The following is a 72089-nucleotide window of genomic DNA, read 5'->3' on the forward strand; positions in this document are numbered from 1 at the left end:
AAATAATTTAAAATATTAAATTATTATTTGAGAAATAATTTAAATATTTCAAATATATTGTTTTGGCTGACGAAAAATGGCATAACTTTAAAATGGTAAGGAGTTAGGTCCTAAAATTTGAAACACATATCAATGAAAGGGAAAAAGGTCAACATGATTATTTACACCTCATGACGAAGCCTAGGATGAGATATTTAATCATTTTGGGGGCAACAAACACCAAAAATGGAAAGTTTAAAATATGACAAAGTATGAACTGGGTTCAGGTGAAAGCTGGCCACACGACATAAAATGACGTTTAGATCCTGACTGTCAAGCGATTTCCCTCAAATTGTGATAATTCTCAAGATTTTTCCATTTTTTGGATTTTGACTAGTAATGACCTTGGGCAACGCACTCATTACCTACGCGTAAACACTCATTAGTCCTCTTTCTGACCCTTGGAACAATTTGAAATTCAAACAATAGGTATGCCAAATATGAGGGCAACACTTATCATGCACCTTTTTAATGCCTTCTGCAAAGTTCTCCCCTTGTGCACTCTTGGGTGCCATTTAACTGAGATCTCTGAGCTCTAATATGCCCCTAGGATGGAATCCATACACTATCTCAAAAGGACTTTTACCAGTGCTACGCTTCATTGAGTCATTATATGCATATTCTGCCCGTTCAAGTACTAGATCCCAAGTTTGCCCATGTTGTTTGGTAAGACATCTTAACAAGTTACCCAATGACCGATTAACTACCTCTGTTTGACCATCTGATTGAGGATGATAAGCGGATGATAAAGATAACTTGGTGCCCAACCTACTCCAAAGTGTCCTCCAAAAGTGGCTCAAAAACTTCACATCTCTATCACTAACAATGTTGACTGGGAGACCATGAATTCTGACTATCTCCTTGAAGAAGAGACTTGCAATATAAGTGGCATCATTGGTGCTCTTGCAAGGTATGAAATGTGCCATTTTGCTGAACCTATCTACCACCACATACACACTATCAAATCCTCTTGGTGTCCTAGGCAAACCTAACACAAACTCCATGCTCAAACATTCCCAAGGCCTTTGAGGTATGACCAAGGGTTGATATAGACATGCATTACTTGAGGTTCCTTTTGCGCTTTGGCAGATGGTGCATTGCTCTACAAACCTTCTCACTTCTGATTTCAACTTGGGCCAATAATAAAACATACCAACCTGCTCCAAAGTCTTATCAATGCCAAAATGACCTCCAAGACCTCCTTGATGCTTCTCTTGAATAATATTTTGCCTCATAGAATATTGAGGTATGCAAAGAAGATGACCTTTGAACAAAAAACCCTCTTGTATCATGTATTCTGAATAAGAGATATCTGAGGTGTTAGAAAAATCAGTATAAACATTATATATCTCTGCAAAATCCTTATCTTCCTCATAGAGGTCTTTTAACTCACTCAAACCCACACTTTGCAATTTTATCTCCTGCATAGTCATGATTCTCCTACTTAGTGCATCGACTACTTTGTTGGCTATCCCTTTCTTGTGTTTGATAGTGAATGTATAGGATTGTAGGTACTCAACCCACTTTAGGTGTCTTTGGTTCAACTTCTCTTGCCCATTGAGGAAACTAAGGGCATGGTTGTTAGTGAAGACTACAAATACTTTGGGCAGCAAGTAATGATGCCACGTTTTCAGTGCTTGAACCATTGCATACAACTCTAAGTCATATGTGGAGTACCTTTTCTTAGCTTCATTTAACTTTTTTGAGAAGAAAGCTATAGGATGTCCCTCTTGGCTTAAAACTGCCCCTATTGCAGCTTTGCCATCTTGAAGTCAAGCAATCTAAGGGTTGGAAGCTTTGCCATCTTGGTTTTCAACATTTCAAACCCCTTATTGGCTTCCTCTGTTCACTTAAAGTGACATTTAATCCCTCCTTTAATGGTATTGATAATAGGAGCACAAACATGGCTAAAGTTTCTCACAAATTTCCTATAAAAGGATTCCATTCCATGAAAGCTTCTAACTTCACTTATGACACTAGGGATAGGCCAATTAAGTATTACTTCTACCTTACTTGGATCTATTTTTAAACATCCATGAGAAATAACAAAACCAAGGTATACAAACTCTGTTTTCAAAAACTCACATTTTTAAAGGTTAATCTTGAGTTGAGCCTCCTTCAACTTCTTCAAAACCATCTCCAAATGCTTGAGGTGTTCCTCCTTGAACATGTTGTAGATCAAAATTTTATCAAGATACACAATTACAAATCTACCAATAAACTCAACTAAGACTTCATTCATGAGCATTTGTAAGGTACTAGGTGCATTGGTGAGGCCAAATGGCATCACTAACCACTCATATAGGCCTGCATTGGTTCTAAAGGATGTCTTCCATTCATCTCCAGGTTTGATTCTGATATGATGATAACCAAACTTCAAGTCTACCTTTGTGAAGTAGCTTGCACCTCCTAGATTGTCTAATAGGTCCTTAATCCTTGGCATGGGAAACCGGTACCTGATAGTAATCTTGTTGATTTCTCTAGAGTCCATACACATTCTTCATTTGCCTCCCTTTTTAGACACTAAAATAGTAGGAACAACACATGGACTCAAACTCTTCTTGATAAATCCTTTGTCTAATAGTTCTTGCATTTGTTTGGCGATCTCTTTATTTTGACTAGGTGTCATTTTGTAGGTAGTTTTGTTTGGCAGATTGGCCCCTGGTATTAAGTCTATTTGATGATTTACATCTCTCATTGGAGGCAAAGAATCAGGTATGTCATCCCCTATCACTCCTGCATATTGTTTGAGTAGACCTTGCACCTCTTGAGGGACTTCACTCACTGGATCTGCCTTAGCTTCATCTCAAGGTTTCAACACTATAGCATGGCCTTGATGTCCTTCTTGTTTTAGCACTTCGAGAAACTCTTTTCCTCTCATCAGCATCACACTTGAGCCTATTTTCTTTTCTTCCCTTGGTTAAGGTAGTGGATCCATTTGATACGTATTCCCATTCTTGGTGATTAGATAACTGTTCTTCTCCCCATCATGAGTAGCTTTCACATCATATTGCCATGAACGACCCAATAACAAATGACAAGCATCCATAGACAATATGTAACATAGTAATATGTCCTTATACTCACCAATTTCAAAATCCACCCATGCTTGTTCATCAACCAATACATGTTGACCCCAGTTGAGCCATGATACCTTGTAGGGAGTGAGGTGAGGTAATCTTTTCAGTTTGAGTTTGTCCACCATTTCAACTGAGACAATATTCTCAGTGGAACCTGAATCTACAATCACTTTAAAAATCTTCCCATGTGACCTACAAGTGGTCCTAAACAAGCTTTTCCTTTGTGGTGGCTCTTGAGCTTGGGGTATCTTGAGCATTGTTCTCATCATCATCAAGTTTTCTCCATCGGTCATTGGCCCTGCCTTGCTAATTGAATAAGTTACACTCCGAGTGTCCTCCTCTTGCAACAATTGAGTTCTTCTTTCCCCCATGTATGAGCTTGTGGAGCTTGATGCTTTTCTCGGGCACTTACTCATGGTATGCCTAGCTTGATTGCAATGGTAACACCTATCGGTGAAGGCTATATTTCCTATTCCTGAGTTTCCAAACCTGCCCCTAAAATTGCTCCTTCCTCTATAGGATCCTCTAAATGCTCCTCTCTGAGAGTCTCCATTGCCTTCTTGGCCTTGCTGCTCTTCATTTCTTGGTGATTTCTGCCCTCTACCAAAATTTCCTTTACTTTTGAAGTTCTTACCTCCCTTATGTTTCTGATTTTGTTCACTCCTCCTTTAAATCTTCTCTTCTGCCCTTAGGGCCAATTGAAAACACTTATGGACAATGTCTGGTGTGAGGATACTTATCTCATCTTGTATATTCTGTCTAAGGCCATTCACCTGGCCAACTTCTCCACCTCATTCTCATGCTTCCTAGCCTTCAAACTGAGTTTGTGGAGCTCCTCAGTATATGCATTGACATCTAACTCCCTTTGTTTCAGATTTTGTAGTCTCTTATGGATTTGAACTTCATAATCTCCTGGAAGGAATTGTGCCTTAAGTCTGATCTTCATATGCTCCCATGAAGTTATCTTCTTTTTGCCTTGTATCCTTTCTTCTTGCATCATATTCCACCAAACCAATGCTGATCCTCTCATTCTTGATTTGACCACATTGACTCTTTTATCTTCTTCTACCTCTTTGTAATCAAAGTGATTACTGAGAGCTTCTATCCAATCTAGCAACTCTTCTCCATTGAGGTTTCATCCATATGTGGGTAATCCATCCAAGTTGTCTTTAGAAATGGATTTGACTGCATCCAAGAACAACTTTTAGTCTTGAGGCATGGCTACCGCTATTGGTTCATCTCCATCTTCCACTTCCTCATCAGTCTCATCACCCCATTCTGTCTTAACCTTCCCCTTCTCCTTCTTAACCTCTCTGGTTCCTTCTGCATCCTTCAATCCTTCTATCATCTCTGCCACCAATTGCCAGATGGCTTCTTGAGTCATTTCCTTTGGAGGCATTTGAACTTGCTTCTTATTCTTCACAATCTGACATACACCAAATATTTCAAAGCATGGCTCTGATACCACTCTGATGCATAGTGTCTTGGAGCCTATTTGTTACACCTTCTTGAGTGACTTGTCCTACTCAACCCTTCAACTACTCAAGTCCTTCCTATGGAACTTGGTAGGGGTTATGATAATGAGACCTCCAAGGTCTGAACCTTATTGACTTGCCTCCTAGGTATATCCAATAGTTTTTGGACAATCAACTCCACCACTTGAGGTTGCCACCTCAGCTTCCCACACACTCCTCTCCTGGGCTCCAACCACTCCTGCAAGGATCTTAACACACAAACACTTCCTATGGTTTCCCAATGCATCTACAAGGTGTCTTCAATTTTTTTTTGAGGTTTAAGGCTCACCAAAGCCATCGCCTTGGCTTCCTAACCCTTCTAGGTCTCTACCAACACCTAAATAGGCCTAATTGCATTAGCCCTCCCTAGGCAATTTTAGGGTCTTAATTTGCAAAAGTCCCAAACAAGCCTAGAAATAAATCATCGATTTGAGTACCCTTTTGGAAGTTGCAGACAATATTGGAAAAGTGCATCTGGGTTATCCATACAAGTGGGGTTTCCAATGTTGCACTATTTTGAAGGGTTTTAGGCCTAACCAGTGACTTGGCAAGATAGGTCTAAAACTCTTCACCAGTCAAATTTTCTTGCTCCAAAAGATTTGGGAACCTTCAAGGGAACTCATAGGGATTTCCATTCATGTTCCACTTGGTCCTGCACCAATCCCCATGTGCTCACAAATCACACCTTTCTTGCTGTCCTAACTCACCTACTCCCAATGATGAGCCTAGGGCTTCATTGTTTTTCCTCCTTCTGGACCTAAAACACCACACAACCTATTATAAAGCTATGTAAAGATCCTAACCTAGCATTCTTAGTGGTTTGAACAGGTGCCATCAAAGAATGCCTAGGTTAGAGCCATTTTCTTGCTCTTAAACCCTACTTGCAAGGGTTTTGCTCCTAGTTGCAAAGAATGGAAGAAGTCTCTACAACTTAGGACAATCAAACCTACAAATAAAACTTAAAGAAGATAAATACAATGAATACTCATAATTACAATGGATTCACACCATCTAGTCTGTACTGGACCGTACAAACAATGAAAACAAGACAAAAACTGTCCAAAATCGGTGGAAACAAGGTTGCTTCACAAACTAAAAACTCGCTCTTGCATTTCCAATCCTATAACTCGTACAATGAAGTGAAATTTGGATTATATCCACTTTTTTTAGTCGGTTCAACCAACTTCCTAATGCCTATAACAAAAAATGCAACTTTTTTAAGAAATTGTAAAATGTTGCTCAACAACTTTTGACAACTTTTTGCTCCAAGATGCAATTTTGGCATTCTAATGCATTTTAAGACTCTTGAAGGTCCTGAAACTACCTAGAAGACCTAAACACAACTGAATTGACCCCTAATACATGAATTCATTCATCTAGAGTATTTTACCTGTGAACTACCTAAGCATCTCACTTCTCAGGCTGTTAGCATCCTGAGCACAATTGACTCAAACCAAAAATTGGACAACTCAACCATGGCTCTACTGAGTCCTCAATGGTTGGTCCATTATTACATCACAAATATAAAACACAAACTTAAAAGAAAACAAATATTTCATTCTTGGAGTGGTAGGTGCCCTGCACCACATAGCTTTAAAGATTTTAATTTCTCAAAAGCTTTAGATTTCTCTTTCAAAAATGCCACCCACACCATTCTAGAATAGTCATAAATAAGTAACATAAAATATCTATCACCTTGAAAACTTTTAGTCCTTTCCAGTCCACACAAATCAATATGAATAAGATCAAGAATTTTATTAGATTTATCATGTACACTTCTGAAAGAAGTTCTAACATGCTTACCCATTTGACATTCTCTACATACCGGATTATGAGGTTTAACAATCTTGGGCAAATCTCTGACAACCGGTATTGAATTGATCTTTACTATGCAATCAAAATTTACATGACACATCCTCTTATTCCATAACCAACTTTCATCAATTTGAGCAATCAAGCAAGCCTTCTCATCAGAGTTCAAATGAAAGATATTTCCATTGGTCTAAGTTCCGGAAGTAATCTCCAATCCATATTTATTAATGATCTTACATTTTCCATCCTTGAATTGCAAATGAAATCCTCTATCCACCATCTAACCTACACTTAAAAGATTATGCTTTAAGTCTTCAACATAATAAACATAATCAATATTAGTCTTACTATTGGTGTAAATAAATATTCATTATGGATATTATTACACTTTACTTAAGTTAACTTAGGATAATGCATTTCTTCGTAGTTTGGATTTGAGACACTTAGGGAAGTGTGCACATAGGGATAAAGCTTGTAGGAGAAATTCCACCTTTTGTGGTCTTGTTTTGTTGTTACACTCCACATTCAGTGGGTCATCCACCTCTTGTGGAATATTATATTATTTCTCCTACCTACCCTTGTTTCTCATTGAGCCACATGTCATGATTGTGTGCTCGTACATCTATATGGCCTTGCCTATATAAGAAGGCCTATATTCATTGTATTAGTGAATCCAGTTGATCATTTTCATATTGATGAGAATACAATTTGTTCTTGTCATTCTTTTGTCTCTATTTTTATACTTTTCATTGTGCCCTTGATCTTGGCAAAATCTCACATGGTATCAGAGCCATTGGGGCTTCATTGATTGGTTTTTGGAGACATCGTGGAAGGCTTCTATTTTCGGATCTGAGGAACTACACTTTTTGGAGGCATCTTGGAGCGTTTTCGACCTCACCATTGTGTCCGGGAGGCCATTTCCATAAAAATCGAGTATAAATTTGACCTATTTTGGCAAAAATCAATTTTTGGGTGTGGAGGAAATTTTCTGCCCAATTAGGATGGTACGATACAAAATTTTCGGATTTTTTTCAAAAAAAATAATTTTTTTTTTTTTTTTTTTTTTTTTTTTTTTCTGAAAATTATTTTCAAGTTTGAAAATTATTTTTGGGATCCATACCTTCTGCCCAGTCAGCAGCGCACAGTCAGCACCCAGTCAGCGCCCAGTCAACATTTTCTTTGGAAATTTTAGACCCCTCTCTGTTGAGCAGTTTGGATTTTTGGGTCAACTTTGGAGGCCCATAACTTGCTCAATTTTGCTCCTTTGTGGGTGCAATTTTTTTTGATTTGGGTTAATTTTTTCAGGCTCTTCGCAATGGTTTAGTTATTTTCTGGTTTTGGTGCACAAGGTTTTTGGAATTTTTAGATTCTCTCAGCTGTACCTATCCAATCCTCAATTCTGCAACTTCAAAGGCCTCGTTTGAGCTCATACGACCTCCTTTTCAGGTGCCATTTTTTTTGAAAGTGCATGTTTTTTCATCTACTTTCATAATCTATGATCAGATTTCAGAGATTTTAAGTAAAAATTGTACTTTCAGATATTGGTCTTATTTGGCCTATTTGGTCCTTGTAAATTGCTTTGATCTTAGTTTAGATCTCTTGCATTATTAGTTTGAGTCTCTTTTGGCCTTATTGAGGTAGTTGTAAAATTGAAATCAGAAGTCCACTTTGCCATTTTTTGCAAGTGGCCCATTGTACATGCACTAAGTATAAAGTGCCAAATTATCACTTTTGGGGGGGTTCTTTGATTGAGTGAATTTGGGGAGGTGTCTTGTGTGATTGTGCCTCTCTTTCCTTATGCTCTTTCATTTTTGTTGCAATGAGTCCTCATAAATTTCCACCTTTAACTCCACGTAATTATGCATCATGGAAAATTAAAGTATGGAGCATATTAATGGAGAAAGGTCTCACGCATTACATAGATGGAACAATAGCAACACCACCTGATCCTAAGGCTGATCCTAAGGCTGATCCTAATGCTCAGTTAGAATGGCTCACTAAGAATTGCATGGCTCTTGGAACTTTGCACAAGTATGTATCAGATGACCTCATCTTTCATATTGAGAAGTGTACTACAATCAAAGATGCTTGGGATATGTTTCAGAAATTGTATGGTCAAGTTGATGAAATCAGAGGTTATAAGATTGACAATGAGCTCACCAACTTGGATCCCAAGAGTTTTGATACAATCCAAGATCATGTCAACAAAGCAAATGAGCTAAGAGCAAAGCTTAAGGATTGTGAAATTGACAAAAAGGATGCTCAATTGATATTCAACTTGTTGGACAAGCTTGCACCATAATATGCAACATTTGTGTCTAGCTTCCAAACTCATCGTTTAACAGTGGGGGGTTCCTATGTTATGCCTTCATTTGATGCTTTCACATAAATGTTGATATTGGAACAATCTAAGTTGTTGAACATGGGGCTTCTCAAGTCTTCAAAGTCCCAAGCTTTGGTGGCTAATCAAGGGAATCAAGGAAGTCAAGGCAAAGATTCCAAAAAGAAGAAGCAATCTAAGTCAAAGCCACAACAAGAAAAAGGACAATCATCCTCTCCATCACAAGGTGATTTTTCATCCTCTTCCAAGAAGGGGACACCACCTAAGAAGGATAAACCAACTTGTGCATATTGCAAGAAGTATGGTCATGATGAGCATCGATGCCACACAAAGCAAGTTGATGAGTTAACTAATCTTCTTAAGAAAAACAACATCAACTTGCCATCCGCCTACACAAAGAATGATTCATCTCCTTCCTCTTCCTCATAGTCTAAGGGAAAAGGGCAAGCATTTGTGGCTACAACAAGTTCTTCACAGCAGTTGATACTTGACTCAGGTGCCTCATATCACATGGGTTCTACAAAGGAGCAGTTTTCTTCATTGGAGCCATCTAAGGTACCTCACATTTACATAGATGATGATACACAAGTAGAGGTTGAAGGAAAAGGTTCAGTTGACATAGATGATGGAACATTTGAGAATGTTCTCTATGTTCCTAACTTGTCTACCAACCTTCTCTCTATCTACCAAATCACTCACTATGGGAATGGGAAAAAGGTTGAGTTTACACCAGATTCAGTTGTGGTAAAGGAACTTGATGATGATGCCTTGGTAGCAGTGGGACAAATCAATGACAACTCAAGGCTTTATTGATTCTTCCACTTTGTGCCAAGTTCACCTTCTAGGGCCTTGCTTACTCATTCAAATTCAGAAAGTAAGCTATGGCATGAGCGGTTTGGTCACCTCAACTACCGTTATCTTCAACAGCTCAGCACTAAAGACATGGTCACAGGTCTACCTCGAATCAGCTTTTCAGAGGGTGTATGTTCAAGTTGTTCCATGGGCAAGCATCCCGAGGAAAAGTTTGATAAAGGGAAAGCTTGGAGAGCTTTGGAAGTTCTTCAACTTGTTCACAATGATGTAGCAGGTCCATTTCCAGCACCTTCATTTAGTAAGGCCCGCTATGTCCTCACCTTCATTGATGACTACCCCCGCTTCACTTGGGTCTACTTTCTTATTCATAAGAGTGAAGTATTTGACAAATTTCAGGACTTCAAGACTCGTGTGGAGAAGCAATCCGGGAAAGTGGTGAAGATTCTTCACACAGATAATGGAAGGGAATATATGAACAAAAGACTTGAGGATTTTTGTACATTTGAGGGGATTGATCTTCAACATTTAGTCGCATACACTCCACAGAATAACGGAGCTGCAGAATGCAAGAATAGAACTCTCAAAGAAATGGCTAACTATATGATTCATGCACGTTCTCTTGATCCCACTTTTTGGGCCGAGGCTATCAGTTGTGCCACACACATCCATAATCGGGTTCCTCACAAAGCTTTGCAAGGTATTACTCCTTTCGAGGCTTGGGCTAGAAGGAAACTGATTGTGAGACATTTCAGAGTCTTTGGGTGTCCAGCATGGGCTCGCATACCTCCGCAGAAACACAAGGCATTGGAACCACAGAGTCGACCTTGCATATTTGTTGGATATCTTGAGGGTGTGAAGGCATATAGATTGATGGATCCTGAGACACATGAGATGTTCATTGAGAGGAGTGTTCACTTTGAGGAAAGCTCTCCTAGCTTAGCCTCTCTACCTCCTCCACCTTCCTCCATTGTGGATAGTGATGCTAGTGATTCAGATGATAAGACTCCTTCAACTCTGACTCGTAGGGTTACACCTCCATAGGGTCCACTTGCAGTTGAGGAGCCTCATTCTCCACCTCCACCTAGACCTCGTTGGGCTCGACAAACACTTGAGTCCATCAGTTCTCTTGTTGGGGATCCTTCAGATACACGGAGAACTCGATCACAACATCAGGATCTTCCACATGCATTCATTGCTACCGCTTCCGATCCACAGACATTTTGGGAAGCATAAGGGGTTCCTGAGTGGGACCAAGCTATGGAGGAAGAGTATAGTTCCTTGATGAGGAATAACACATGGGATTTAGTCCATCTCCCTAAGGGGAGAAAGATGGTTCGATGTAAGTGGATCTATCGGACCAAGTATGCAGCGGATGGTAGTGTGGATAAGTACAAGGCTTGACTTGTTGCGAAAGGTTTCTCTCAGGTAGTAGGTGTTGACTATACTAAGACCTTTGCACCTGTAGCCAAGATGAACTCCATTCGCTTGACACTTGCTATTGCTGCAGCTCATGGTTGGGTTGTACATCAGATGGATGTGAAGAGTGCTTTTCTTCATGGTGACCTTGATGAGGAGATTTATATGGAGTAGTCACAGGGTTTCATCTAGGATACTTCTTTGGTTTGCAGACTAAGGAAATCTCTCTATGGCCTAAGCAGGCCCCCAGGGCTTGGTATGCCAAGATGGATTCCTTTCTTCTCTCCGCAGGGTTCACCAGGTGTCATTCTGATCCGAATGTCTACATTTTGCGACATGATGACTCTCACTTGATACTTGTGCTCTATGTTGATGACTTAATCATTATAGGGAGTACTGCATCCATCATTAGCAGGGTCAAATCTGCTTTGCATGATAGATTTGCTATGACTGACTTGGGTCTTTTGGACTACTTTCTTGGGATAGAGATTTCATAGTCACCTTCTGGGATTACACTATCACAGCCCAAGTATGCTCTTGATCTACTTGCACACTTTCATATGGCTGATTGTAAGCCTGCACCGACTCCCTTTCTTTCCAGAATCAAGCTTGAGACTCAGTGTTCTTCTCCACCAGTTGATGCCACTTTGTATCGTCAACTTGTGGGTAGTCTCATCTACTTGACCCATACACACCCTGATATTTCATTTGCAGTTGGCATGGTTTCCCACTTCATGCAGGAACCACATGAGCTTCATTGGAAAGCCGCCAAACGTATCCTTCATTACATCCAGGGTACACATCACTATGGGATTCACTATGCAACAGACACAGGACTTCGCTTGGTTGGTTACACAGACTTTGATTGGGCTGGCGATCTTGATGATAGTAAGTCTACTTCCGGTTACAGTTTTCACCTTGGTTCAGGCCCCATTTGTTGGCAGAGCAAGAAGCAACATGCTATTGCTCTTTCTTTGATTGAGGCTGAGTATCGAGGTGCTGTTAACGCAGCGACTGAGACCATTTGGCTCCAGCAGATTCTCACAGAGTTTGGGTTCACCACTCCACGACCGATAGTTCTACATTGCGACAATCAAAGTGTTATTGCAATCTCGAAGAACCTGGTCCAGCACCAGTGGACCAAACACATCGAGATTCATATGCACTATATCCGAGAGTTGATTCAGGAGCAGGTCATTGATTTGCAGTATTGTCCTACAATGGAGCAGGTTGCAGACATATTCACCAAACCTTTCACCGAGAGTAAGTTCCAATAGTTGCGAGCTCTCTTGGGGGTGCAGGATGTGTCATTAGGGGGTGGTCAGCTGACTTCTCCTTCCTCTCTTATTGGGGGGACTTTTTCCTCTTTGAGGTTTTGTCCATCTTCTTTGAGAGTCTTTTGTACTTTCATCTCTCTTTTGGGGGGGAGTTTTTTCCCACTGGGTTTTCTCCTTTTCTCCATTTGTGAGAGATTGCATTGCATGGTTTTGCTTGCATTTGCATATTGTACATGGGTAGCTATCATGGCCTAGTAGCCGAGACTCATCTTACATTGTCGACTTGAGTCTTCATTCCCCTAAGTTGCACTTAAGGGGGGGTGTTGGTGTAAATAAATATTCATTATGGATATTATTACACTTTACTTAAGTTAACTTAGGATAATGTATTTCTTCGTAGTTTGGATTTGAGACACTTAGGGAAGTGTGCACATAGGGATAGAGCTTGTAGGAGAAATTCAACCTTTTGTGGTCTTGTTTTGTTCTTACACTCCACATTCAGTGGGTCATCCACCTCTTGTGGAATATTATATTATTTCTCCTACCTACCCCTAGTATTTCTTACCTACCCTTGTTTCTGATTGAGCCGCATGTCATGATTGTGTGCTCGTACACCCATAGGGCCTTGCCTGTATAAGAAGGCCTATATTCATTGTATTGGTGAATCCAATTGATCATTTTCATATTGATGAGAATACAGTTTGTTCTTGTCATTCTTTTGTCTCTTTTTTTATACTTTTCATTGTGCCCTTGATCTTGGCAAAATCTCACACTTACCATCCAATGATATTGTTCCTTTGCCTTTGATCCTACATGCCTTGTGTCTCCAAATCTGACCAATCCACCATCAAATTCTTGCAATGATAAGAACTTTCTTTTGTTACCAGCCATGTGATGTGAGCATCCACTGTCTATAACCCATTCATCATATTCTTCAATTTTAGCAACCGAAGCCTTTTCCTCAGTATGTGTTGCTTCAATGACAGATATTAGAGAATCATCCTTGATAGAAATAAAGACCCAATCTTTGCCGGATGAGGCACCATTACCGGATCCACTCACAGGTTCATCATCATCATCATCAAAAATACAATCATCATCACCAACATAATAACATGATTTATCCTTATTTCTTTTGAATCTAAGTCTGCTATGATATTTAGGATTAGGCTTATAATTCCTCACAAATCTTTCATGATTTCTAGCAGCTCTTTCGGGACATCTAGATGCAAAATGACCAATATTATTGCATGAAGAACATTTAAAAAGGGACTTTTCCTTCATACTTACTTCCAGCTGGTCCTTTAGGGATTCTTCTAGCAATCGGGGCTTCCAGCTCTTCAAGCTCTCTTTCTTTTTTCTCAATTTCCTCCACATCCTTAGCATACATCTCTTTTTAATCTATCTTCTGTTTACTAGAGGTAAATGCTCTAAATGCAGTCTTAGTTTTAGCAACACTCTGATCTCCAAGTTCTTCAAATTCAAAAGTAGTAAATTTCCCAAGCAGTGTATCTGTGGTCACAAGGGTACTTGACATTGTTCGGAGTTCATTGATAGCAGTAGCCATGATAATATCTTTCATTTGAGCTCTGATGAGAAGGCTTGCTTGATTGCTCAGATTGATGAAAGTTGGCTATGGCATAAGAGGACGTGTCAGGTAAATTTTGATTGCAAAGTAAAGATCAATTCAATACCGACTGCCAGAGATTTGCCCAAGATTGTTAAATCTCATAATCCGATATGTAGAGAATGTCAAATGGGTAAGCATGTTAGAACATCTTTCAGAAGTGTACATGGTAAATCTAATGAAATTCTTAATCTTATTCATATTGATTTGTGTGGACCGACAGAGATTAAAAGTTTTCAAGGTGATAGATATTTTATGCTACTTATTGATGACGATTGTAGAATGATGTGGGTAACATTTTTGAAAGAGAAATCTGAAGCTTTTGAGAAATTTAAAATCTTTAAAGCTATGGTTAGATTGAGACAAGACTAAAGATAAAGTGCTTAAGATCAAATGATGGCGGTGAGTTCAACAAGTTTTGTGAAAGGAATGGTTTTAGGAGACAACTTTCTGCACCTAGGACCCCACAACTGAACGGATTAATGGAAAGAAAGAACAAAACAATTTTGGATGCAACAAGGACAATGACGACTGAAGCTAAATTACTTGATATCTATTGGAGAGAGGTTGTTAATACCAATGTATACACTTTCAACAGAGTACACATAAAAGGTGATACCAGTAAGACTCCTTATGAACTATGGTTTGGTAATACTCCTATTGTCCGATATTTCAAAATTTTTGGAAGCAAATGTTACATTAGAAGATATGAAACATTAGGAAAGTTTGATACTAGAAGTGATGAAATATATATCATGAAAGCACAACACACATAACACCAATATTTGATGTGGAAAACCCAGAAAGGGAAAAACCACGGTGGGAAACCCTACCCACAATTAGATAAATACTTTGCAGTAGTATTATGAATAATTACAATGGGGTCTGCACATGCAGAAAGGCCAACAACCTAGAGCTCATTGCTCATCACAAAGGGAAGTCTCACTGACTTACATAAACATCGGACTTCAATCCAAAAAGCAATGAACTATGAAAGTAGCATCTACTAATGCCTGATACTATTCCAGATAAGCACTGATGTCTGCTCTGCAATACAAAACCTTTCCAGCCTTCACTGGAATGATACGACTCTATTCACACATAATCCTTTCTCTGATAATGCAAACTTAACCAACCATAACCATCGATATCCAATTACATGAATAAGTCACTTATAAATACAGATCATCAACCTTATTGACAAGGTCGGCTAAACCCTAAACCCATAAACCCATAATTACAAAAATTACATCACATGATACCACCAGACCAATATTATGATTTACATTACATAGCATGGACCTAAATCAAGTAACCAAACAATTATATCCGTACGGGATTCCGCTAAGACCAAAATCCAACAAGCTTCAATTGCTGGTAGAAACCCTCAGTGAAAGTTCAACCGGATCCAAATAGGACCACCATAATAGCACACCATCCAATGCAAAGTCACAAAATGCTTGGGATATGATCAAGAAGCACCAACAACATGATAGAAACCAATTTCATAAGTCGGACCCAAAATCCACTGACCAAGTCACCAAATAATGTATATCGGTAAAGCTAATCGGGAACACCAGAAGCCGATAAAGCTAAAAGATAGCTGAGAAAACCAAGAACAAGTTGGTAAAGGCAAATACCAAAAGTGATAACCAAATCAAGAAACCACCAAAATATAGAAAGCATACAATCATCAGAATAAGCATCCAAAACCGATTCCAGAGATCTGATCATACCGGATCAGAAACACAGCGAAAACCAAAATGATCACCAAGACTATCTGGGATAGATCCAACCAGGATAGTCTCCAATCAAGATACGGTGTTGACATCAATGACAACACTTAACCAAATCTAGCATATTGCCAACAACTTGTAGGATATGAATTATTGAGTTGATAGAAACTTGATAATTCTTTATGATTAGATTTACGTATATGTATGTAATAGCTAAATTAGAGTTGTACAATGGTGTTTATCTTTAGTATGTAGGAATGTTTGATTTGGTTAAACCTGGGGTTAGGTCAATCCATGGATGAGAATAACCTAGTTAGAAATCTTATTATTAACTATATAGGAATGCTAATGGAATATAGTAAATGGTCAATATACCAAATAGAGCAATGAAGTGGGTGGACATAAGACCCACACTTAAAGTACCAGGTGATGAATTATTTGGCCAAAGTAGTGTAGGTTGCTACTGTCTACAAAATCGGTTAATTGTGATCTAGGTTTACATACTAAACAGGGAACATCATACATGAAGGTTGTAGCCAATGTATGGTACCTCTAGTTATGTAGGACATAACACTATGCTCATAAGACTATTATTATGAGGTCACAAAACCAATATCTTCGTTGAAGGGTTGGGTCACTTCTATTAGAAGAGGAGTGAGGAAGTGGAAAAGCGCTTAAGTGATGCCCTTCCTCATGCAATTGGCGGCCGAAATTTGAGGATGTATGCCAGCAAGGAAATCTGGACCATTTGTTTCTCTTATGTTTTATCAAGCTCGTAGAAGCTTGTATGTATTCAAATATTCATAAAGTAAATAAAAATTTGAAAAGGAAAAATATAAATACTTTCATATGTTTATGAATATGATATTGTATATGATTTATGATGTGATGGAAAGGTTGAAATGGAAACTATTTCAAATATGCATCTTGTTTATGAAATGGATTTTTTTTTTTTAAATTTATTTATTTTTATCTTGTATGTTGGCAAATCATTTCTTTCACTTGTGGGTTAAAACTTAGTAAGTTGTATGGGTAGATCAATGGGCATGTTACAACTCAAATACAATAAAATAAATTTCAATTTGACAAAGAAAAATGAACTTGATCTGCATTCAATCCTCTTGCATTGGATCAATTGAGTTCCCCCTTCCTTTAATGCTTTGTTTGGAAAGTTAGGTCATTTCCTAGTTTACAAGGCTTAACATGTGAAACCCTAATTTTCCATCCATTACATTTTTTGTGAACCTGATGCTTCTAACATTTTTTATATTTTTTATTTGGTTTTTTCAAATTTGATTTTTTATAATTTCATTGGATACATTGAGTGAACATTGCTTTGGTTATTGCACATCATAGGTAGATTTGGTAAATGGAGTTGTTATCTTTCTTTTCTAATTCAATTTAAAATTTAATTCAAGATCTCCATAATGTTCCCTTTTATTTATATTATGATAATTCATGTTTCCCTTTCATCCATAACCATGATTTACCTTCTCCCACAATTGGTCCCACCCATAGATATCGCTTGGTGTAAGAAGATGATATTGTGGCTAACTTTACTAATGATACCATACCTAACTTTCATTTCAATGACCTTCCATCTAGAGATAAAGTTTTGATGAAATATTGTATCTCTCTTGAGGTATCTTATGTTAATGAGGAAAGAATCAATACTCCTCTCATTGACCACTCCAATGGAGACACAAAATTGAACCATCTTCTTCTCATAAACATACTTTAGTGCAAGGGGGGCAAGGTAAACATTTTGGTATATCAATCTCCCTAGATCCTCCTTATTCTCCTAGAGCTTATAGATCATCAACATATTTATAGACAATATGATGTTATGCATGAGCTATCTCCTAATATAAAATTGAGCAAAGATGAAGCCTTAGATGATAAGGATCCTTCTTCCCAACCTAACAAAGAGGACATGAATAATGACAATAGAAAGAGGAATCCTCCTACAAAGGATATTTCTTCTTCATCTATTCATCCCTTTTGTCCTTCAAAATTCCCTTACACAACAAATTTAAAATAAATTCACAATGAAATCCCTTCTCCTTCACAATTAAAAACATCTTATGAGATTGGCTACGATATTATTTCAAAACAAGGCTATGGTGGACAAGGACTTGGAAAAAAAGAACAAGGAATAAAGGTCCCTACAGATCCTCTATCACAATGGACTAGAGAAGGTCTAGGATATCCCAATTCATTGACATCTATGGATGATTTCCTTAAGGTTCAATGCTTAACAAATATTTTGCAAAAAAAGAGAAATTACCATCCATCTAAGAATCATTTTTCATCCAACAACCTTCATCCTTCCTTACTATTCCTTTTAGCACAATAAAAATTTCCTCCACTAGTATACCTTTCCCTACATCTCAAGAGATAAGACTATCCATGTTGATAATCAAGACAAACTACTCACAAGGATATTTTGGAGACTCAATTATGATAAAAACATTACATTTCCTTTTGTGGGATATGTCAATAATTATAAGATCAAAGATGGTAGTATGTATTGCCTCTTTCATCATAGTTATTCTCATTCTATTGGTAATTGAAAAGATTTTTAGGAATTTGTTCAATATTCATGTGATAGAGATCTTATCCACATCACACCAAATCTCATGCTTTTTCTTGATCCAAATTTGAAGGTGGTGCACTAGCACTACCTTCACCAGGTAACATTGATAGTCTACCCTATTGGGGGCTCTTTATCATGTGTAGTGGTATAAATTAAATCACAATCATACTCAGACAACAACATGATAGTCTTTCTTCCTTGTCTCCTTGCTTGGGGGGAAAGAATAACATTTCAATCCCCTCTCTTTTCCTCCCAAACATTCCTTTTCCTTTTTTGAGTTTCATTTTTCATAGTTCTTGAGGTCCTTTCTTTAATAGAGTGATCCTCCATGCGAGTACATAAATGTCCCTTGGTTTGACTTGTTCCTTGTTTGAAACAATATGTCTTCTTATGAACAATCTCTCTTTAGTGAATGTGTGCAATCCCTCACTAACTCTCCACTTTTTTCTAGTGGTGTGTATTTTTTTTCTCCTTATCCTTTCAAATATGTCATCTTTAATAAATATATCCCTTACTTTTGGAGGTAGATATCCTTATGTAAAGATATCTTCCTTTGGGCATCCCTCAAAAGGATTCGTTTACACTTGTTGCAAGATATCTCTTTTACAAATACCTTCTCCTAGCTTGTAAGAGTTATGTCTCTTTAGCTTGGAGTTATGTGCATTGTTTCCTAAAGCATATCTCCTTGTTGATTTCCTAAAGCATATCTCCTTGTTGATGAAGGTGTGTATCCTTGTTTCTATCTTTTACATAAGGCATCAACATAGGGATATATTGACATCTTAAGGAAGGGGTATACATGCAACCTCCTTGAAGCATATGTTAAATTTAAGTTGTGAATTTCCTTGGATGATTCCTTGCTTGGTTATCCTTGTTCAATTCAAGTTTGTGGATTTTCTTATGAAAAACATTCTTTGTTTGGTTATCCTTATGTCTTAGATGAGATGTACATGCTCGAAACCAAACCAAAGTCTTAGACGTGATGTTTCATTCCCAAATCTAGACATTTTTTATTACATTTATTATACAGGTTATTACATGCTTGAAACTTGACCAAAGCCTTAGATGAGATGCTTAACTCCTAAAGACAATTTTCTAGACCTTTCAAATCTCCCTTTCAAATAGATTGACTAGCATAGCACAACTTGATAGACCTTTCAACCCTTCCTTTTGCAATTCCTTAGGGTGAGTTGACTAGCATAACACAACTTGCTTAGCCTTTCAACTCCTCTTTCTCTCTTTTTAGGATGAGTGGATCTAGCATAACACAACTTGCTATTCTATTCTTCCTCCCTATGTAGACCACCCAACATAACACGACTTTTGTCCTATGAGAATTCATACTTCCATGGATCACCTAGCATAATAGAACTTTCTAGCTTGTGGAATCCATGCCTTCCCTTTTCTCTTCCCCATGAACCCATAAGTGTAACATACCTTGCTATTTGTTGGATCATGGTTCATCTCTTGATACATGCTCTTTCTCTTTCCATGTGAGCACTTGTTCTCTTGTAATAGCATTTCAAGAATGGTATTAGCATTTGAGACATTTTGATTATCAAAGTGCCTTCAACTAGTTGACTTGGAGCCTTTTTTTAACACTAATACCTATTGTGTCCTTTCACACATCTTTTGTGTGTCTTTTCTTTGACTTTGTTTTCTTTTGTGTGTCCTTGCATATGATTGTATGAGTTAAGATCCTAAGCTTAGGGTATTGTTCCCTCGAATTTAGTGATGCATTATCTCTTTATGGTTTTTCTCTCAATTTCTCATTTCTCTTTATCTATTTTTTGCTTTATCGTGAGTATGTGAATAGACTCATACTCTCGCTAAAGTGGGAGCTAGATGTGGTGTCATAAATTGTAATCCTAAACAATTTACACCACCTTTTGTGCCCCTAATTTAGTGTGTCCTATCTTAAGCTCTCTCCTAGATCCATTTCCAAGCTTTTTACCTCAAATATGTTGTTATCTATTCGCATAGAGAATTGAACCTATGTCTCAGGTTGTGCACCTGAATCTCCTACAGTTTCACCCTATTTTTCGTGGACCATGGGGCCAAAGTGTCTTGGTCCTAGGATCATGATGCCCAAGGCGTCCCAGTCATAGGAACATGGCACCTAGGGTGTCCCAGTCCTCCTTAAACATGACCTAATTTAAATTGATCAGTGCAATTCCCCTCCCCAATGATTTTGGTTCTTAGTGCCTCAATTTGACCGTTGGAGGTTCGCCTAATCCATAAATCACCTTGGAAACCTATATAAGAGTATTCTTCCTAAACATTTTGATCTATCACATCAACCCATAATTTATGCATAAACATCAAGAATTCTCAAGCATTCAAGGTAGCATTTCATCCCACCATATCCTTCAAGCATCATGGAGCAATAAATTTACATCAATCTTCACGCAAGAAAGTGTGCTTGATTAGGTCATCATGTTCATGTTATTACATCAACACTTATGATCACATCTAAAGAAAATTGCATCATCATCCATTACCAATTGCATTTGATCTAAGATATATCATCCAACATTTACTTCAACATTTCCATTTACAATTTCAATTCAAGGGTTAATTTCAAACCCAAGGTTTGACCTAAGGCAAACCCCAATCAACAACATTATTTCCCTCATTTTTTTGTTTAGGTGAAAGATCTAAGAGCCACAGATAGAGATTCTAGTAGAGGAGATGATGATGATCAGATCTGACTTTTGCATAGGCAAAAATCATAGGATGAGGATGAAAAATGGTCACGGTCTTGAGAAATTTTTATGAGCTTTTAGGGACAAATTTTGAGTGAAATCTTGATTCTGAAAGATTCCAATCTATTTGCATCTGACATTAGGAATTGGGACACAAATTTCCACACGGCCCTACATTTATAAGACAAACTTGCTATCACAAGCGCTTCTTTGATTCTCTTATTCAGACTTTACTCCACACCTCTGTATCTCATCTATAGTTTGTTGTTTCTGTTGTTTCATGCCAATTCTTCATCATTCACTCTAGATCTAGCATTCAAATACATTCAAATCAATTTCAATTAGACAAAAGAAAAGGAACTTGATTTGCATTGGATAAATTGAGTTCTCTCTTTCTTTAATGTTTTGTTTTCAAAGTTAGGTCATTTCCTAGTTTACAAGGCTTAACTAGTGAAACCCTAATTTTCCATCCATTATGCAACTTAAGATACACAAATTTATTCTATCAATGCTATCAACTAGTCATGTCAATCTAACTCAAAGGTAATAAACATAACAATTAATCTATCAAATTGACTATCAGTCTAATTAATGTTAATACTAACAATCTACACTACAAAGAGAGTTGCAATACCTCGAGTGACCCTTGCTCATGTGTTTTAACCTCTGATAACGATGCTTGATCTAACTTAGAGTATCATCAATATTCCATCCTTTATTCACATTCAAAATAGATATATGGACTAATAATAACAATCTCATCAATTTGACAAGAAACTATGATAGAATCTAGCAACTAAACAATTAATACATCCTTAGTAATCCTCGACTTTGACAAGATTTGTAATTTATACATGAATCTTGAGAGTGGATTAATTTATGACTCTAAAAAACCTTACTAACAACTATTAAAACCATCATGAAAATGAGGATGGATTATTTTTCTCCATAACTTAGTTTCATTGTTGGGCAGCGAGTGGGTTCTTTGCAACTTAGTTTCATAGTCAGTGAACATTCTATTTTGACTTCACATTTTATAAGTTAATAGAAATGCTATCTTCAATTTCATGGCATTACAAATGGGGTAGCATGGTAACCAAGAAACAAGTATAAAGATGATGACTTTGTTTCTATAGAAAGAATCTTTGAGTTATACCCTTGTGCGCCATTTGAAAATGGCCTCAACTTACTCATACCCCATGTTTGAGAGTCATATTGATGATGGGGCTCTATGGCTTAGGATTGGATTCTTGTATCTGCCAAGGAAAAATTGAAGTATAAATTAACTTGGGGTTGACAAACTATTTTGCATTGATCTCTTATGAGGGTAAGAACCAACACTTTAGCAAGCCTCTAACAGTTTCATTATACCTTCGATGGATAAGAAAGCCATTTGTGTCGAGAAATTTTTGCTACTAAATTGTTGAATATTTAGATTTAATACTCAAGGGTGCTTTCTAACCAAGTTTGGAAATGTAAAACCTAACATTTGAACTTACTGAACAAACTTTAGCCAGCCTACACAGGATAAATACTGAACGTTGGGCATGTCCGCAACACATAGAAGTGTGTGCCCACGACCCAATATACATCAAGATAAAATAGATTGTAAATGAAGAGTCATCTTACATCATCATCAACATTGTCCACATTGAATAACCGCTTGGCTTAACCAACACACTCAAAGCTTTGACTTTGAGTTGTCGGGCCCACTCTTAACCCTCAACTTGACCACGGTAGTGTTTCCCTTTGGGATTTGGCCTTAACAATTTCTCTTCACGTGAGTCTTAATCAAGTAGCTTTCCATTTGATAGTTTCCATTCCTGTGAGTATTAATGCCCCTCCTTTCCTGCTTCAAAGTCTTGCGCACCCCCATTCACACATTAAACAAAGTTAAACCTCTGCTTCACACGTCAAACATTTTTCGGTGCACCTTGTTTACACAGTAATTGTTCCGATCACGATTCAAGCTCCAGTCGTTGTACGTTGTGAAGTGAGGGGTGACAGGGGAGGAGAGGAGAGGTCACCGGGTACATGTAATTGTTTGATGGAACCACATTTCGGTGAGACACTCTATTTTCTATAAGCTGTTGTCTGTTTTAGGAATTTATTTCAATGTTTACCTTAATAAAATGTTCACATATCCTCACCATAAATCTACACAAATTCATTCTTATTGTCATTCTATACAAAATTCAATCCAAAGGCCTGACTAACAAATTTTTAAAAACTAAATAAATAAATCATTAGCTAATGTTTCTATCTAATTTCAAACTGAAAATTCATTGAATTAAGGGGTTTTTGAGTTGACTCAAACTTAATTTGAGTAAACCATTTCTCAAAGGCCAAGCATAAACTTGAATCTTTATAAAGCCTTCTCAAACAACAAATCCACTTTGTGCATATCATGTAACCAGGGGGTAAAAGCACAATGTTGTGTCACACTTTTATAAAGGAACTGACCAACACAACTAAAATTGTTTAACTTTGACAACATAAAAGTAGGATTTCTAAATTGAATATTGAAATGATGTAAACTAATCAAATGTAGAAATATGAATGAAATTTATGTCTGATATTTTTTAAAAAAAATTGGAGAAAAATTGATTTTTTTTATAAGTTCAAAGACAAATTTTTTGTTGGTGTAATTAATTATTCATGTTGGATATTATTACACCTTACTTAAGTTTATTTAGGTACATGAATGTCGAAGTAGTTTGCATATGAGACACTTCGGTGTTTGTGCCACATTGGGATAGTGTGTTGTAGGAGATTTCCACATTTTATGGTGTGATCTTGTTATTACTTTATCATATCCACTTATTGTGGGATGATAATTCCACCTTCGGTGGGTGATCCACCTCATGTGGAATATTTTATTATTTCTCCTACCTACCACACCTATTTCCTATCTACCCTTGTTTCTCATTGAGCCACATGTCATGTGTGTGTGCTCACATATCCATATAGCCTTGCCTTTATAAGCAGGCTCGTCTACATTGTATGTAACAACTTTTGATGATCCAGTTGATCAATATTTGCTCTTGATAGAATACAGTTTATTCCTATCAATATTTTGTCTCTTTATTTTGTACTTTTCATTGAGCTCTTGATCTTGACAAAATCTCACATGGTATCAGAGCCTAAAGGGCTTCTTTGATTAGTCATTTTGGAGGCTTCGATTTTTGGATTTGTGGATCTGAATTTTTTGGGAGCGTCATACAACGATATGGACATCATGCTTGCATCCGGGAGGCCGTTTCCATGAAAATTGAGTATAAACTTGACCTATTTTGGAGAAAATCAAATTTGGAGAAAAAAAATGCCTGTTTGGGTAGTGCGATACAAATTTGTAAAAAAAATAAATTATTTTTTGCAAATATTTTTTGTACGTCTTTTATTTTAATTCACTTAAATAGAATGGCTCACTAAGAATGCTATGGCACTTGGAACTTTGAGAAAGTATGTATCAGATGACCTCATTTTTCACATTGATAAGTGTACTACAATTAAAGAGGCTTGGGATATTTATGACAAATTGTATGGCCAAGTTGATGATATTAAGGGCTACAAGCTTGATAGTGAACTCAAAACTTTGGATCCCAAGGATTTTGATACAATCCAAGATTATGTCACAAAATAAAATGAGCTAAGGGAAAAGCTAAAGGATTGTGACATTGACAAAAAGGATGCTCAATTGGTTTATAACTTGTTGGACAAGCTTCCATCAGAGTATGCAGCCTTTGTATGTAGCTTTCAAACGCATAGGTTAGCTCTAGGTTCCTCATACACTTCTCCCTTATTTGATGCATTCACGGAGATGTTGATACTTGAGCAATCTAAGTTGACCAAGATGGGGATTCTCAAATCTTCAAAGTCACAAGCTTTGGTGGCTAATAAAGGGAATCAAAGCAATCAAGGAAAAGACAAGAACCAAAAGCAACCTAAGTCTAAACCACAACATGATGGAGCACAATCCTCATCTCCACAACATGGTGATTCTACATCCTCACCTAAGAGGAAATCTAAGGATAATATTTTTTGTGCCTATTACAAGAAGTCAGGACATGATGAACAACATTGTTACAAGAAGGATATTGATGAGTTGAAGCATCTTCTTGAGAAGAACAAAATCAACTTACCTTCTAGAATGTCTACATCGGCTTCTTCTTCCAAAGAAAAGGATAATGGAAAGGATCACTCTTTTGGGATAGATAAAGGAAAGGGACAAGCTCTTTGTGCTACTACAAGTCATGATTCAGGGAGATGGCTTCTAGATTCAGGGGCTTCTCATCATATGGCATCTTCGCAGTCTATGTTCTCTTCATTTGAGCCTTGCCACATGCCACAAATTTTGATGGGCAATCATACATACATGGATGTGATTGGGAAAGGATCTATTTCCATTGGGGATAACTCCTTCAATGATGTGTTGTGTGTACCCCATTTGACAAATAATCTTCTTTCCATCTATCAAATCACACATGGGGAAACTAAGAAAACTATGGAGTTCACACCTGATTCAGTTATCATTAGAGACTTGGAGACTAGAGCTATCATTGTGATTGGGGTGGTTGATTATGCATCTCGGTTGTACTCCTTTTCACATTTTGGTCCTATTGATGAGGTTGATTCTTCTTATGTTGATGATTCATATTTTTAAGAGAACTTTGGGTACTTGAACTTGGGGATACTTGTTAGAGTATTCGGGTATTTACTTGATTAATTAAACATTCTTTGTTTAATTATTTAAGTTCCCTTTATCTCTTTTACACTTAAGCTAACTTTAGGTGCATATAATTAATTATTTTAATTAATTATTATGTGCAAACCTAGGTTTTCCCTTTTTAGGGTTTCTTGACCTATTAAAGGTTGAGTTCTTTCTTTTCTTTGTAAGAATCACATTACATATTTTTGTGAATATTGAGCTCTCTCTTTTTAAGCATATTCTATGTGTTTTGTATGTTCTTCAGATTTTGCTTCATTGCTTCTCCTTGTAACAGGTTATTCGGCTTGCAGAAGATCTTCAGGCTCCTGTGGTGTTGTATTTTCTCAACTCCTATATGGTATCAGAGCTTGGTCACAGGTTCGAATCACGCAGGCTGCGGTGAGTGACACTCTGAGAGGGATTGTTGGCAGTAGGCCAGTGTCCCTTGTGGGGATTCGTGACATGGTTTAATAGCCTCCTGTGGATTCTATAAGTCTAGTGGTTGTATTGGGCATTGTCAGGTCCGCTGCAAGCTCGCCGACCACCGCCTTTGTTTCTCCCGCCGGCCGTCGCTGCTATCCGCCCCCGCTGGCCGCTGCATGCTCCCCGTCGGCCGCTGCCCACCTGCACCGCCAGCTGCTTCGCCTGGGATTGCCTGCCCCCACCAGCCTGGATCGCCCGCCACTTGCGGCCTTCACCCTGGCCCCCACCGCTCAGATGCCTAGCCCCTCCGTTGTCCGGCCCTATTTTTCGGTCGGCCACCACGCCGCCACCCTGCCACTCGGCCGCCACCGGTGCACCACCGGAGCTCCGCTCCCTGGCCACCGGACCACCAACAGGCAACTAGACCCCCTTTTTTTGGCTTTTTCAAGGGGGGTTTGGTTTTTTGGCCCTATCTTGGGCATACAGAGTCATTTTTTCAAAAACGAATAGGCATCGGAAAGCTGGTTCCGAGGCCGACCTCATGGTGTTGGTAATTTTTTCCAATTTTTTTGTTTGACTGTGTTTTTTTGCAGTCAAATTGAGGTCTCTTTTTTGTACTCCGGGAGACGTAGAATGAGCATCCGACCTCCGTTTTTTGAAAACTTTATATTTTCGGAAAGCGTGTTCTATGTACTTTCCAGAAATATGAGTTTTTTTTTCAAATTCTGCTCCATGCATATTTTATTCAGTTTTTTTCTTTTCAGCACTTTGGTAGATATCGTGGTTGTTTCAGGTCCCGGGATCTCTTTTCTGAGTAGGGTGTCTCTGTTTTGATTCTCATTTCTATTTCTAGTCTTCTTATCATTGTAGCTTGTAATTAAGCAAACGCACTGAGATAAAGTGCCATCATGCATTGTTTACTTGGAATCTTGCATATCTTGTGTCTTGTTGTACATGCACTGTTGATCAAGTGCCATGAGGGGGTTGATGTTTGCCTTTGTTTGCCATCTTCCTTTGTCAAGTGAGTGTTCCTTCCACGACATTCGCCTCATGATGATGTGTCTTAGCACCTTTGATGTTCTTGGTTCTTTGTCATGCAGGTGTTTTTTGGCTGTCATTTTCAGTGTTCTTGTCCCTCTCCCACTTCCGCATTATGGGGAGGTTTATCCTGTTGGTTCTAATGCTTCCGTGGTTCGATTGATCAGCTCTTCAGGCTTTGGTTTCTCATGCCATCCGTATCTTCGATTTCAGTTGTTTTGCCTTGTTTGCCTCCTGATTCGAGTAGTGTCATTTGAGGGCACTCATGCAAATTACAGTCTTCTCTACCTGGTCATGTTCTAGTTCAGTGGATGTTCTTCAGATCAGCAGTTATTCTTCGACAGAGTTTGCAGGGTCTTCATGCTTCAGTGATATTTTTTCCATCTCTTTTTGGAGTAGAGTTTTGTTCCCACGTGGTTTTCTCTTTGTCTCCGTTTCATAGAGATTTCATTGTATTTGGGTACCTGATCAGGCCTTGTTGTCGGGACCCATCTTTATTGCTTTCAGTAGCTGTTCTAGGTTTTAGCTTCTCCCTAAGTCTAGCTTAAGGGGGGGTGTTAGAGTATTTGGGTATTTACTTGATTAATTAAACATTCTTTGTTTAATTATTTAAGTTCCCTTTATCTCTTTTACACTTAAGCTAACTTTAGGTGCATATATTTAATTATTTTAATTATTATGTGCAAACCTAGGTTTTCCCTTTTTAGGGTTTCTTGACCTATTAAAGGTTGAGTTCTTTCTTTTCTTTGTAAGAATCACATTACATATTTTTGTGAATATTGAGCTCTCTCTTTTTGAGCATATTCTCTGTGTTTTGTATGTTCTTCAGATTTTGCTTCATTGCTTCTCCTTGTAACAGGTTATTTGGCTTGCAGAAGATCTTCAGGCTCCTGTGGTGTTGTATTTTCTCAACTCCTATAATACTCACATGTGACCCCATTCTTGAGCCTTGCATTTGATCTCCTCCTATTGATATCACATCACCTATTGCACCTGATGATGCAGCTAGTGCGACAGTTTTTGTTTCTTGTGATTCAATGCAGCAAGATATTTCGTGTCTTCCAGCTTCAGTTGATTGGGATGCCTACTTGACAGACATTGTAGGTTTGTTTGTGGAGTTCTACATTGCAGATTTGGGAGACATCATTGATGATATTCATCTTCTCTTTGATAGAGATGATCCTTCTTCGATTGTTACGAGGGAATACTCTAACCCTCTTGTGCATTCTCTACATGATCCTTCTTTCGAGGTTGATATGATTGTGGATATTTTTGTACATCAGTTGGAGGAGGTCTCTTTATCCTTAGAGGAGACATGTGAGTCTTTGAATATTGTTCCACATTCATCTCCACTAGATCTTGGATTTCCTTTTTCAACAGTGTGGAGTAGTTCACCACCTTTGGAGGGGGTAACTTTCAACATCGACATGGGGACACTTGAGCAGTTTTCCAAAGACTCCATTCATCATGAGTATTTTTCCTACTTCTTACCTTAATGATTGGGGAGACTTCATGGATACACCTTTGGTTTTGTTTCTTCCTAAGGGGAGAAATGTTGTTCGACGTTCGTGGAGCAGTTTCTTCATCCAGCTTTGAGCTTCTACCATTGGTGTAGATTCTACATTGAGGGGGGCTACCTAGCTTCTCTTCTTCTCTCATATGGGGGGTACTTTTTCCTCGCATGGGGTTTTGTCCTTCACATGCTTCTTTGAGAGTTCTTTGTATATAGTTTTCATCTCTCTTTTTGGGGGAGGGTTTTTTCCCATTGGGTTTTTCTCTCTTTCCCCACTTTATGAGAGATTGCATTGGTTTGTGTGCATTTACATTTGTACATGGGTACCTAACATGGCCTTGTAGCCGGGACCCATCTTGCATTGCTGAGTTGCATTGTAGACTTAAGTACATTCCCCTAAGTTGCACTTAAGGGGGGGTGTTGGTGTAATCAATTATTCATGTTGGATATTATTACACCTTACTTAAGTTTACTTAGGCACATGCATATCATATTAGTTTGCATATGAGACACTTGGGTGTTTGTGCTACAATGGGATAGTATGTTGTAGGAGATTTCCACTTTTATGGCGTGATTTCCACCTTTGGTGGGTGATCCACCTCATGTGGAATATTTTATTGTTTCTCCTACCTACCACACCTATTTCCCACCTACCCTTGTTCTCATTGAGCCACATGTCATATTTGTGTGCTCACATATCCATACAGCCTTGCCTTTATAAGCAGGCTCATCTACATTGTATGTAGTTCAACTTTTGATGATCCATTTGATTAGTATTTGCTCTTGATAGAATACAATTTATTCCTATCAATATTTTATCTCTCTATTTTGTACTTTTCATTGAGCTCTTGATCTTGGAAAAATGTCACATTTTTCATTGCTGAAAAATGCTGAAAATTAGGGGTTCTAGTCGGGCCACCAAAAAAAATTAAAACGGACTTTTTTTTTCTGATTTTTTTCCAAATAGAGAACACACACACACACACACACACACACACACACACACACACACACACACACACACACACACACACACACACACATATATAGTGTTAAAAATAAATAAAATAATTTTTATGTATATTTTTCTCGTTATAATATTTTGAAGTCCAACATAGCTAAATTTGACAGTTTTCGTTCAACGTCACTTTTTGACTACTAAATTTATCATAACCCCCCCAAAAAAATACCCTTTTCGAGAAGATTCTCTTACCTAGTGATTTTTTTTAAATTTCTAATCAGCCTCTTTTTGAACTTTAAAAAGCTACTCACAATGTTTAAATTAATAAAAATATTAAAATTAATCAAAATACTAAAAAAATTATATCTCTAGATTTGTGACTTCAAGCTCTACCAAAGGGTAATTTTTTGATTTTTGTGAAAAAATATTCTGCTTGAAGAAAAATTAAGTAGAAGTGAAAAGTTTCAAAAATATAGAATTTTTGACCATTTTTGTGCCACATCACATGAAACATAAGATAGTCCAGCCGGACTACCCTTAGTTCTAACATTAAAAAAAAAATGATTTTTTTTTAATGATGCCATTTGAACTAAGGGAGTCAGGCCGAACCGAGTCTGGTCGGACTTTGGGCGCCATTTCGGCGCCACGCGGCCCGAGGGTAGTCCGTCTGGACTTAGTCCGACTGGAGTACCCTCCATTGGCCCAAAGTGTGACACAACTCCATGATTTGGCCCCTGGGTATTCCATGATAACCCACATTTCTTTGAGGCATTATTTCAAACAATTCAAGTGCATTGTCTATGCTATGATGGTGAGGTTGTTGCCAACCATGAATAATATTTTCAAAATTGGTTGATACATAGCTCTAGAGTAATTCATTATGCCATATCATAGATAGGGCATATTAACTTTTTGAAATTGTGTCAAGGAATAATGAAAAGGCAAGACATGATAGAGTAGTAGAACCATTTTCTGTTGGTCCGTGATGGAATTCAAATCCCTTTTTGTCTATGAGAGTAAACATTGTCAGTCCAGTGATTTGTTAAGTTGATTGTACAATGGATTTCACACTTGGGTGCTTGACAGTGGATTTATGAATGTTGTGAACTATCCCCCTTTGTCTAAAACCCCAATAAGTCACTTCTGTAGTTCTGAATGAAGTGCTCACAAAATAGAATGTGAGTAGAATGCAAATTAATATTCTTATCTTCTTTTTGATGTCCCATTGTGATCAATGGAGCCACTGCAATTCAAATTGAATCTCAGCTCTAGATTGCTTGTGTTGGGTGGGAGCAAGATGGGTTGTAGATAATTTCGAGTCCTGAGTAGAAAGTTAGGTCTAGTCAAAGTTAAGATAAAATTTGATATAGTTTTTTGAAAATTTCATAGTTTTGGATTTTATTATGTAATAAACAAATATGACTATTGAGTTTTGATTCTCAAGGGGTTTTGGTGACCCTTGGAATCTCATGAACTGTTATATGTTGGATTTTCGAATTGAATGGATTACTTTTTGGCTTGCTTCAATTATGTGTTTACCTTGTTTGTGTAAGCAAATCCACAATACCGCAGGTTCTCACTCAAATGTTGTCATCCGAATCCATAATTCAGATCATCTTTGCCCTTTTCTTTTTTCTTGTTTTCTCATACTCATTGTTATGGTTGGATTTATTTTTCTTTCTTGATGGCTCCTTGCTCCTCTCATTGTCAGATTCATGATGATCAGAATCTAAGGAGCCTAATGAACTAGATGAATCATCATCAGAGATCGATTCATCAAACTCAGGGATAGACTTTTGCTGCTGCATTATAAGCCTTGGCATATTCTTCAAATACTCACTCAAACTCTCAGTGATATCACCAAGACCAATGGAAGTAAAGAAATTGATAGCAAACGATGAATTTTTGGGATTGTCCTTTGGGAAAATTGAATCAAAATACTCTTGCATTGTTGGATCGTTCAACCTTTTATTAAGCAAAAATATACCAAGTTCCTCTGCCAAGACGATTCATCAAACTCAGGGATAGACTTTTGCTGCTGCATTATAAGCCTTGGCATATTCTTCAAATACTCACTCAAACTCTCAGTGATATCACCAATATCACCAAGACCAATGGAAGTAAAGAAATTGATAGCAAACCATGAATTTTTGGGATTGTCCTTTGGGAAAATTGAATCAAAATACTCTTGCATCGTTGGATCGTTCAACCTTTTATTAAGCAAAAATATACCAAGTTGCTCTGCCAGCTCCTGGAAGAGAATCTTTATAAAAATACGGAAAGAGGAAGTAGTATCCTCCTCTGTCAGACGTTTATAAGCAAGACAATGCCATGGAAGAGCATCTGTGGCCAGTAAGTGAGCAAAAAAATTTGCAGCATTACGAAGTTTATTTGTTTCCAACCTGTGTACCATAGAGTACTGTTGCACAAAACACTTTTCGAAAAATTCCTGGTATACTTTGTTGATCATGTAGAATCTTTTCCCTAGAAGACCATAATAACGGCGGTATGTTCTCTCTTGACTGCAACATTCTAATAGCATGATGCATAACTCCACCTCTTGACCTGATTCAAGCTTGATCCTTAGTAGCTTATGACCAGCTTCCTCAAAATCAACACTTGACATGATTGTTGAGTAGATTGTGTGTCTTAAATTGACCAAATTCCTCTGGTTTCCGGAAGCCCTTTTTTCACTAAATTTGTGCTTATTTCTGCCACCTGTCTCCTTGTGAGACCTTGATTTTTCATAATCGTCTTTTTCTTCAAGCTTTTCTTTGTTGCAACCTCTGTCAATCTTTGCTTGAGAATTCTCTGTTACCTTCTCAGATCTCCTCATTTCTCTATACCTGTCAGGATCTTCGTGTCTTCTCTGGTTTCTGTCCGTCCTCAAACTCAAATACTGACATAAATTAACATGTATTTAAATATCATAACAATCCTTCCCATTAATTAAACAGTTCTAAATGTAAATTGTATTCAAATCGTTCTAGGAAAAGAAAACTAGGAAAAAGACAGCAATTTTTTGGTGAACAATAAATATGCTGATATTTTCTATAATGATCCACACCTGTTTCTGAAACAACTGATCTCTGTCGATGCCTTATATGAAGCGTCCCAAGGTGAATTCTACTGAGATTTTCTCCTTTCTTGTGTGCTCCTTAACCCTTCCACTGTAGATCTCCTGTCAAGGATACGATTTATCTTTAATATTCTTGCTCAACAATAAAATATTTACAATTCATCAAAATAAATGCTCGCAAAATTTAAGTTTCTCAAAATTTATGGCCACTACACATTACGGCCACTCTGCAGAGCAAATTTCATGAGTCTTATCAGACTGATGAACAGAGCAGTTAACAAAAATTACAGAGAACAAATTCTTATTTTATTGATAAACATTTTCAAATTATAATAAGTGAACTTAAATTCACATCACAGCAAATGCTTCAGAGATTCTACTCCGTTCTACAAAAACTAAATTCCAACTCAGCACTCTTCAACGCATTTTAGGCAATTCTTTCTTTTTATCTTTTCTGTTTTCCTGCCACTTTCTGTTGTCTTATTTTCCAACTCCATTTTTGGCATGAAATCCCTTCAAAAACAAATATCTGCCCAATAATAATCCTCAAAAATGGAATCTTTGTGAGGCAAAGCAAAGCCATTTTCCCTCTCCATTTAATCATTGTTATTTGTCTTCTGTAAATTGAATCCAGAAAGCTTTTGCCATTTTTTCTTTGATGTTATGTTGAAGAAAACTATCATTGCATTTTCCACACAAAGTAACCGAACTGAGCGCTGAAGTGGATGTTTCAAATTCCTTGTTTTATTTCTTCTTCATTTCTCATTTGCTCTTCTTTTTAATATGATTTTCCTGCGTTTTAAAACTCAGAAATATCTCTCATAGATGGTGTTTCATTCTCACAAAAAAACAGGCGTTTCTTTTCCTTCTTACGCAACACCTGTATTTAGAACTTGAAAGTAATTTCTACACCATTATTTTTTTCTCTTTATTTTGACAATATCATAAATGATAATTTTTTCCTCATATTCAAAAGTCACTCTCCATTTAACTTATTTCTTTTTTTAATATGAAATTGCAATTAAAATTCAATTACAAAACTACTTTAATTCTCAAAATAGATCTGCGGAGCTCAGATGATTTTGCTTCAAATTCGTTAAAACTTTAGAAATTAAATTTCTTATTAATTATCAACACTTATAGAGAATTTTAAATTCTCCCAAATGTGAAAGATATGACAATAATTCTTTGTGCACATTTGTGGAAATGTAAGTAAGAAATTACCCCTAAAAGGATTTTGGCCCAACTCTTCAAACAATTATTTTCCAAAACTGCCTCCAAAATGACATTTCGACAAAAAAAAAATGATTTTGATCAATTTGATAAAATAAAATTTTCTTCGATATGGAGAGATGCCAATTTTATAGTCATATGGCCACTAGCTCCACAAATTGTTGCTTAAAAAAATTAAGCAATGGTTGCTAGCTAAAATAAGTTAAGTTGTTGCATGGGGGCATGTCCTTAATCTCTTGAACAATGACCTAAAAATAGAATTGATTGGAATGTGTCTTCTTAAATCGAAATGTCTCTTTCTATCGAATAAAATTTGCACTTCCATGCGTTCAATCACATACCATTCTCCACTTCCATGCACTAATTCCTAATCACTCTATTTAAAATGTAACTACCAAGTATTTATTTAATATCAAAATTAATTTGATGGTATTTTTATCTACATGGACTCAATCTATCCTTTCATTGTAGAACATCTCTTAACATAATTAGGAAAATAAGTTTTAAATATATATTAACATTAACAAATGAAAAGACTCCATCAATCCTTTCATCGTAGAATGTCTCTTAATATAATTTAAAAAATAAAGTTTTTAATATATATTAACATGTACAAATGAAAAGAAAACTTGAGTTGTACGAATTGGTTTTGAAACAGCTACAACGGCTAGTGTTCTCACCCCTCCTGCAATGGCTCTATCTATGACTACTACTCCTACAATGGCTCTGTCTACAATGACTCTGTTTGTAATCGCTCCATCTGCTACGACTCAGTCCGCACTTGTCTCTCCTACTTCCTTTGTGGGGTTTTTTCTCGGGCTCATGTCCTAGTTAGTGGTGTGTGTGGCCTTGCGCCTGTGGGTTCACTTGCCTCTCATGCTAGTGAGCCTCATCTCACCCCCTTGGTCGTGGGTGGGTTTGGTGTTGTTATTGATGGTCTTGCCAAAACTTGTGTTGGAACCCCTCCTTCCAAGCCTTTTTCTTCCACTGGTGGGCGGAGCTTTGTTCATGTTGCCAAAGTTGTTGCTACTTTTCCTCCCAAAGGAAAATCTCATCCTCTCCCTTGTGCCGAGACCTTCCCTGTTGTGGTAGAAAATGTTGGTTTATACGAACATTGTAGGTTGGTGTGCAAATTTGCTGGGTTCTGGCCTTTCCTTCCGCATCTTCATCGTTGGGTGAGTGATTCTAGGAAGCCTTTGGTTGTTGACACCATTGAGATTTACCCTTGTGCTAAAGGTTTTTTTATTACTTCCTTTGTTTCCTATGTGGATTGTGACTTGGTGCTGAGCAAGCTATGGGCTTGGGGAGTTTACTCTCTCTCGGTCAAACCTTTGACAACTTCTTTCAACCCTCATACTGAACCACTCAACATGTGCAACCAGTGTGGGTTCCTCTTCCCAATCTTCCTCTCCATTTTTGGGATCATTATTGTTATGAGGCCATTGGTAACTCTATCAAACACTTCTTGAAAGTCGATGATACCACATCCTTCATGGATCATTCTATTTTTGCTTGCATTCTAATCAACATTGACATCTCTATGCCTCTCCCTGGGGATGTGGTTCTTATGGTTGGGAATAGGCCCTAGACTCAATAGTTAGATTATGAGACCCTCCCCTTTCACAGTCATAGATGCTTCTCAACTTGTCACTTAGCTTTTGATTGTTGTCTCTCGCGTTGTAAAGGTTTTGCAACTTGGTGGAAAGATGTGGTTGTTGATCACTTGACTATTAATGTTCATTCTGATGACCCTTCTCATGCTAATGATGACTCCTCCTGGGATGAGGTTGTGCCTCTTACTGTTGTCAAGGTTTCTATTGTCCCCCTGGATACTATTCGTATGGCTTCCTCTAGCCTTGAGTCTTTTACTCCTGTTGTTCTTGTTTTTCTACAACAGTCTACTCTAGGTGTTGTTTTGTAACAAAAGTCTTCTTTAGGTGCAGAACAAAACTTTGAGGGGATTTTCCTACTTGATCCTACTTGCAATGACATTCCTAATAATAGTATTGCCTGGATTGTTGTTTGTTGCAAGGGGAAAGGTAGGTCTCCCCCCCCAAAACTCTTTTGTGTCGAGTTATAGGCGATTCTCCCCTCTTGAGTATAGCTTTCTGTTATTGTTGTGTTGTTGGTTTGGCAAACCTTTTAAAAGTGGTCTTCTAACTTGTTGTTAATGGCATGTTTGACCTGAGCTTGTATAGGGCCAACACCCTAGTTTTACTATCTTTCTTTTATGCCACCTATGGGCTATTATATACAGGGTCAACAACCTTGTTTTTCTACTTATTTTAATAAAAAAACATTTGCAAATGAAATTATTGAAAGTTGTATATAAGTATATGAGATAAGGGATAAAGTTTGAGATTGTCTCTCACACAATTTTGGCAAAATGGATATCTTTAAATCTTTGTCTTTGTTAATGTGGTATGCATTTAGATTCATGTAATGTGGTAGTCACTAAATATGTGTATAATTCAATATTCATTCTAAAATCATGAGTGTGAATAGCTATTTAGGAATTTGTTGAAAATGTTTTGTTGATATGAGCATAAGTATATTCAAGAACAAAAATTGCAAAAAAATGAGCTTTATGTTCTAATAAGGCAATTGAAAGAAATATAAGTCCGAGTTAAACCTATCTTTGAATCAATTCATAGTTCTGCGAGGTGACATAAGCTCAATAATAAATAAAGATATTGGCATGTCTTGTATAAAAATGCATACAGAAAGTAGACAAATGAATGAAATTTTAATTTTAGTTACCATGTCCAGACACAATCTTCATGTAATATGAAATAGTAGTTGATGAGTAAAAAACACACTACACTGCACTTTTGATGCTTCAATAGTGCATTTTTCCTATCTAAAAATTTAACCTAACAATTTTTTTATTAAATTTGTATCACTCACTGCATTTTATAAATTCACAAGTTTGTTGGTTACATTTAAATTTAATAACTTTAGCATTAAAAAGGATGTGAACATAATTTGTAGCTTCATAGAAAATTCTTAGATCTTTTTTCTTTTAATGTCAATAAAATTTTGATATCATCAAATTCAATTTTTTGAGTCCATGCATCAAAAGTGCTTTGTTGTAAAGTTCCTCAAAAGAAAACAATAATATTCATGGTCTGTTAGTAGTGAGTTTATTTATTAAGATATGATAATCATCTATAGCATCATAGAAAGGTCCAAGAACCATTTCTATAATTTCCATGTGATTTATGATATTGTGAGTTCCAATTGTTTTTTGTTCATGAAGATTTTTTTGTGTGTTTACATGTGAGATGACGTGTGAGGTAATTTCAATGAAATATAACTTGGAGTAACTTGGAGTTGTATTTTTTCATTCAATCTACAACTTTGTAATACTTTTTTATAATAGATATTGATGCACTGCAAAAAGGAATGTTAGGAACACAAGATTCAAACGTTAGTGTTAGTTAGTATCAATAAAAAATGAAAGATGAAAGAAACTACAATCCTAAGCATGCATATCAACAGAGATATTAAATAGATTATAGAAAGCACACAAAAACGGAGGAAAGACACTAAACCCTCCCAAATGCTCTTCAAAATGCTCATAGATGCTCCTCTCTTGTTCCTCTCCTCTCCAAGTTCCACATGAGTGTAGCCCTTATATTTTTGCACTATTATGGATGTCTTAGGGAGATTCAATATTATGAAAAATGACTAATTATGCAAATGCAAGCTAAATATGAGAAAGTATCTAATTAATCTATGTTAATTTTATCCAAAATAACAAAGGAAAGTGTTCCTAGAATGCTCTCTTAAAATTGGTATAAGTTTGATGCATACAAGATTTATGGATTAAGAAGGAATGGGCTCTATGTATAGGAAAAATGGAGAAATGGATGGTAGAGATTGAGTAATCTCAACAAGGGCCAGGATTGATGGGTTTCTGATCCATGTGAGGGCTTTCAACCCAATCCCAAGATGACAAATGTCAACATGAGATGGCTTGAGAGGAGAGGGAAGAAGCATTAAATGCTTGAGATGACATGAAGGTTACCTTAGGAGGTAAGGTTAGGATTGAGTTGAATGAATAGAAGCCTTTATCCAATGAATAATGCTTTTATCCAATGGACAAACTCTTGTGCAAGAGTTAGTGGGGATAACCATGGTCAAAGCAATAAATGCTTGAAGAGACCCATGAGTTAAATGGGGGTTGAGTTAGAGGGAAAGCCTCTAACCATGTGGGCAAGTTGATTTAACCATTAATGGTTATGTAAGAGCCATTAATGGTTTGGAAGACTTTGGGGGTTAACTTGTTGAAAACATAAAACTTTTAATGCTTTTCAAAGACTTTGGAGGCTTTGAGAAGTGACTCCAAGTTGCTTAGGAATGTGACAATAATTAGGGGATGGGATTAGGCTAATTTAGAATGGATTAGAAGAATCTAGAAAGGGTTTAGAAGAGTCTAGAATGGGTTAGAAGAGTCTAGTGGGTGAGAGAAAATAGGATTTTAATTAAAAAAAAAAATCATTTATTTCAACTAAATAGGTGCAACTTGCATTTGTAGGAGAATGCAAGTGGGGGGGGATGGTAGTTTAGGGATTTAAATAAATATTTATTTATTTATATAAAGGAGGAAAGGGGTTAAATTAAATAAATATGTCTTATTCATTTAATTGATTGTTGGTGTGTGGTTTAATGAATTAATTTAAATAAATTGAATAATTTATTTAGTTAATAGAAGAAGAGGTTGAGGATTAATGAATTAAATATTAATTTAATTAATTGATGACTAATGGTTAAATAATCAAATAAATACTAAATATTCATTTAATTAAGTGGACAGATTTATGTGTCTACATTTGCCCCTCTTTGAGACAGTGCGGTTTATCGTGTCGTTTCAAAGAAAGAAAGATAGGTATGAGAAATATGCCCCATAAATGTTAATTTAGTGGGTGGTATTCCCCCTCAAGAGATGGGCCGAAATTTTTTTAAAAATTGGGCGATCTCTCGAAGAAGAGAAAGAAGTGGAGGGGAGGTAGAATAGAAGAATTTAGAAATAATGGTGAAAGAATGAAAGAAAATGCAGTGAATACGGAGAAACGACAAGCCAATGAGTACCCTTAGGTCATGCAGGAGATTCGGTGCAAATGCGGTATTTGTTCTTTTGATTGATACTACACAATTGATCAAAATTGGTTGGACAATTGAGTGCAATCGGTTAAATTGCCCCAGTTGAGTCAAAGCCTGACAGTTGATGTTAGTTGTTCGCTTCGATAGGATAAAGTCTGAGTAAGTGAATCAAAGTGACCTATTGTGACTTAGACAATTGATGTAATTGTCCGATGAAGTTAAGGTATATGAAGCAATATACTCGTTGAGACTTAGACAATTGATATAATTGTCCATTGTGATTGTGTTTGATTGGTTGATCAATTAATAATGTTTGCGTTGTAGGTTGTTTGTGGTGAATCATAGCAGCCCCGTTGAGACTAGATCATTGTAATAAATGCCTCTTGTAGTCTAAGATTTCCATAATCGATTACGATGAAAAGATTATGATGATGATCGAGATGGGGAAGGTGAGGGGGGGATTCAATGTTAGATAGAAGGTATGGAGGACCTAGATGGGGAGGGTGATCCAATGTTAGATAGAAGGTATGGAGGACCTAAGACTCATTCCTGTGGAAGAAGATCAAAAAAAGAGAGTATCCATTGTCATTACTATGTATGAATGATATGCAGCAATATGGATGTATGGATGGGTGGAATGCAATATATACAAATGAGATGAAATTATGATCCATAGATTATTCACAGTTCTTTATTTCATCATCGAGCATGGTAGTATCGTTCTTGGCCGAGGTAGCATGAACCAAGTTTTGAGCATTTCACATGTAAGCAAGCATCATAGACAAAGAAAAGTTACCCTCTAGTCTGGTTCATATGCAAATGGTTGAGGTATACATTGTAGTCAGTAAGCCATAGTGATCCATCATTGTATTTTTGGCATATGATCATGTAGCTTAGTGAACTTCCCACATAGACACCATTAGTACATGCCCCAGAACTTCATTGGAACAATCTGCAGACAACAAACAAAGAAAAAGATATCAGGAGCCATCCCGACTACTCTAATCACTTGTGGATATCCTGGAGTAGCGTAGGAACTTGATATGAATAAATAAATAACAAACCAACCAAGTACTTATCAGCTTAAACAAAATATTCTTGTCAAAGAAAATGTTAACATGTCGTTGTTTGTGAGAAAGGATGCATTCTTGCGAAGACGATTATGTGTAGATGTTTTGATGGGTTGGTTGATTTGATAAGTGATCATTGTTTAAGTAGCTCAAAAATGTTTGTTTGGTGGCTGTTGCGATGTGTATGTACAAATAATATGATATATTACAATGTTTTTTATTGATTTTTGATGTTTTATCATGTTTTTGGATTTTGTGATTGTTTTTGAATGTTTTTGGTATATTTTGAGTTTTTACGAATGTTTTTGGTATTATTTCTAGTCAATTTTGAATGAAGAACTCAATGAAGCACAAGTAATGTAGAATCTGTAATCACATAAATCTGTCCACTTAATTAAATGAATATTTAGTATTTATTTGATTATTTAACCATCAATCAATAATTAACTAAATTAATATATTAAATTAATTCATCTTAACCCTCTTCTCCTATTAATTAAATAAATTATTCAATTTATTTGATTTAATTCACTTAACCAAATTCAGACCATTAATTAAATAAATAAATCATATTTATTTAATTAAATCTTCTCTCACATTTAAATAAATTAATATTTATTTAAATTCCCCCAAAATCCCACCTCTCACATTTAAATAAATTAGCATTTATTTAAATCACCTTTATCCTCACCCACTTGTATTTTCCTACAAATGCAAGTTGCACAACTATTTTAAATAAATTATTTATTTAAATCACCTTTATCCTCCACCCACTTGTATTTTCCTACAAATGCAAGTTGCACAACTATTTTAAATAAATTATTTATTTAAAATCCTATTTATCCTCACCCACTTGAAACCTTTAATGGTTTCCCTTAAAGTCTTCAAACTTGATGGCTTTAAACTCTTCAAACTTGATGGCTTCCTTCTATAGTCTTCTTAAGCCTTTAATGGTTTCCCTTAAAGTCTTCAAACTTAATGGCTTCCCTTAAAGTCTTCTTAAGACTTTAATTGCTTCCCTTAAAGTCTTCAATCCTTTTAATGGTTTCCCTCAAAGTCTTCAAGCATTTTAATGCTTTATCTTCCTTTTTCTCATTTAAATAAATTAATATTTATTTGAATATTTACCCAAATGCAAATTACACCATTTAATTGAAATAAATGATTTTATTTTAATTGAAAATACCAAAATTCCTCCCACTTGCATGCCTAAACCCCTTCTAGATTCTTCTAAACCTTTCCTAATTAACCTAATCCATCCCCTAAATATTGTCACATTCCTAAGCAAATTGGAGTCACTTCTCAAAGACTCCAAAGTCTTTGAAAAGCAATTAATGATTTGTGTGTTCAACAAATTAACCTCTAAAGTCTTCCAAACCACTTATGGCTCTTACATGACCATTAATGGTTAATTCCACTTGCACCCATGGTTAAGGACTTTGACCCCTAACTTAACCCTCATGTAACCCATGTGTCTCTTCAAAGCATTTATTTCTTTGACTAGGGTAACCATCATGTTCCCTCAAGCATTTAATGCTCCTTATCTCTCCTCTCAAGCCTCCTCATGGTGACACTTGTCAACATGGGATTGGGTTGAAAGTCTCACATGGATTGAATATCTTTCAATCCTAACCCTTGTTAAGATTACTCAATCTTAACCCTTCATTTCCCCATTTCTTCTATAAATAGAACCCTTCTCCTCAAGCAAAAAAAAAGCATTAGAGTATTGTTGTTATACTGGTATTAGCATAGAGCTTTTTCATAGCATCACTATCTACACTTGCATAGCATTTGCTTATCATATTCAACCATCTTGAATCTCCATATGGCATCCATGGCTAGTGCTAAAAGCTAAGAGCTACACTCATTTGGGACTTGGAGAGGGGAGAAACAAGGGAGAAGCATCGAAAGGCATCATGGAAGCATCTTAGGGAGGCTCTTCTCCTTTTTTTTATTTTGTTAAACTTCTTTCATGCTTTTTGAAATCTCTTTTGATATGTTTGGAATGGTTTTTAGTTCTTTGTTTTGTTTTTATGGTTGAAACTAACTTATTAACATTGAACTTTGTTGTTGCCTTGTCCCCATTCCATGACATCAGAATCCATTTCCATCAATAGGTTAAGAGCATTGCCCCCAGTTTAGACGTCACTATGAAAGCGAGATGCAAGACACATGAAGTACTAACCCTGATTGCATATCAATGACAAGCCATGGTTTAAATAACGGATGAATGGATGTGATCGCAACAAGTTTGAAAGACAATGGAGCCATAGCCTTTATGAGTGGTGCATGTTTGCCAGGTTTTCACCATCGCACTTACCCAAGGTGCCACCGAAATGGTTTTCACCGTTTGGATGCATGATTTTTTCTTTACTATTTTCTTGATTTTTTTTGTATTTTCTTTAAGACATTTTTCTGAATGTTTTTTATATTTTCTAATATATTGGAGGAGTCGGATTCTCTGCACAACTTATGTATGAAACCGTTTGAGGTGCATATTGTTGATCGGATCTGCTAGTGGTTCTCCTTCTGAAGTTGCCAACTGATATGTCCCAGACCCAAATACAACAGTGATAACTTATGGATCCAGCCAGTTGGATTCAAACTTGTCATGATGTTCTCTATTTGGTTGGTTACGATGATTCTGCCTGAGAACAAGATCACCTACCTCAAATGTACGAGGTTTAACCCAATGATTGTAGCTTCTTCTCATTCATTGTTGATAGGCTTTCAGGTGGTTGTATGCAACTTGTCACCTTTCATCAAGCAGTTCCAAGTCTTGAAGACGAGAGACCCAATATGCTTCATCATCTATCAGATTGTGCAAGGAAACCCGTAGAGATGGTATTTCAACCTCAATAGGCAGGATGACTTCTGCTCCATAGACCAGTGAGTAGGGAGTCGTGCTTGTAGGGGTTTAAATGCTAGTTCGATACAGCCATAGTGTTGGATTTAATCTAATGTGCCAATCACAACCACCATCATTGACCATATATTCTTGTTCTCAAAATATTCTTGTTCGATGCTTCGGCTTGACCATTGCCTTGTGGGTAATAGGGGGTGGAAAAATGGTGTTGGATTTGAACCTTCTCACAGAGTTCACAAACATCCTGATTTTTAAAAGGAAGCTCGTTATCTGTGATGATGGACATGGGTACACCATACTGGTAGATGATGTAATTAAGGATGAATGAGGCGATCTGCTTGTCCGTGACTTGGGTAAGTGGAACGGATTCGATCCACTATGTAAAGTATTCGGTGGTGGTAATGATAAATCTATGGTCGTTGGATGAAGATGGATGGATTTTACCCACAAGGTCGAGTCCCCATTGACAAAAGGGCCATGGTGTTGTGATTGGTTGCAATTACTGTGTTGGTGCATGTATCAGGTCTCCGTGGACTCGACACTTCATGCATTTTCTGACAAAATAGTAAGAGTCCTTTTCCATGGTGGGCCAATAGTATCCAGCGTGCATGCTTTTCTTTGCTAGGGAATGACCACTTGAGTGAGCCCCACAAATTCCTTCAAGTGCCTATTCCAAATTCCAAGGCCTTTGTTATCTCATCGTGTTCCAGACATTGAAGGAGAGTACCATCAAGACTTCACCTGTATAGGGTGTCGACAATGATGGTGTATCAAGTGGTTTGGCGAATGAAGGTTTTTTGTTGGTTATTGGATTGGTTGGGAGGAAGTGTGTGATCACGGAGGTAAGTGAAGTACTCATCATACCATGGGTATCCAGAATCGACAAGGTGACATATCATTTCAGTTTCGGGGATATCATACATGGGGATCCAAAGTTGTTCTACCAAGAACTCGTAGCGTGTTGAATTTTGTGGAAGATCTAGGAGAGATGCAATTGTAGCCATTGCGTCGGCAGCTCGATTCTGATCTCTGGGTACTTGCTCAAATGTGATAGTTGTAAATGATTCTTTGTAACTATCCACCATCCTTTTATATGGCATGAGCTTATAATCCTTGGTTTGGTATTCATCGATAACTTGTCGGATGACTAGCTGAGAATATTCATATACCTGTAGCTCTTTTAGATGCCATTGTATAGCCAATATGAGTCATGTGATCAAGTCCTCATATTCTGCTATATTATTGGTGCATGGGAAAGTGAGCCTGTATGACTTCGGGATGTTGTCACCTTGAGGTGTGATAAAAAGAATACCTGCCCCCGAGCCATGTCTAGTATATGAGCCATCAAAGTATACCTTCCAAGGTTGTGTAGCTATGATCATGAAGATCTCTTCATCTAGAAAATTGGAAATAAGAGGATGGTCACCTACGAGGGCTGCATCAACCAACTAATCTGCAATAGCTTGCCCCTTGATAGCCTTGTGGTCCACATACTCTATCAAATTCACTCAAGATCATATCCCATTTGGCCAAACGGCTTGTCAATGTTGCCTTGTTGAGTATGTACTTGAGTGGATCTATTTTGGTAATGAGTTGTACCTTGTGCGTTAACATGTAGTGCCTCGATTTGGTGGCTGCCAAGATAACTGCTAGGAAAGCTCGCTTAATAGGTGTGTAATTGAGTTCATAGCCTACCAATGTGTGAGAGATATAGTATATAGCACATTCTTTTCCTTCTACATTGTGTTGTGCCAACAATACTCCTAATGTCGTATTTGTAGCTGAAATATATAGCAATAAAGGTTTTCTTGGATCTTATGGGATCAACAACGGTGTATTCATCAGGTAGTCCTTAGGAATTTGGAATGCTTGTTGGAACTTTGTATCCCATTGAAAACGGACATTCTTGTGTAGCAGATGAGTGAAGAGATGACACTTATCAGCCAATTGTGCAATGAATCTCTGAATTGATTGTAGTTGCCCTTGTAGTGTCTTTAACTAACTGATGTTCTTTGGAGGTGGCATGTCCATGATTGCTTTGACTTTCTCCGGATCTACTTCAATGCCTTTGCTTGAGACAATGTATCCTAGGAGCTTCCCTGAGGTTATTCCAAAGACACATTTCTTTGGATTAAGATGGACATGATATTGCTCTAATATGTCAAAGATTTGACCTAGTATTTCCAGATGATCCTCTCTTGTTAATGATTTAATTAGTAAATCATCGACATAATCTTCCATTATGGTGTGCATCATATCATGAAAGATGGTAGTCATAGCTCTTTGATAGGTTGCCCCTGCATTCTTCATACCAAATGGCATCACATTCCAACAGTAGGTTCCCCATGAGCATGTGAAAGCAGTTTTATGTTGATCCTCTGGAAAGCCATCCATAAGAGAAAGCATTGAATGACCTGTTGTTAGATCGACAATCATGTCGATGTTTGGTAAGGGGAAGTCATCTTTAGGGAATGCCTTGTTCAAATATCTAAAGTCTGTATAGATACGGATGCCCCCATTAGGTTTATCGACAGGTACAATATTGGAGATCCAATCTGCATAATTGATTGGTCTAATGAAACCAACATCCAAGAGCTTTTTGAGTTCTGCTTTTACAAGAACACCAATATGTGGGTGCATCTTTTTGAGCTTTTGTTTAATAGGTTTATCTCCTTCTGCCACAGTTAGGTGATGCATGACTAAATCAGGATCTAAGCCAGGCATGTCTGCATAAGACCATGCGAAGTTGATTTGACGCTTCTCGAAGAATTCCACAAATTTTGGTTGTTCCTCTGGAGTTAATAGAGATGTCAAATGTATTTGGTGAGGAGTCTCAGGGATCCCCACATTGAATTCTTGTGTTTCTTCTATTAGGATCATCGATCTCTCCTGATTTGTACTAGAGGGGAGGATGTCAAACCTTTCATCCACAGGCGCCTCAGAGAGGCTTTCACCTTTGGATACGCTCTTTATTTTTACTTTTTTGGGATCAACAAGTACCACTATGTGGTTTTCACTATAAGATCCATGTTTTATTGTGATGTTTTTGTAGCTGAAAGGTTTGGCATCCGCCCCAAAGTATGTTGTTCTATTAAGTTTGATGGCAAACCCAGCTTTCCGATCCACACTTGGTATGTTATCCTGTATTTCTAAAAAAGTCGATGAGCGCCTCATCATTTTGGAAATGATCAAGACATGGGGGATTTGGCTAGTTCCAGTCGATGAGTTCAGGGTGGATGATGGGCATGACCTCATCGATTAAGTTGAGTTCAGAGGAGGCATCACTAAGGGTTAATATAGATGAGTGAAGTTTGTCAATGGTACTCTCCTTGTCAGATTCGGGTGTAGGATTTGACGTAGGGCCTGTGGAAGTTGCTTCTTGCTCATGAACCCAAAAGGTTTTAATCCATGCCTCTCCATAAACTGGGATATCTTTACGAGGTGGTGGAGGCGATGTGTCTTCCTCGTGTGAAGTATTTAGATTCACTGAATCCCATTCCCACTCATGTGAATTGGTCTCTGAATCACTCTCTAACATTTGATTACTGTACCATGTTGGGATGTCTTTTGAATTGAAGAGTGTATTGGTCACGAGTTTATTCATTTTTGGAGGTGGGATTGTTGGTGTTGTTGATGGGGTTATTGGTGTTGTTGATGCTTCTGCTAGGAGTATCGGTGTTGTTGGTATAGTTGGTGCTACTGATGCTACTGATGGGATTATCAGTGTTGTTGATGTTGCTGATGGATTTGATGCTATTGATGGGATTATTGGTTTTGTGGGTGTAGTTGGTGGTGTTGGTGCAGTATATATAAACAAGGATGGCCTTCTTGGAGTAACTAGTTGATACATGGGTTTGCTAGGTTTGCCTTTGAATCTAAGCTTAGGAAGAGATCCCTTTTGAAAACCTACTACAATTTTATCTTTAGGTTTCAACTCAGGCTATAAGGGCTCGTGTCTTCCTTCTTTGCAATGTCCCAAAGCACTCTAGCCATCATAGCCCATTCTTTGCATGATAGTGAGGCCTTTTCCATATTTATCAGTGGGAAGCTTAGCCTTTGGGCTTTCTGTGTTGATAGGGTCTTTTTAGATCCATTATGCCAGGTCCTCATCCTTGGTTTCCTCTTCCTAACTTTTACCAGGGATGAATTGAGCCAAAGTGCATGCTTGCTTGGCCAGTGGTGGTTGAAGCAACTTTTGAGGTTTGCCATGATTTCTAGGGGAGGTGAGTAATTTCCCAACACAAAAGAGTTGGCTAAGATTATATTCCCTGGGACCTTCCTCGACATTTTCATTTTCAACTTCTCTTGCTTTGGTATAGGAGTGATTGAGCTGGAAAGAGAGGCTAGACTAGCATATGATGTGGAAGGGATAGCTTCTCTATTGTTAGGTATGGTGATCTCTAGCTGATGGTTGATGTTGTTACAATACGCAAATGGATTTGCATTGCCAAGGATTGTGATTTCTACACCATTATGGGGAAACTTGATGCATTGATGATAGGTGGATGGGACGGCTTGCATGGAATGTATCCAAGGTCTTCCTAACAAGAGATTATATGGCAAAGGAAGGTCTAGAGCTTGGTAGACAATATGCTTCACAACTGGCCCCACTCTGATAGGTAATACAATAGCTCCTTTGGAAGAACGCTCTGCATTGTCATAGGTCTCAATGGTTATCTTTTCATTGGGATCCACTGATTCTACCACATACCCCAATGTTGTGACCAACTATAAGGTGCATATATTCAAGCCAACTCCATTTTCAATCAAGACTCACTTGATTTTGTGTTGGTTTACAAATCCTTCAATGTGAAAGGATGCATTATGTGGTTGTTGGAATGAAGCGTTATCACTTTAAGAAAAAGTGAGTCATGGTGATGACTTGAGACTGCCAACCATGGCTTGAAATTGATTTGTGTTGAGGTTGGTGGGGACTGACGCTTCTTGGAGAGCTTGATCCAAGATTGTTTTGTGGAGGGGGATAAGCGCAAAAGCTCTAATATGGATATGAGTGCGAGTGTTTTATCCAATTGTTCCACAAGATTATACTTTTTGGGCAGGGGTGTCGTTCCTTGTGGTGTTGCTCGAATGGTAATCTTGCTACGACGCGTAACAATATTGCATGCAAGATTTGGATCTTTTATGGTGAGAGTTGCAACTTGTTCGTTAGCATCATAGAGGTGACTCACAGTATAATTATATGCAGCTTGTGTATAATTAGTTGTAGTATCTGTGTTTCGCTCGGAGGTAGAAGGACCCCTTTGATCATGTGATGGAAGTGAATTCTTGAACATTAGATGATCGTCATTGGATTTTTTTAGGTCATGTCCTTATATTTCAATTTCTCCTCTATCAATGAGATCTTGAACAAGATCTTTCAGTCGATGGTAATTGCTCGTTCTATGCCCTTTTCCCTGGTGAAATTCGCAATGTTCATTATCGCGCCACCATGGAGGTTTGACCTGAGGTTCATAGTTAGAGGTTTTCGGTAAGGTCACAATATTGGAAGAGACCAATTGATGCAATATTGTTTCGATGGGTTCCCCTAAGGGTGTGTATGTGTGCTTTGGTTTGTAGTTTTGTTGCCTTTGTTTGGGTTCCTCTTGTGGCGCATTGCGACCTTGATTTTGTGGATGAGTGATGGTGTTGTTTTTAGGAGGGGGATTTTGTCCTGCAAACCTGACCATAGGTTGTGCAATTTTGATTGTTCGTGCATCCACTATCCCATCATTGACAACATTCTTGTTCTTGTTCCAAAAATTTGGTTTATCACTATTATAACGTGGACGAGGGCCATCTTTGGGTTCATTGTAGATTTTGATAAGTCCCTTTTTTATAAGGGCTCGTTCACATTTTAATCCTTGAGTGATCATCTCTTCAAAGGACTCTGTACCCTTCATGTCTAAATGGAATTCCATCTTGTCGTTTAAGTTGGAAATGAATATTTCCACTAGTTCTTGTTCAGGCAAATGAAGAGAATGTTTGCTAGATAGTTGCCTCCACCGTTGCAGGAAAGCTAAGAACAACTCCCCTGCTTTTTGTTTGGTGTTACATAAATCTACCATGGTAATATCTCGTTCTACGGTATGTGCATAATGAGCGATGAATTTTTGAACTAGTTCCTCAAATGTTCTAATGCCACCTAGTAATTGAGAAAACCATTGCGTGGTTGTGCCTACCAAACTCTATGAAAAGAGGCGCATTAGATAGGTGTCCTCATAGGCCACCTCTAAACAAGCTGACTGAAATTCTCATACATGATCTCTAGGGTCTCCTTTGTCCCTATTCTTTTCAAACTTGGGTGTTTCGAACCCTCATGGAAAAGGTGGCAGATGCATGTTCCTATCAAAAGGATAGGGACAAATATCGTTAAGTGAAAATCGAGTAGTCTTCACACCACTATCGAGTTGTTGAGCGAGATTTTCTACTTGTTGTCTCAACATGTCTATTTCTAAAGGAGGAGGAGGTGGGGGATTTCCTTGATGATTAAGGTCATAGTGAAAGTAATCTCTACCTCTTCCACCATTGTTATGGCTATGTTGCTCAATTGTATGTCGTATCTGTGCAGTATCAAAGTTAGAGGGTAGTTTAGCACCCTCTTGAGCAAGTCTCAGAAAATGAGCATCTGCATTGTTTCTAAGGATTTCGTCAAAGAGTCTATTGAACTTGGGATTGTGTTGTGCTCTTTCTATATCTTCGGGAGGTGGAGTGCTAGGATCTTCATCATTAGTGCCTCCTCCAATAGCCTCATGAAAATCATTGAGGTTTTCTTCCTCCTCGTCTTCGATCTCTGGTTGTTGGTTTCTCATTGAACTTGTTTGAGCCATTTTATTGAAATTTTTGAGGTTGGTGAAAGTGATTATGAGGTGGTGATGAAATTTTTGATGGAAAATAAGTGTTTGTGAAATGTTTAGAAAGATGGATCTCTAACATTGAAGGTTGGACCTTACCAAAGTACTTTGTGAATTTCTCTTGTGTTTTCAATAATTTTGATGTGATAAGGTATAGAAAGGTTTGAGATGTGTTACAAACCAAGCTACCTAGCACTAAGAGGATGCACTCATAAACTAGTTTTAACCTGTGTAGAAATACCTCTTAGGATGATTGATCCTAGATGTAGAGAGACTCTTAAAGTGATTTGTTGGTTTGATTTAAGCAAAAAAAATTAAAAGAACTCGGGACAAGACCTTTTGTGTTTTGAGAGTTGAATGGTTTTGTGATGTTGTGGAAGTGAAAGTGGATAGAATATGAACCTCAATAAAATCTTTCTGTCACAAAGGGGGTTTCTACTTCTTCCTCTCTCTCAGAGGTTAGTGGTTCCCCTCGAGCTACGTTGTAGGTGATACATATTTTTTGAAAGAAAGCGGGGTTGATCTTGCCCCCTTTGTTTTTGTGATAATCTAGTAAAAGCTCTATTTTTCAAAGGCTCTTTGTCAAATTCGTTGGATTTGCCTTGAAGATTCAACTGCATATGACGAAAAAAGGTTTTTTGTGAGGGAAAAGTTTGTTTATTGATATAGAAAAACTTCCTTCTTTTGATAAGAGCTTTGAACCCAATTGTATCTTTCTTAATGTAGCCTTTTGATGAAGACTCCTTTTTCTCAAACTATGAGTGATGGTCATACAAATTGATATTTTGCTTCACTTGTTGATGTTTGTTTTGTTTATCAATGTTGGATGCAAATTGTGTTGGATGGATACTTGGTTTAAAATTATTTTTGAATTTCTTTGACAAGAAAACACAACAAGCACACGAGCACAATAACCTTGCCCCTTTTCAACAAAAGGCAAAAATAGGTGTGGGTCTAAATCAACCCAATCATGAACTTTATTGACCCTTTTTACAAATGTGCTACTCTGTGTAAACACAAAAGCGCTATTTGATACAAAAGCACTGAAAGACTACCAAACACACTAAAAGAACAACAAACGCACTATTTGATGGACAAAAGCGCTAATAAAAACTATTAAACAGAATGAAATCTCTGTTAGACAGAGAGCGCAAATGCGCTAAATGAGTTACAGTAGCGCTATTTAACCAACAATAGCGTTGTAACTCAGACAAAGGTGCTACTTCTCTGATAGAAGCGTCAAAACTTTGACAAAAGCACTAAATCCTCGGCTATCAAAAGCGCTAAAATGCATTCAATAGTGCTAAAGTGCAACCTGTGTGTGACAATTTTGGCAATTTTCACAAAAAAAAAGTTAGTAGTTTCAATCAGAAGGTTGCGTATTCGATTCACGTCGGGTTCACCAAATGATGCACTGCAAAAAGGATGTTAGAAACACAAGATTCAAACGTTAGTGTTGTTAGTATCAATCAAAAACGAAAGATGAAAGAAACTACAATCCTAAGCATGCATATCAAGAGAGATATTAAACAGATTATAGAAAGCACACAAAAACGGAAGAAAGACATTAAACCCTCACAAATGCTCTCCAACATGCTCATAGTTGTTCCTCCCTTGTTCCTCTCCTCTCCAAGTTTCACATGAGTGTAGCCCTCAGCTTTTTCACTACTATGGATGTCTTATGGAGATTCAAGATTATGAAAAATGACTAATTATGCAAATGCAAGCAAGCTAAATATGATAAAGCCTAATTAATCTATGTTAATTTTATCCAAAATAACAAAGAAAAGTGCTCCTAGATGCTCTCTCAAATTTGGTATAAGTTTGATGCTTACAAGATTTCTGGATCTAGATTAAGAAGGAATGGGCTTTATTTATAGGAAAAATAGGGCAATGGATGGTTGAGATTGAGTAATCTCAACACGGGTGAGGATTGATGGATTTATGATCCATGTGAGGGATTTCAACCCAATCCCAAGATGACAAATGTCAACATGAGATGGCTTGAGAGGAGAGGGAAGAAGCATTAAATGTTTGAAATGAATTGAAGGTTACCTTAGGAGGTAAGGTTAGGCTTTGAGTTGAATGAATAAATCTTTTATTCAATGAATAATGCCTTTATCCAATGGAAAAACTCTTGGGCAAGAGTTAGTGCGGATAACCATGGTCAAAGCAATAAATGCTTGAAGAGGCTCGTGAGTAAAATGAGGGTTGAGTTAGAGGGAAAGTCTCTAGCCATGTGGGTGAGTTGATTTTAACCATTAATGGTTATGTAAGAGTCATAAATGGTTATGTAAGAACCATTAATGGTTTGGAAGGCTTTGGGAGTTAACTTGTTGAAGTCAGAAAGCCTTTAATGCATTTCAAAGACTTTGAGGCTTTGAGAAGTGACTCCAAGTTGCTTAGGAATGTGATAATAATTAGGGAGAGTGATTAGGCTAATTAGGAATGGTTTAGAAGAATCTAGAATGGGCTAGAAGAGTCTAGAATGGGTTAGAAGAGTCTAGTGGTTTAGTGGGTGAGAGAAAATAGGATTTTAATTAAAATAAAATTCATTATTTCAACTAAATAGGTGCAACTTGCATTTGTAGGAGAATGCAAGTGGTGGGGGGGCGAGTTTAGGGATTTAAATAAATATTTATTTATTTAAATGAGGAAAGGGGGTTAAATTAAATAAATATGCTTTATTCATTTAATTGATTTAGAGTGTGACTTAATGAATTAATTTAATAAATTGAATAATTTATTTAGTTAATAGAAGAAGAGGTTGAGGATGAAATTAATTAAATATTAATTTAACTAACTGATTATTGATGGTTAAATAATCAAATAAATAGTAATTTTTCATTTAATTAAGTGGACAGATTTATGTGACTACGTATACATAAAAGGCCATTTCAAGCTCTTTGTGTGTATTGTTCATTGAGCAATCAATATAAGAAGTAAATAGAAAATGAATATGTTGCAATATGTAATTGTGTTTTTATTAGGATTAACCAAGTTCACAACATAATAAGCAAATTGAAATCTTTATTAGCAATGCAATTAATTGGTGTGAATGACAATAAATAATATTTAATTATAAGAACATGTGATCATTGTGGCTCCAATTGATAATCTATTGCATCTATAATTTTTCAAATAATTTTTCTACTAAATATAAGAGAGTCAATTGCATAGGATTACAAGGATAATGAACAATACAAAAAACAACCACTATTAGCGTACCTAACATCCAATACCCCTATACCCCAGAACCAAAAAAAAGTAGTTACAACATATCTCAGTGTCCAAACTATACAATGTCAAAACAACATAGCACTGATCAAAGACCAAAAGTCTGCTAGATAATGATATCTCCATACGGGTTGGTGAAAAATATTTTTCACCGCAGATAATTGAAGAGATGATGGCTACTAAGCAACACTTAGAAATAATGAAGGCTAAACTTCCAAAATTTGAAGATGGAAAGAAAAAGTCTCAAAATTTTGTTAAAAACTTAGTAATAAAGGGTATGTGCACCAAGATGGTGTGTAAAAAAGTGGACACACTCCCAAAAAACTTGAAAAAACAACAAATGCGTACGGGGTATTTCAAATTTAAAAAACCCCGTACACGTTTTTGCTCGATTTGCCGAGCCTAAACGAAGCTAAACTGTGTACGAGGTTTATAGTATACTAACCACGTATGCGGTTTAGTTTTTAAAATCTTATATGCGGTTTATAAACTAAAAATCCATACGCAATTTTAGTTTCTAAACCGCATACGCGCTTCTCTATCGATAATTTTTTTTTTAAGGCGACTAACTGGGTCATTTTAATCCGCGATCGCAAGAGTGAAGTAGGGCTTGTAAGACACAAAAACGCACATGGGCTCACCAAATTCACACAAAAATGCCATGGAAAGAGGTAAGTAACGTATTTTATTTATTTATTTTGCGCATTTGATGAATTTTATTTGCAATTTGAATTTAAATTCATTGGTTTTCATTAGTTTTTTTTATTTTTTGTTACAAATATTAGATTATGAAAATCCTGCCCCCTAGCAAGACACACCTGAAAAACTTAGGGTAAAACCCATAGGAGAACCCACAACCAAACCCTCAAGATACACCTTCAGCTCCTCTTGTAGACTATTCACAAGCTACACATGAGGATTTGATAAACCAGTTAGCCCAAAACACTACCAAAATAACTAGATTGGTGACCAAACTGAAAACATTTGAGCATGAGCATCATGCATCCCTTGACACTACTCTAGAAACATTGGCTAGTAGTGCCAATGCAGTTTCTAGTCAAATTACAAAATGAGGAAGCTATAGGGATAGATGTTGTGGTTTTAATGCTGATGGGTTATCATATAATGATGTGGAAAAAAAACATAAGCAAAGCACAAATATGTTCTCCTTTTGTTGATCTTAAAATGGGTGAGACCTTACCTCTTAATACAAAGAGGTTTCATATACACTGGTGTAGCCATTTTTCACTAAAACCTGCTTTTTGGGATAGGTGGTGGATGGTCTTTGACCAACCACCTTGTAATAATCATGAGGTTCCATTATATTTTTTGAGAAAACTATATTTCTATATTGTGAGTTTATCCTCAATGAGCGACCAAAATATTTTGATATGAGAGAGTTCCATGCTAGAGGTGGCTGCTTTGCCCAAGATAGATTTGGAGCCCGAAGAATACTAGACCCGCAAAGTCACACCCCCCTAGCACCCAAACTCGTGGTGCATGTGACGATCCTAGTAGCCCTGAAAGGGTCGATGAAGCTACATACTCTTCAAGTGGCCACAACATTGATTGATGTCATAATTCAACATGGGACACAGTTATCACACCTTGTTGGCCCGGACGATGATCCATTAGTTGAGTCACATGGCCTTGGTCAGCCCATTCAACATGTGTGTCCCAATTTTTTAGGTATATGCTCTGGGATCGATGTTGAGGCTAGTATAGATGATTCCACATCCCATCTATGTATAATTTGCGGGAGTAGATGTCACACTAGCATTGCAGAGGATGTGGTGTTGACCAATAATTTGATGGATATGGTGTTTGATGGTCAGACACAGACACGGGTGTGTTGATTTGAATTGATAACCTTTTATTTATCAATCACTTAAAATTTGTAATTGTAAATGAATTTTCATTTATAGATCGATTTAAATTGATACAAACAATATGCATTTCAGGATGCAGCAGTGGGTGTTAATACACCATCTGATATTCCTCCTACAGTTGTTGCAGCTACAACTTCGATGCCTAAGGTATAAATTTTGTAACATGTTAAAATACAAAAGTAATTAACAGTAAAAAAAAAATTATAAGATATACTAACTCTCTTTAATGCATATTTATTGTGTGTTTTGTAGGCATTGTCAAGGGACCAAATGTCCCAGATTGATAATGTCACACTCTCGGTGATCGATTTTGGCCTAGAAAGCTATGCAGTATCATATTTTGCACACCTTATTTTATGTATTATTTTGATTTGATATGTAAGTCATTTAATTTTAGATTTGTTGAATTATGTTTAATATTATCTATTAATATCTCATGTTAATTTTGTTTGTTTTAGGGTACCCCAAGCGTGTTTAGGACTCCTCTTGGGTGAAAGAAATCCTTGAGGACGCCTAAACGTCAAAAGGTAATTGAACACATTTTTAATTGACACAATTGTTTGTAAAGGTTGAAATTGTCTTAATTGGAACTTGTAGCTTGATTAGTATTTTTTGTCTGTTTTATATACAGCAGCAATTGGGATTTGTAGTGTTGAATGCACCCGATACGCTAGAGGATCGAGAGAGGGAAGAGGTATGTATCTCTACTTTATTTTCTTGAGTTGATGATTATATGCACGTGTACATGTGAACTTTAGATAAATTATAATCTTAGCATTTTTCAAACAGAAAATACCCATAGTTGTTTCATCAATGGCGAGCCCTCCTAAGTCTACTGGAGAAGCATCTCAGGCTCCGGTACACTTTTGTTCTATATATTGTAGATTTTTAGTGTTTTTGATCTATATATATTATTACCTTGTATTAATTGTATTTAACCTACAATACTTATCATTATATTAATTGTATTTAATCTTAATCCTTTTCCATACAGGAAATAGCCACAATTGTTCCATCAATGGCGAGCCCTCCTAAGTCTACTGGAAAAGCATCTTAGGCTTCGATACACTTTTGTTCTATATATTGTAGATTTTTAGTGTTTTTGATCTATATGTTAGTACCTTGTATTAATTGTATTTAATATACAATAGGCCCCTTCGCGGTTCAACCATAACTTGGATCCTTTGAAGTTCCATTTTAAGAAAACTCCTAAGTCTGACAAGGAAAAGAGAAAAAGACAATAGAACCCAGATCAGTAGATGAGGTAATCTACAATTCAATTGCAAAAAAATTATAGTTAAATACATAGTTATGTTGATAATTGTGAACTATTTTCTACAAAAGGATTCGAACTTGGCTTTTGATTTGTGGTTGTGCAACCATCTACAGAGCCACGTACTGAATCAAAGAGGCTCGATTTTGATGATCCACCACAAGTATAGGATCATATAGTGTTAGGTGTGGTCATTGAATGACCAATACATCTAGATATATTCTACATTTTTATTGTATATCGATTTGGACATGGCATATGCCACATTTTTATAAAACTTGTATTGACTTGGCATATATGTCTTTTTGTATACATACATAATCATTGTGCATTTTGATATATATAAATGTTGATATTCGATCCAATAAATGTGTATTGTGTTCATTATTGTGCATTTTGTTGATATTCATAGGCATATTCGATACATACACAATTTGTTCATTGTGCTCATTATTGTGTATTTTGATATGTATAAATGTTGATTTATAATTGATACGGTTAATTTTTTCTCAAACTATTCAGTGTATTTGGTGGTTCCTCTTTTATAAAGTTAAATGAATATTTGCCTATGTAATCAACAATATGAATATAAACAACAAAAATCTATGATATAAAGCATTGCAATTGTGGAATATGATTTGATAAGATTTCTAAAACATTGAATTAACCCTACAAAACTCCTTGCCTCAATCAAAATGAAATTCAATGGTAATGGTCAAATTTGATCCATTGTAATGATCACTAGATGCTTTTGATTATTTTCCTTTATATTTGTCAATGTGAGTGGTGCGAGATCACCCTCATGCTCGTAATGGTAAAATTTGGGTTTTTGTCTTTTTTCCATTGTTTCAAATAAATAAGGTGATTTGGGATCATTATTGATCATTTGGAGTCATTTGTGAAAGTTTGGGGTCATTTGGATAAAAGATGTAAAAGTTGCTCAGTTGTTGTCAATGTTGTCAAAGTTTGGAGCCATTTGTGAAAGTTTGGGGTCATTTGGATAAAAGATGTAAAAGTCGCTAAGTTGTTGTCAAATTTGCTCAGTTGTCCTCAAAGTTGTCAAAGTTTAGAGTCATTTGTGAAAGTTTGGGGCCATTTGGATTAAAGATGTAAAAGTTGCTCAGTTGTTGTCAAAGTTGCCAAATAGGCTAGATTTGATTTCATTCATCATGGGCACAAACCAGCATCATGAGCGTGTTCGGGTGGGCAGTTTTACGCTAAGAATTCTCTTGTTGTGCCTCCCAACAAGTCGAAACGTTGAGAGCCATACCCTACCAGCGCGATCTCTCAAGTGCCCGAGTCCAAAAAATTTGTCAAACTTTGATGAACCGTTTCTCACAATCTAGAATGCATATTATTGATCTGTTTGAACCTATAGGGTCACGTGAGGCTCATCTACAATGACCTATTTCATTTTTTGATGACTCTGAGCCATTTTCAAATGGTAGCATTTTTTCACTTGGTGCAAACACTGTCAGTTGCATGCAATGCAAAGTTACAAGATAGGCTAGATTTGATTTCGTTCGTTGTGGGCACGAACCAGCATCACGAGTGCATCCTGGTGGGTGTTTTTATGCTAGGCATTCTCCTATTGTTCCTCCCAATGAGCCGGAACGTCGAGAGCAATACCCTATCGGCGTGATCTCTCAAGTGCGTTGAGTCCAAAAAATTGTCAAACTTTGATGGATTGTTTCTAGCAATCTAGGATGCATATGATTGATATGTTTGAACCTATAGGGTCATGTGAGGCTCTTCTACAATGACCTTTCTCGGTTTTTGACAACTCGAAGCCATTTTCAAATGGTGAACATGGTGCAAAAACTGTCAATTACATGCAATGCAAAGTTGCACGATAGGCTAGATTTGATTTTGTTCGTCGTGGGCACAAACTAGCATCACGAGCACGTTCAGGTGGGAAATTTTACACTAGGCATTCTCATGTTGTTCCTCCCAATGAGCCGAAATATCGAGAGTCATACCCTATCGATGTGATCTCTCAAGTGCCCTGAGTCCAAAAAAATGTCAAACTTTGACAAATTGTTTCTCGCAATCTAGAACGAATATGATTGATCTTTTTAAACCTATAGGGCCACGTGAGGCTCGTCTACAATGACCTATCTCTATTTTTTACGACTCGGAGCCATTTTCAAATTGTAGCATTTTTTTCACCTGGTGCAAAAACCATTAGTAACATGCAATGCAAAGTTGCACGATAGGCTAGATTTGATTACGTTCGTTGTACACACAAACTAGTATCACGAGCACGTCCAGGTGGGAAATTTTACACTAGGCATGCTCTTGTTGTGCCTCCTAACGAGCCGAAACATCGAGAGGCATACCCTACCGGTGCAATCTGGAAGTTGCACTTAATAAAATGGCCATAACTTGCAAAGTACAACATGAAACGCACAAGAATGGATTCATTGGAAAGAAAATTCATTATACTATCATTCCAAAACCTTTTCTAACCTTCTATATTCAAAAATTTGCCTCTAAATATGGACAAATCAGCTCTTGACTATTTAAATAGACAAAAAATATTTTACAAATCAGCTCATGGGCTTTTATACAAAATTTGGCATTTAAATATGTACGAACCAGCTCGTGGCCATTTGAATATGTACGAACCAGCTCATGGCCATTTAGATATACAAAATTTAGCATTTAAATATGTACAAACCAGCTCATGGCCATTTAGATATACAAAATTTGGCATTTAAATATATGTGAATTAGCTCATCGCCATTTAAATATACAAAATTTGGCATCTAAATATGTACAAATCAGCTCATGGCCATTTAAATATACAAAATTTTGACTCTAAATATGTACAAATCATCTCGTGGGCATTTATATATACAAAAAATGAATATAGAACAATTCGCCCATGATATATACAAAATTCTCAAAATCATTCTACTCTAAATCGTAGAATCAATCAAGTGACCTTTTGGATCAGCTCTAACCTGTATTGTGTAAAGTATTGCCTCGTGGTCAGATTCACAAACTTTCCATAAAATATTGTTATGAGGTCTACCACAATACTTAATCAATTGAATATTTGTTGCAACATCAAGGTTCGAGAAATGAAGAATATGTCTGTGTGTTTCAAAATCCTTAGACAACCAAACATCATAATTCTTGATAGGGTATCTCCTAAGCCATGTGTTTGTCAAGACAATAGACCCTAGTGGGTACTCAATACCCTCTCCATCAATGATTGTGGTAGTCAATTTTCTCTTAGGCTCAATACAACGACATAAAAAGTAATTTGTTCATTCTTCATTGTTCTCTTCTACAACAACTGCGTACACATGACTTGCATTTTATAGAATGATAATTAATACCAAAAATAATGTTTGATGTAACAAAATGAGCCCAAAAAAATCTTGCAATAAAATTAACCAAAAAAATCACTTGGTTCCACTAGGTCAGATACATGGTTGAAATCAACGGATGCTTCCATCTGGTTCAACTGTAGTGCTTTAGTAATTTGATAGGTATTAATGGAAACCAACAGTCTACAAGACCATTTGTCAACCCAACCTTGTGATTCACATTATTCCAAAAAAAAAACATACATGAAGAGCAAAAACATACAATCTGTTTAGGATAAATTACTAGTGAACTTACATTTTAACTTTTAAATGAGTGCATGTCACTCAATCCTGCAATTGTACAACAATCTTGATAGTTTTCAATGTCAGATTTAGTGATCAACCAAAAAATATCAATGAATTGTTGACATACCTACATTACTTGGTCCCATTGTAGAGTTACGCCTTTGCACAATTGTTGTTGCATTTGTCAACTCAGCACCACCTTCGTACTTCAATTCTTCTCTAGCTAGGGCTCTTTTTATGCATGCTCCTACACCACCATGATCCCCCTTTCCATGTCCAGCCTCAGTGAAATTCCAAAAATGTTGTACATCGCTCGTCACATGCATCCTAATCAACCAATAGAACATCCTTGCATTCTTTAATTGTCAGGTACAATTATTTGACCATATTATGTGTTGGTTGTATCGTATGTTCCTTTCCCTTAAATTATCATAGAAAATTTAAAGCATCCTTGCACAAACTCTAATGAATGTGTACGATCTTCACTTATGTAGAAGTGATACTCTCTTAAAACATTTATATCCTCTTTTGTGTTATCATCTACATGCATGCATGCTATGTGTACAAAAATACAAACTTGTATAGAATGATAATACATAGATTTCACTTTATTTTGAGGTTGTAGTGTATAATTTTTAGCAAAATCAACGATAGAGATAATGGTACCAAGAGGAAATGTGTCCTTACATAACTTGAATTGTCCATCTAACCACTAAACTCTATGTGTATGCATTATGTACTCATAAACTATTTTCTCTTAAAATGTTCTCATAAATTCAGCTACACATATATCATTTTTCAATAACTCACATCTCTTCAATTTTTTTCCATTTTTAACCCCATATGTCACTATCTTGTACTTTCCAAAAGAAACTAGTTTCTTACCAATTTCATGGGTGCTATCCAAATGTAGACATCTTGTAAAATGTTGTAGCCTGCCACATGTAGCACAAGAACCTTTCAAACACATCATCTTATAATAAATGCAACCATCATCTCTTTTACATAGCACACTTGAAATAAATTATCTTGGTGACTTAGGAGGTGCTTGTATATTGCATTCTTGAAAAACATCGTTAGTGTGCAAAGTACAACATATATGACGATAAATATCATAGTGCATGGAAAATTCAATATGCATCCTACAACAACACGTAGTGCGTACATGATTAATCTTAACAAAAAAGGTTTTGCCATTTTAAAAAATCTTTGATTAATTCTTATTTGAGGGAACTTTTGAAGGAATCTTTCATAAAATTTTGTTTGAGTCATATCCAAATAGTGTTTGGCATGTGGTTCATGATTTCTAGATCCAATTTGCCTTCTAGCAATATCTATTTTGCTAGACGAAACCCGTGTGTTGTCATGCCAAAAAATTTCAATTAATGTTCTTAGTGCATCAACAACAACCTTGTCTTTGCGTGGTAGTCTACCCGAGAAAGCCCCAAGAGAATTATTGTTAGGATCCTCTATTTTCTTGCACCTCTCTAATGCTTTACGTAATGTTTCTCTACTTATGTTTAATGTCTTACTTTTTTTTCTTATCAAACAATCTTTTTTTATTTTCTTGTTCAGTATGGTCGATGTAATAACACGGCGAGCAACATTAGAATCTTTAGTATGTGATTTTGAACCAATAGTTTGATATGCATCAAATAAATTTCTCACAATAGTTCTTTCACTATTACTTTCAGATGATCATAGGCCTAGAATTTTCATTGTCTCTAAAATTTAAATTTTTAATCATTTCAACAACTAATTGGCATCTTGCAGTTTGATTTAAGTTTTTAAAATAGTTTTGTCATATTATTTTAATCATTCTTCTACAAGTTCGTTCGTTTATTTTATTGAGCATTGGCTTCAAAATATTCTCATTGATGTCAATTAGATATTTTGGTTTCCTACGAATGATTCTAGGAGGTGTTAACATTGGTGCATTGTGTGCATTAGGTACATTCATCGCATCAAATAGAGTTGGTGTATGTTCATCATTTAATTGATTATTTATTGTGGTCTCTTCATCAATTGCATTAGGTTCATTCGGTAAATCAAATGTTGTTGGTGCATCTTCATTGTTTGTTTGATTATTGATTGTGATTTCTTCTTCAATTGTATTAGGTTCATTTGGTACATCGATTTGAGATGTTGTGGATGACGTGCCTTATTGTCCCATTATTCTTAGTGTTGAGACATGGACCAGCTAGGACCCGAACCTAGGACCTTCCATACGCTGCTGGAGTGCTCTACCACTGAGCTACTGGCCCCTCTTGGACCAGTCCATCGTCAGTCCGAGTGTGGCTTATTTCCAACACCAACACCCCCCCTTAAGCCACACCTCTCGTGTGCTTGGGGCTCCTAGCCTGGACCTGGCTCTGATACCATGCTGAGACATGGACTAGCTAGGACCCGAACCTAGGACCTTCCATACGCTGCTGGAGTGCTCTACCACTGAGCTACTGGTCCCTCTTGGACCAGTCCATCGTCAGTCCGAGTGTGGCTTATTTCCAACACCAACACTTAGGTCATGTAATTTCTTCATATGTTGCATTTGTCTTTCCTTTTCAGCCTCTCGTTGTTTCGTTGTTCCTCGCTTGTTCTTCCCCTTGTCCTAAATAGAATCATATTACATATATGTGTAAAGAAAAACAATCAAATAACCATAAAATCATTATTTAAAATTAAAAAAAAAAAAACTATTAATTTATCACAATAACATTAACCAAACTAATTAAAACAACAATTCAATCATTTGATTTCATGCAAAACAAAAATTTCACTTACTTCCACTTTTTAAATTGTCACAGAATCGTAGTATCAGTTGCAGCAGGGCCTTCAACGACTTCAAAAACTCCTTTGAGGCCAATGAAGTCATTGGGCAACTAAGAGTGTTCAAAAAATGCGTACGGGTAATGTTTAGTTAACCCGTACTCGCTATTAGTCCCTAAAAATTCCCAGCAGGCCAACGTTCATATTTCACATATCTTGTACGCTCTTTTACATGTCAAAACCCCATACAAAATCTAATTTTAAACCATGTACACGTTACTTATAGTAAAGAAAAGGTGAAGGAAAAGGTGGGAGCGATAGAGAGAAAGGCAGAGGGAAATAGAGTTGGAGAGAGAGAGAGAGAAAGAGAGAGAGAGAGAGAGAGAGAGAGAGAGAGAGAGAGAGAGAGGGGGGGGGGGGGGGAGAAAGGGGGAGAGGAAGAGAGAAAGGATGGGAAAGGAAGGGAGATAGAGGGGGGAGGGAAAGAGAGAGATTGAGAAGAGAGAGAGAGAGAGAGAGAGGGGGGGGGGGAAGGAGATAAGAAGAGAGGGAGAGAGAGAGAGGGATGGGGTATGGAGGAAAGGAGAGAGGGGGAGCATGTTGATTTTTTATTTTCGTAAGAAGTATTGGTACTGCTTTTTCTATTGCAATAATGGTTATGTTGGGTCATAAGCAGTATTGGGATGGGGTCATATGGTCCTAAAGGGTCATGTGGTGTTTTAAGGGGTCACATGATGTCATTAGGTGTTATGTTGGGTCCTAAGGGAGAGAAAGAGAGAGAGGGAGAGAGAAAGGGGGGGGGAGGAAGGGATATAGAGGGGGGAGCGAGAGAGAAAGAGTGGGGAGAGAGAAAGAGAGGGTATGGAGGAAGGGAGAGAGTAGGAGCATGTTGATTTGTTATTTTTGTAAGCAGTATTGGTATTGCTTTTTATATCATAGTAATGGTTCATATTGCCACCTTAGGACACCATATAACCCCTTAAGAGCTCATATGCTCCTAAAGGGTCATGTGGTGTGCTAAGGGATCACATGATGTCATTAGGTGTTATGTGGGGTCCTAAAGGAGAGAGAGAGAGAGAGAGAGGTGGGGGGGAGAGAGAGAGAGAGGATGGAAAAGGAAGGAGATAGAGGGGGAGGGAGAGAGAAAGAGTGGAGAGGAAGAGAAGAAGAGAGAGAGAGAGAGAGAGAGAGAGAGAGAGAGAGGGATGGGATATGGAGGAAGGGAGAGAGGGAGCATGTTGGTTTGTTAATTTTGTCATATGGTCCCACTTGGAGTTGTACGGTGTGCTAAGGGGTCATATGGTGTCGTTATGGGTCATGTGGGGTCCTAAGGGGTCGTATATTGTAATAATGGTTCACATTGCCCCCTTATGACACCATATGACCTCTTAGGACACCATACGGCGCCTTAGGACATCGTATGGTCCTAAGGGATCATGCAGTGTGCTAAGGGGTTTTATGGTGTTGTTAGGGGTCGTGTGGAGTCCTAGTGGTGCCACACATGTATTACAACATCATATCACCCCTTAGGACATCATATGCTCCTAAAGGGTCATGTGGTGTGCTAAGGGGTCACATGATGTCATTTGGTGTATGTGGATCCTAAGGGGGAGAGAGAGAGAGAGAGAGAGAGAGAGAGAATGGGAAAAGAATGGAAATAGAGGGGGAGCATGCTAGTTTGTTATTTTTGTAAGCAGTACTGGTACTTCTTTTTATATTGTAATAATGGTTCATCTTGCCACCTTAGGACAACATATTCCCCTTAGGACACCATATGACCCCTTAGGATATCATATGGTCCTACTTGGAGTTGTATGGTGTGTTAAGGGGGCATATGGTGTCGTTAGGGGTCATGTGGGGTCCTAAAGGGTTGTATATCGTAATAATGGTTCACATTGCCCCCTTAGGACACCATATGACCTCTTAGGACAACATACAATGCCTTGTGACATTGTGTGGTCCTAAACGGACATGCAGTGTGCTAAGGGGTCTTATGGTGTTGTTAAAGGTCATGTGGGGTCCTAGTGGTGCCACAAATGTATTACAACACCATATGACCCATTAGGATACTATATCACCCCTTTGGACATCATATGCTCCTAAATGATCATGTGGTGTATCAAGGGGTCACATGATGTCATTAGGTGTTATGTGGGGTCCTAGAGGAGACAAAGTGAGAGGGAGAGAGAGGGGGGGAATAGAAAAGGGAGGGAGGGAGATGGGGGGAAGAGGAAGAGAGAGGATGTGAAAGGAAGGGAGATAGAGGGGGGAGGGAAAGAAAAAGAATGGAGAGGGAGGGAGGAAGAGAGATAGTGAGAGGGAGGGAGAGGGAGAGGGAGAAAGAGAGGATGGGAAAGGGAGGGAGGGAGAAGGAGGAGAGAGAGATATGCAAGAGAGAGAGAGAGAGAGAGAGAGGGGGGGAGAGAGATGGGGGAGAGGAAGAGATGTTAAATGATGTCATTAGGGGTCACATGGGGTCCTAATTGAGCCACACATGTGTTGCAACACCATATGACCCCTTAAGACACCATTTGACCCCGTAGGATATCATACATGGTTCGAAGGGGTCATATGGCATCATTGGGGGTCATGTGGGGTCATGTGGGGTCCTAATGGGGCCACACGTGTTAGAACATCATATGACCCCTTAGGACATCATATAGTCTTAAGGGGTCATAGGTGTGCTAAGGGACCTTAAATGATGTCATTAGGTGTTATGTGGGGTCCTAAGAGAGAGAGGGGGGGTAGGAATACAATGTAATAAGATATCAAAAGACGATATATATGCATATATTTTATATACATAGGTGTATACACATATTATATACATATACATACATATTATATATAACTATATACATATTATACATATGCATATATGTATGCATACACACATTTTAAACATGTATTTTTTTTTGTTAGTTGTCTTTATGTGGACATAATCCGTACGAGGTTTGTCTTCTTAAAACCCTGTATGCACTTTATATTCAAAACAACTTGTATGCACTTTAGTTTATTTAGGATTGTGAATAGGCTTGGATGAAAAAGTTGTAGGTTGGAAGTTTGATTTCCCTCTTTTTTGACGTATTTTGTTTTATCAACTTGGTTTCTCGACTTTGTCATCATCAGGTTTACACTTCATTAACTGGGTATTTCTAAAATTGCCACCATATTTTCACCCATCTTCTAAGGTTTCTAACCATATAATTTTTTTAAAATTTGAACAACAATAACATATATTATTCTTGAATTTCTTTAACCGGTGTCTCCATAGTTCTCGGAGACATGTGTACCATTTTTTTAATAACTTTTGATCTATTTATCCAAATTTAAAAAACTTTATGTATTATTGTAGTGAACTTGATTATTTACAAATTTTAAAAAAAAATTATATTTTCGATAGTTTTGGTGCAAGTTATGCTTCGCATACGAACATGTACCTGACTTTCAGGATGTGCTCGATTCGAAAAATCATAAATAAAAAATACTCAACAAAAAATTATAAAAAAATACACAACTTTTAGTACTCACTCTTAACTATCTTTCTACCAAAAGATTTGTCAAAATACTAAATCTAACTATGACTTTTTTGATGTGCATGTCAGACATTATGTTATGTTTTTTCAGAAAAAATCATGATCTGTTTTTCGTGCACGAAAGATTTGACCCCCTTAATCTTATCCAATTTTGAAAAAAAGTGGTACTTTGGAAACTAGATTCAGAGTACTACAATATTTGTTCTTTGAATATCTTCGTATTTTGAGTGGATGACTCACAACTTTCTCTTCCAAGATTAGGTTTACCTGATTTCAGATTTTTTTATTTTTTTTAAGAAAAAAAAAGTTCCACTTATACCCCCCTTTTTGCACACCATCTTGGTGCACTTACCCTAAAATTGAAGTACACCAAGACACCGAATATAGAGGAGCTTCATAATATGGTGGAATGTTTTAAGCAACCTTTTTCAAAGAATGTGGCAAATTTGTGAAGTAGAATGCTTCAAATTTTGACAGAAATTTAAGTCTACATACATATAAGATAGCCGACTAGGAAGTAGAATTTTGTTTTTCAGTTGTTTTCCCAGTTAGCTCTAGTTTTGTAGATGTTGAATGCAGTTGAGAAAGAGATCATTTTTCCTTGTTTTCTATGCTCAAGAAACTCCAATAACTATTAGTTAAATCATAGCCAACAAAAAGAAAAGAAAGCCCACACTTTTTATGCAAACTCATGGAAGAATGAACAATAGTTAAGAGCAATTCATAATGGTGGAATAAGTTGTTGTTTCTTCAAATTTGGCCACCCAAATCACTTGTCTACCTCTTGGATAAAGTTTAAGGAGCTCTATATTTACTTTTGGGGTAGTTTTAGGGTGTTTTCTTGCTGATTTGAATAAATTTTAGGCTTAAATTTCACCTAGAAACTCAAATTTTGGGTTTGCAAATCTACACTTGTAAACTCTATATAAACCCTTATTTTGATTGTGAAAAGGATTGGATGATTAACACATACATTTTCCTAAGATATTGATGCAATTTTGATGTGATTTTCTCTACTAAATTTGTGAAGTGTGAATTAAGTGTGTTCATATTTCATATCATTTATGTTGATAATTCAAACAAACTTGTTAGTTGGTAGTATTCTTCGTTAGATAATTCCATTGCAAAGATAACTTGGTTGCATCAAAATCTTGTAGAGCTTGTTAAGAATTTTGTCATGTATGTGCACATGGGTATGGCTTTACAATTTTTGATGGATTTTAAAAATTTATAATTTGTCACATTCCTTTGATGATTGCATTATATTTATATGAATTGTGTTAATCCGATTTATGCCAATATGATTAAATTGTTGTGGTTTAATTGTCAAATTTATCACTTTCTTTCCCATTTCCTTCGCAATGCTTTGTCATCAAGGGTCCTATTGATTGTTTTGGTGTCACAGGGATTAAAAAAATCCCCTATGTTTGCACATAAGAAACCCACTAATAAGCCTCACAAGTGCACATAGGTAGTTGTTTGCGTGATTTTATCAGAATGTATAACTTCATTCAAGTTGTTTAATTGCTATACTTGTTTGCAGTGGTGAAGCTCAATCCGATGGAGATCGCGGCAACAGGTTTAAATGGAAGTGAGAGGGATTTTGCTTCTCTAATGGAATTCAAGAATTCAGTCACGCAGGATCCTCTTGTTGTACTGTACACCTGGAAGTAGAGCCTGAACTTTTGCAATTGGACGGGCATCCAATGCAACACTGAAAAATGGCGTGTTGTGGAAGTGGATTTGAGAAACAGGAGTCTGCACGGCGTGATCCCTCTCCAACTGGCGAATTTGTCCTTCCTTCACTACCTCGACCTTTCTTTTAACAGAATTGGGGACCAAATTCCCTCTGCTTTGGGGTGCCTACGACGCCTCCACTTCCTTTATCTTCACGCCAACCTACTGGAAGGCTCTGTTCCTCACTCTCTTAGTAATTTGCGCAACTTGAAAGTCCTCACATCTTGGGCGAATCGCCACTCAGGCACCATTACCGCGTCGTTGGGAAATTGTTCTACGCTTAGGCGTATTGATTTATCTGATAACGATTGAGGAACGGAGCCTTCCAGCAGGTTGGCTTGAAGATAAAGGAAGTGGAGGCAACGCAGGCGCCCCAAAGCGGAGGGAATTTAGTCCCCAATTATGTTAAAAGAAAGGTCGAGGTAGTGAAGGAAGGACGAATTCCCCAGCTGGAGAGGGATCACGTCGTGCAGACTCCTGTTTCTCAAATTCACTTCCACAACACGCCATTTTTCAGTGTTGCAGCGGATGCCCGTCCAATTGCAAAAGTGCAAGCTCTGCTTCCGGGTGTGCAGTCAACAAGAGGATCCTACGTGACTCAATTCTTGAATTCCATTAGAGAAGCAAAATCCCTCACACTTCCATTTAAACTTGTTGCCGCGACCTCCCTCGGATTGAGCTTCACCACTGCAAACAAGCATAGCAATTAAACAACTCGGATGAAGTTATACATTCTAATAAAATCACGCAGACAACTACCTATGTGCACTTGTGAGGCTTAGTGGGCTTCTTATGTGCAAAGATAGTGGGAATTTAATCCCTGTGAGACCAAAACAATCAATAGGACCCCTGATGACAAAGCATTGTGAAGGAAATGGGAAAGAAAATGATAATTTTTTTTTTTTTAAAAAGAAATCTGATTAAAACCCATCTTGCGAACCATTTATGCCATCATAAGCTCCTTATGTTGTAGCTATTTTTGAAGAATTAATAGAGCCCTCATTAAGTCAACATAGCGTAAAGTTCTGAAAATCATTTATGGCCCTTGAAAGTGTAATTTAGATAAACATAGAAACAAGAGACGTCCTAAAGAAAATCAGAAAATTTAAATTCTAAAAACTACAAGACTATAGTTAAGCAGGATGAATGCAACCTTCAAAGGAATCAAATAAGCTCCAGATCTTATTTCGTGTATGCTACTAGTCCATGCCTGGGTTTGTGGCAATTAAGGAATTCGGTTATGAGTTAGAATGCTTCAATTTTGCTTTCTTCAACAGCGCTTTGTTGAAAGAAACCAATTGGAAATCTCTTTCCTAAATATTCTTGATGTTATACATTCATATAAATTGGAAGTCAAGTCTAGAACTCACAAGGGTAGAAATGCACCAAGGATATTGTGTGTAAAATCATTAAATAGAAAAATCTCATCCTAGAAATGAAAAATGGATTTCCATTTGACATTTTATGTACATGCATTAGGATAGATAGAGTTTGAATGTCATTACAGACAGATTGATCGTGTAACAAAGATTGCTAAATAGTATGAAAACTCAATGGATTAGCATTAGCATGCTGAGAGCAATTGGTTCTTTCACACCAACATAAGTACACGAGAACAAGGAACGAGTGGAGAAATGAAGATGATTTATTCCCACCAGCTTGAATGTAATGGGATTAAATAAAAATCAGAGGTAGATGAAGAATAAAAATGCAAACTTACCCTCATAGGAAATGTTGGTTATGTTGAACTGATCCATGACATATTAAAGCATTGAAACAAAGGAGATGCTATGGCCATTACAAGATGCTGAAGCAGAGTTAGCAAGGATTAAGAAAATGCAGCATTCAAAAAATTGAAGCTTAGGTAGTAATTCTCCTGAGAGTTCAGTGTAATTTGCATTGCATTAATGGTTAACTTTGTGAGAGCGCTAGAATGGGTTGTTGTAAAGCATCAAGTGAACTAGCAAGAATAAGTAGGACTATGAAACACAAACTTAAAAGTGCAGATATTGAAGAGCTAGTCTGAGAATGAACCTATGAATAGTGAAAATTGATTGTTCAAAATAATCAAATTCTCTATTCAATGATATACAACCGTATATAAAGAGTTTAAAAGATGACATTATAAATTAAGAACTAGTTGTTTAAGTAGCTAAATAAGTCGACAACTAAGATGACCACTAAAAATAGAAGAGATGACCACTAAGAATAGAAGAGATGACCATTATAGAATAGATATTAATATTATTTTAATACCCTCTCTAATGGTCATTGTACTCAAAACCCTACAGAAGACACTGTAGGTGTTTGATCACAGCTGCAAAGAACACTGCTGCTGCTACGAAGACCCTCCCAAGATTTGCAGAATGTAAATGACCAAGAGTACCAAAATCCATCCAAGTTGATGTAGCCCTCACACGCAAATTAAAGATCTGGCACACACGAATTACTGAAGACTGAAACCATGATTTTGAGGAAAAATTGACAAACCTTTTTGCAAAAGAGTACTGAGCACTGTTTACTCCAACAACTCCAAAATAGACTGCAAAATACCACAGTTGCAGATTTTCGCCCTAACAGTGCAACCCAAAACTAACTACAACAAAGCACGATATTTGTGGAAAAAACCGTCAAACCCTGAGAACTTCGTGAATCACAACATCCCATGCGAACTTCGCGTATTACAGATGATTTTTGAGGAAAATTTTGAAAAAACCAACAAACAATTTTTCAAGAAAAAATCGTGAAAACCCTAAAAATGTCGCACGATAGAACACCAGACATCACACAATCAAAGCCTGAATTTTTAGGAAAAAAATCATGTAAAACCCTCCAATGATTTTTGTGAAAAAAATCAAAAAACTGACAAACAATTTTTCAGGACCTAGGACCTGTAGGATGAGAGATCTTGCCCAAATCAATCTAATCAAGGCAATGATATTCAAATATCATCATCAAGCGTTGTTTTTAGGTGTTGTTGCGGTTGTTGAACTTCTGACGGTGTTCAAACATGATGTTGGTCAAAGATGCCATCACGAAAACCGAGGTTGAACAAGGTCAACCTAATGAAGGCACGAAATAGAAAAATCTGATAAAAATCATAATAGAAACAGGCAGCACCAATGTGAAAAAACCCTGGCATGAAAATTGACACGCGAAGTCCAATGCGCAAATTGCAAAAAACTCAAAAAATTTCTTGCAAACCCTAGGTCACAAAAAAAAATCAGCAACAAAAAAAAATGGCACAGCTCTCGAGACACAAATCTAGGCAAATAACCCAAGGCTCAAAATTCTAGAAAAACGAAAAAAAAATATGCAATGTTGAAATCTCTATATTTTTTTTCTGAAAAAAATCATAAAAAAACAATAATTTGTAAAAAATCTGATTTAAAAAAAAAATCCAAAAATGAACACGGTTTTTTTTTTTGTTGTTTTTTTGGTTGAAAAAAGCGCAGGTCGATACACACAAACCCGTAAAATTCGTAGACAAATCACTAAGGGCCACTAAAATCGCTGCCAAGACGATGCAAGGTCGAGAGAAACAAAATTGTGTGCCAAAACACTGTGTTGGGCGCTAAAACGCAACGGAAAATCGCACGCGTAGAACAAAACTCGCATGAAAAAACAAACTACCAGAAACCCTAAGTCGTGGCCTCAAAAATCCGCGTAAAAGTAATGAAAAATCATGGGGAAAAAATTGCACCAAAAGGTCACAAAAAATGGAAATTGCACTACCCAGCAAAGCCCACGAACACCACACCCAGCTAACATCACAATCAGAGAAAAAAAAACCATGAAACCCCTACTGCAAACTATTGCGAATAGGCCTGAAGGGAGATAGAAATTCGTGTCGTGAAAAAACAGCGCGCGAAAAGCATGAATGGAGCCGAAAAGAATCACAATTTTTCTCCCACATGAATGTCGGAACCCTGCAAAAAAAAATCGTGTGCCCTAAAAAAGTATTCTACTCCAAAAGATCTTCCAAAAAACCCTCGCATGAAAAAAATTGCCCACAAAAAAGTCTAATATTTAAAAGAAATCCTTTCGAAAAAAATTTAGAAAAAAATCAGTAACTTTTATTTTCATGCTCTGCGATCTAGAACCCTCCCAAAATCCATGGTCCTCCGGTGAGGGAGTTGTTGGTGTACGTTTTATCATATACCAAACATTAGAATAAAATACCCAAGGATACTCTATCCTCTCTTGAAAAAACACCACTTATGC

The 72089-nt window shown here is 37.1% G+C and overlaps 1 protein-coding gene across 1 annotated transcript; it reads right to left on the reverse strand.

The window, feature by feature from the left end:
- Nucleotides 1-26159: 26159 nt before the first annotated feature.
- LOC131035794 (uncharacterized) lies at nucleotides 26160-32767 on the reverse strand. Its single transcript, XM_059221229.1, has 3 exons — nucleotides 32667-32767; nucleotides 31600-32498; nucleotides 26160-26481 (listed from the first exon to the last, which is right to left on the reverse strand). Exons 2-3 carry the CDS (start codon nucleotides 32433-32435, stop codon nucleotides 26160-26162), a joined length of 1158 nt encoding a protein of 385 aa, XP_059077212.1. The 5' UTR covers nucleotides 32436-32498; nucleotides 32667-32767.
- Nucleotides 32768-72089: the final 39322 nt, after the last annotated feature.

Source organism: Cryptomeria japonica, chromosome 5, assembly GCF_030272615.1.
Source record: "Cryptomeria japonica chromosome 5, Sugi_1.0, whole genome shotgun sequence".
In the NCBI taxonomy this organism is placed as follows: domain Eukaryota; kingdom Viridiplantae; phylum Streptophyta; class Pinopsida; order Cupressales; family Cupressaceae; genus Cryptomeria; species Cryptomeria japonica.

Coding starts and splice junctions, on each gene's coding strand:
- LOC131035794 (XM_059221229.1), bottom strand. CDS start 32,435: ATGAGGAGATCTGAGAAGGTAACAGAGAATTCTCAAGCAAAGATTGAC. Junction 26,482..31,599: donor GAGTTTGATGAATCGTCTTG/GCAGAGGAACTT, acceptor TCCGGTGGCCAG/GGAGCGGAGCTCCGGTGGTG.